Source organism: Cibotium barometz, chromosome 22 (assembly GCF_041138505.1).
Source record: "Cibotium barometz isolate CiBa-2024 chromosome 22, ASM4113850v1, whole genome shotgun sequence".
NCBI classification, from domain to species: domain Eukaryota; kingdom Viridiplantae; phylum Streptophyta; class Polypodiopsida; order Cyatheales; family Cibotiaceae; genus Cibotium; species Cibotium barometz.
This window is the reverse complement of record NC_141067.1, coordinates 29,604,832-29,676,920: the sequence shown is the minus strand read 5'-3', so window position 1 is coordinate 29,676,920 and position 72,089 is coordinate 29,604,832. Positions and strand designations below refer to the sequence as shown.

Genomic DNA, 72,089 nt, shown 5'->3' with positions numbered 1-72,089 from the left:
TGATCAGACTACATGTACATACACCCAGTATCGACAATACATGTGCAAACCCTATCTGCACTTCCAAAATGCATTGCAATAACCAAATTTCAAGCAAAAACAGTTCTCTACCAGAACTTCCAAAAAACTACCGAAAATATCCTGCAGTGAACGAAACGGGGCCCGTAACGCGCCTGAAACGTGAATCTGGCTGGAAAACTTTTGTCTAATAGGACAGTATACCTGCCCTGTAGCTCCACTCCCACGAAGATGGCTCCTCTATCGGAGATGTGTAGCTCCCATAGCTACTGAGGGGGTGTTGTACACCTAAACCAAGAAGGGGAAAGGGATGATGGTGCTTTTACCTGTGTGGTACTACTTCCTTTCTTGCTTATTCTTGCCTCTTGCTTACCTCCTTAACTCTCACACGAATCAGGCTCTAATACCATAAAGAGAATGTGGGGGAGCTTCAAACCCTGGCAAGCAAATACATACACACAAGATAGAGCAAGCAAACACATACACACAAGAGAGAGCAAGATACAAGAGAGAGAGATGGATAACTGAATTTTCTTCTATCTTCTTCTTCTCTACTTAACCAACATAACATAAAGATAAGAGTACACACTATATGCGTTAGTACTACTCAACTACTACAACATACAAAGGTCAGTCCATAATGTGAACTCGACTAAATGAGCTGGCGCTATAACTATGCCAGTCTCTAGTAATCCAAAATGGCTGTTACACAGCGTGTCATCCCTCTGGCCGCATATCACCCATAATCTCACCAACCATGCCAGTGGTGTAGATGCAAAAGCTATCACCCAGGCGGGTCATCAATGTCCACTGTCTGTAGCACTAGTTGAGCTCGATATCTCAACAGGTATAGATGCCCATCAACCCATAGATCCACATTAGTGTGACCCCCTTGTCTATGTACATTCCTCTCCTATTTTGTGGAGATGAACCTTGCCCAAAGTTGCATACTCTTCCAACACCTACACATGCAAATCCACCTTGCGTCAATGCAATGGCACATTAGTGTTAGTGATTTCATGCAATGCCATGCTTAGAAGGAGTTGATAGTGGAAATGAAGAGGGAGGCCCTAAGATCACAGTAGAGAGAGAGAGAGAGAGAGAGAGAGAGAGAGAGAGAGAGAGGGGAGTTGAGATTAGAGAGAGGAGTGAGTGCATGCCATAACCTTCCAAGGAGCTGAGATTAGAGAGAAGGAGGATGCAGTCACACAGGGGGGGAGAGAGAGAGAGAGAGAGAGTTGGTTCAATTTTGGGGAGAAAAAGAGATTGAAAAATGATTTTTTGACATATATATGGGTTTGGGATAACTTTTAAAGCAAAAAAGTTCAAAAATGAGAGAGATTTGTTTTTTCTATTTTTGGCCCCCCTTAGTTGCAAGATTGATGATGTGGAAAGTGACAAGAGATCTCTGATTTGGTTGATTTGGTGGGGAAGTGGAGGCATTCAATGATGAGATAGAGTGGGCTTTAGAGGCATTAAATGATGAGATAGAGGCATTAAATAATTTGGTGGGGAAGTGGAGGCATTAAATGAAGGAAAAAAAAGTGGAGGCATTCAATGATGAGATAGAGTGGGCTTTAGGGGGAAATCAAAGTTCAAAATTAACTGTTTTACATATATATGGGTTTGGGGTCATTTTCAACGTATAAAACTTGCAAAATGGAAAAAAAAAAATTATCCATTTTGCCCCCTCCCCCCCCTAGTTATGAGATTGCTAGAAAAAGAGAAGAGGAGAGAGAATGACAACATTAGACCCTATTTTTGTAGGGGAGCCCTCTTGATTGACCTTGTCTCCTTAAGAAAGCACAAAATTAGGAATCCTTATTACAAGGCCCAAACGATGTCCAAAGGTCTCCTAATGGCCTAAGAGGGAAGGTGGGCTAGGCACTCTTCACCTTCCTTCCCATACTATTTTCTTCATCAAAAGGAAATTTGGTCAAAAATGCTAAGGGAACTTGTAGATTGTTCAACTGTCTATCTTGATGGAGTGTGGCAAGGTCTAAGCTGGAAAGATAAAGTGTTCTCTCATGCCCCTCTCAAAGTAACAGGGTCCCCACTGTACAGGATGTTGTGTACTAAATGGAAAGAGGTGTTGGAACTCACGGTCTGTGATGGTTGTGGTAGAGCCTCAGGGAACCCTTAATGTGTTTAGGGATCTGATGGACTCATAAGTTCAACCCCCCTTTAGCTCTAGAAGACCCTAGAATAGCTAAAAGATTAAACAATAAGGGCTTGAGGAGATTTAATGAGTGAACTGCTGGGATGCAGTATTAGTGGATTGGAAGGAGCCTAAGCAACTAGAGATGGATCTTGCCTTATCTAATCGGGAAGCACAACTTGTCAAGCATGTGTTGGGAGAAGGTGCATAAGGGTTGGACATCCACAACAATGGATGAATCTTGTTGGATTAGGGATTGGTCCTGATTTAATGGATCTAAGCTAGACATAGGCACAACCAAAGTCCTGTACAATGCTTTGAGAATAGGTGAGGACAATGTCATCTATTGTAACAAAATGTGGAAAGTAAGTTGGAGCTCCAGCTATTGGAGAAGGAAGTGGAAGGCAATATGGGATATGGAAATACCTACTAAATCTGAGGCTTTTTTGTGGAGAGGGTGTATGGGAGCTTTGCCGATTGGAGTTAAACTAGTTCAGAGGAATTTAACAAGTGGATGTTTCCCTAGATGTAAGACTGCCTTGGAAGATAGGAAGAAGCATGAATTTTGGGACTGACTTGTTATTAGAGGAGCCTGGGTTAAGATTGGGAAATGGGTCCAGAGCTGATTAGGGGTACAAGGTCAATGGGGGCACTAGTTGATTGGCAGATGGGCAACAAATGGTGGATATGTTGATTTGAGCTTTAATATTATCAGATTCTGTTGCCTATGAGAGATCTGGAATTCTAGAAATTGCATTATTTTCTAAAAAGCTTGTGATACAGGAATTGATGTGAGTAGATTGATGCATAAATGTATATGTATGTGCTGGTCTATATGCTTGGTTAATAAGTTGAGTGGGGCTGAACTATTTCAGTTCATTCAGTCTCTACAATCTTCTATCATCTAATCCTTCTCCTCTAGGGGTCATTTGTAGACATACTGGGTTGTGCCTAATGATGTAGTGTGCTGGATTGCAGGGTTTTAGAAAACAGGTGGATGCCAAACCAGTCAGATTTGGACCTAAAACAAAGAGATGGTACAAGAAGGTCAAGTAAGCAAGTTACATCTTTCTAGCCTTTATTGAGAATCCAGTAGGGACTAGACCAAGAGTCAAAATTTGGTTTCAAAAAGGGGATGTTAAGGGTGATGTACTGGAGAAGCACTCTCCTAGGGGCTGCTCAACTGAAGCTTTGGTTGAAGCTTGCATTTTACTTGGGTACAAGTTTTCTTGGGATGAATCATCTTTTGTCTCTGAAGATGATAGATGGGATTTAGTGTGTAGCTTGCTTAATAGAGGTTGTTAAATCTATTGATGATGGCTGATTGTGGTGGGGTTGGAAGGATGCAATGTAAAGTTTATCTCTTTTTATAATATATATATATATTATTGGTCCAAAAAAAAAGTGTAAGGTTAAGATGGAAGATTCCATTGTACGTATCATCATATAGTTTGAAAGACCTCAAGCAAACCCAAAAAAGAAGTTTGCACGTCATTATCATGCATGTAGCTTGCATACACTATAAGCTGCTCCATAACAAAAATATCTGTCGATTCATCAACCACCATCAGTCCAAAGAAAGGAGAAGCCTTCACTTTTTGGATGACAGATTGGCATATCAATTCACTGATGAATGAGGCAAACAAGACTGTAGCCTCCATGAATATAACCATTATTTTACTAACACAAAATCATAAAAATACCATTTTCTTATTCTCTAGCTTAACAAGCCTATTTATTTATGTATAAGAATTTTTAACACTACAAGAGCTTGAGGGCATACCGACGCTAAAATACCGACGCAAATGTCGAACGTTGGTATGTCCGTCGTAATGTTGGAGGAGACAAGCATGGCGGGGTTTTTTTAAATTTTCGTGTCCCGTCGCGTATACCGACGCCTATACCGACGCACATTCCGATGTTTATACCGGCGCACATTCCGTAGTATATACCGACGTATATTCCAACGTATATTCCGTAGCATATACCGGCGCTCGTAAGTTTTTCACAGCCGAGAGCCTATTTTCTGGTTTTTTCGCAGAGGAAGCGCAAGAACAAGCCAAGAAGGTCTCTTTCTCTCCCTCTTCTCTTTCTCTCTCTCTCCTCTTTTTTCCTCTCTCCTCTTTTCTCCTTCTTTCTTCTTTTCTCCTCTTCTCCTTCTCCTAATATGTTCTTGCAATTGCTTTTACTTTTTAATTTAAGAATTAGGACGTTTAGGGTTTTGTGTTTTTTTGGCTCTCTATGCATGTTGAGAGCTCTCTATGTATGCATAGATCTCCTAATGCATGCATAGAGATTTTAGGGTTTTGTATTAGTTCTTTTTCTTGTGTTTAATTTACTAATTAGTTTGTTTAATATTTTGTTTTGTAGCTCTTTCACCTCACCAATCTTTCACCAATCCTCTCCTTCAGCTTTGCAAAAAAGAGGTAGATCCTCTTTCGATTTTTCTTGTTTATGCTATTTTCTATGAATTATTGCATCCCTGTTTTATGGTTTAGGGTTAGTTTTGGGTTCTTGTAAGCTTACACATAGGATTAATTTAATATCTATGCATAAAACCTATAATAAGCTTGCAATCTCTATGCATAGCCTTCTTGCAAGCGTTATGCATAAGCTCTATTCATAGAGCTTGTGAGCTTGTGAAATCTCTATGCATAAGCTCTATGCATAGGCTTTATGCATAGAGTTTGCAAGCTTATAAAATCTCTATGCATAGGTTTCTTACAAGCTTATAAAATCTCTATGCATAGGTTTCTTGAAAGCTTGCATGGACATTGTACATAGAGCTTGCGTAGCCTTCTTGTTGAAAGCTTTTTGAATGTTTTTACTCTCTTATACATATAACATATAAGTCTTATGCTCTGTTTTTCTATGCATAAGGTATTCTCTTTATTCATAGAGTTTATATATGTTATCAAGGTAAGATCTATTATCCATGTAAAACAAGATCATGTTTATTACACCATTGGGTGATGGGATTAAGGGTTAGCATAGTGCATAAGGCATATAGCATAGAGCTTATGCATAAGTCTTGCATAGAGCGTATGCATAAGACTTATGCATAGAGCGTATGCATAAGACTTATGCATATGGCTTATGCATAGAGCTTATGCATATGGCTTATGCATAGAGCGTACGCATAAGACTTATGCATATGGCTTATGCATAATACTTATGCATATGGCTTATGCATAGAGCTTATGCATATGGCTTATGCATAGAGCGTGTGCATAAGGCTTATGCATAGAGCGTAATTGCATAGAGCGTGTGCATAAGGCTTATGTGAAAGGGATTGTTGGAATGCAATTGCAAATGCCTTGATTGTGGTTAACAAATGCTTATGCAAATGCCATGGTGAGGGCATTGTGAATTGTTGGTTTGTGTTGGAGCTTTTGGATGATGGATTGAGGCATGAGTCCATGCTTTATTGATGAGTTCTAAATTGTAAAAGGGCATGAGTCATGCTCAATACTTGTAAGCCAACAAACTTGTTCTATCATTTGATATTATCCACATCATTTTGTACCTACACTCACCATTGCTACCACTTCAAGTTTCTATAGAATCTAGCAATGTGTGAGGGTACCTTGGCATTGGTTGGAGAGGCCAAGGGGAGAATGGATTGAACTCTTTGTGCCGTGATTGCTTGGTAAAGCGGTACAAAGGGGGATTAGGTACACCGGTGTGAAGAAATGGCCTCAACCTTCACCTTGGAGGAAAACTCGGTGAAGGGGTGAGAAGAGCTTGGCCGGGAGATCGGCAAGCTTCAACGCGCGTCCTCAACAATCCTCACCATCGACTTTGTGGATGCATTTGGGCAATGGGGCCCCTTTTCCGTCATATTGTGTGGATATTGCAAATGCTTTGATGGACAAAGAGTGCATATGATCTTTCATGACATTGTGGGATACAAAGAGTATTGCATTGTGATTTGAGAAGTTGCATTTTCATTTGAGATTTGGTTCCAATTACAAAGGAGACTCTGGTGGAATTTACAAAACCCTAATTTAGTCCTAGGGTTTTTGGGATTAGGTCCGAGTGATTACACGACTCTATTCTACTCCTTGAGAGTTTTCAAATGAGCCATAGAACCCCTTAATCGGATATCACAATCTCGGTCAAAGTAGTCATGTTGACTTTTTGGTCAAAGTCAAATAGAATATACTTCCACTTTGACTGAATCAAAATGCTTTTAGTGGTAGGTTCTATCTTCCGTTAGCTTTCTATAGATACTTTTGTGTGCCCAGAGCATTGTGAGCAGGTTGTCTTTAAAGCGGATCCAAAAGATCCACGCTGGCTGTTCGTGGTTCAAGTCGCCCCCCGCAGTAAGCAAATTTTTGAAGAATTTGAGCTACAACAAGGTGATGTGGATGCACAGGGTAATGGAGAGCAGCAAGAACAAGCCGATATCAACAATGAAGAGGAGCAAGCAAATGAAGAGGAGCAACTAGAGCAAGATCCAAATGAAGAGGTGCAAACCAAGGAAGCTGAAAAACAAGTTGAGGAAGAAGACATAGATGATGAAGACATCCTTCATCAAGGGACTTTTAATGATGAGGATGCTGAAATGTACATAGACATAGATCTCTTTGGGGCTACTGATCTTAATGAGGATGATAGAATAGATAATGATTTTTAAAATAATGTATCTTAATGATTATGCAAATAGTTATGACATATTTGTAATGGTTTTATGACATTGAAGGTCCATTCATTGTTTACTATTGTTAATGTTTACCATCATAATCATTACTGTAGGAGCAAGTTGATATAGTTTTACCAATGTTGTTTATCATTGTTAATGTTTATCTTATGGTTCTTTCATTCATTGTTTACCGTGTAATTTTCATTTCGTACAAGTTTGTCATATGGTTTTTTGTCCAACAGGCCATGGGTGACTCACCGCCCTACGACTACAGTCCAGATTTCTCATTTAATCCTACACCGCAGGGCATGAGTCCCCAGCAGTTATATGGTTTTCTTTCGTCCATGACTCCAGAGCAGAGAGCCATGGCTCAGAGTTATTGGGGTTCTGGAGCAGGGACATCTGCCTCACCATCTGGCTTCCCGACGCCAGTTCCCACACCCGTGGGTACGACAGCAGCTCCCACACCTCATACCACACAGCCTTCCACTCCTCTTACAGCTCGATCTACCACCTCTTCACATAGACGGCGCTCACGTAGTAGGTCTTCAGGGGGAGGTTGTTGTGGTGGTAGTGCCATAGATGCTGTGACACCACCACCACGTGAGCGTCGTCCTTCGCTCTCATCTGTTGATAGCACACCCATAGGGTCACCTTCCACTCCCTGGGGTGCACATGACCATGACAACAGCAAGATTTACACAATTAGGGATGGGGCACCAATAATGGATAGTGCAGGGAAGGCAATGAAGACACGCATTCGACAATTGTGCACTATACAGTTTCATGACTCTGTCATGACTAAATGGGATCAGCAAGACAAGGGGAAGAAAAATTATATAAACACAAAGATAAAGCAAGAGTTCCAGCCATCTGACCCTATGAATGTCGTCTCTAATGAGTGGATACAGTATACAGCTCGCATTTTGATGGGGCATCGTAGGTCAGAGGCGAGGGACGCATTTAGAGAGGGGAAGGAGAAACCTGTTTGGCTAGATGACAGGGAGTGGGCAGCCATTGCTCAGGAGCTCACCGAGACACCAGACAGGTTTCAACAACAAAGAGAGGCGGCAAGGGCAAGACTCCAAACAGTAGGGGCTTCTCATCTCGGGAGTGGTGGTTACGAAACCATGCGCCATGAATTCGTAAGTGTTTGTAGCAATTTTATTTATTTAAATGTATGTATGTGGGCTAAATGTTGATTTCTAAAAGTTATAATTGTTAATCGTGTGTGCAGGAGTTGGCCATGAATCGCCCACCAAGTAGGCGAGAGGAGAAGTACGCTCACAAACATGGCCTTGTGGCCTTGTTTGAGATGCTTGAAGAAGAAGGAGAGACCGTCAATTGGGAGGCATTACCATGATGTAAGATGACCTTCAAACTAATGAAATATGATCAAAACATTCTTGAGTATTAATGTTTAATTTAATTTCTTGTTTGTCGATCAGGAAAATATGCAAACGAGCACGGTTGTTTTTGTGCTCTATTGTAGACAGAATGGTGCTGTCTGTTTGCTGTTGTTGATCCTGCTCATTACAGGCAGCTAGGCAACAGCCAGGCAGCACTATTCTACCCAAAAAAAAATTTCTGCTACAGCGTCGGTATATGCCCCGGTACCGACGTCGGTATATACAGTGGTATTTCTGTCGGTATTAAAGTCGATATACACCCCGGTATATAACACGGTATATGCACCGGTATAGACGCCGGTTTATGCATCGGTATATGCACCGGTATAGGCGTCGGTATTGTTACCCGACACTTATACCGACGCTGTGGTTCCGGCGCTTATACCGATGACGAGGCTTTTTTAGACCCCGTTAAATAGCGCCGGTACAAGCCCCGGCATTAGGCTAACATGTAGTAGTGTAAATGATAAAAGAGGAATTCCCATGACATTTGGAATTCAATCATTTAAATACAAAAAGAGGAATTTTAAGCATGTTCAAAAAATGGATATTTTTATTTAATTAAAAGAAGAATTTTTATGGTATTTTACGTAGAGAAAGGTTTAAATTAAATTTTGGTGACAAAAGAGGAAGTTTCACCATAAATCCATCGAAAAAATTAGGGTTGATAATTAAATTGATAGAAAGAATATTCTTAGATATTTTATGTGGATAAATCACCAAACTGATATTTATCCAAAATTAGATTAATGGAAGAAGAGTATTTCTCTCTCTCTCTCTCTCTCTATGTCAGGTATGCCTGCATGTAGAGAGGTGTAAATGTAGGGCTGCTCATGGTCATGGACAACATTTGTTCCATGGCTTTAAGAGCCTCCCTTGCAAGGGAAAAAAACACTCAGATAGCTAGCAACTCTCTCTCATGCATGCACACAGCTTCGAAGCACTTCTCGACAAGCACCAGAAAAGGAACCCTAACAAAAACCGAGCATACGTGAGTGCATGGAATCAATATAAGTGCATGGCAGCAAAAGGACTGATAACACCTAACAAAAAACGTTAATATCATTTAGCATCGTATAACCAGCCATATTCTCTCCGATTAAAACACTAAAAATTGCTTATAGAAACCCCATATTTATCATAAAAGAATTCAACATGCCTAATACTAAACCTATAACAAATGTTGGAAAGAGCCTAGGCAGGCTAGCAGACATCCTCTCTCTCTCTTAGGCATGCCTACATGTATAGAGGTGTAAATGTAGGGCTACTCCTGGCCGTGGACAACATTTGTTCCATGGCTTTAAGAGCCTCCCTTGCAAGGGAAAAAGAAAAGGGCATAACACAGAAAAAAACATTTAGATAGACAGCATCTTTCTCACTCTCTCGGCCATGCATGCACCCTTGAAGTGCTTAAGGAAATCTCTAATACAAACCAAGCAGGCTTCTCCACAGGATGAATAAGCATGTAACAATAGCAAACGATTGAACGTAACAATAGTAAACAATTAAATGAATAGGCATGTAACAATAGCAAACGGTTGAATGTAACAATAGCAAACGATTGAACGTAACAATAGCAAACGATTAAATGAATAGGTATGTAATAATAGCAAACGGTTGAATGTAACAATAGCAAACGATTGAGAGGAACAATAGCTAAGCACACGATTGCATCACTATAGGGCCAAGTTGTGGCTCCCTCATGAGAGGAAGGGGCCAATTCAACCTTGGCCCTTCCACAGGATGCCACTGTGCTAAACAATAAAGCCCATAAACCCTAATAACCAAAACGTTCACAAAGGAGTAAATGTAGGGCTACTCCTGGCCGTGGACAACATTTGTTCCATGGCTTTAAGAGCCTCCCTTGAAAGGAAAAAGAAAAGGGCATAACACAGAAAAAAACATTTAGATAGACAGCATCTTTCTCACTCTCTCGGCCATGCATGCACCCTTGAAGTGCTTAAGGAAATCTCTAATACAAACCGAGCAGGCTTCTCCACAGGATGAATAAGCATGTAACAATAGCAAACGATTGAACGTAACAATAGTAAACAATTAAATGAATAGGCATGTAACAATAGCAAACGGTTGAATGTAACAATAGCAAACGATTGAACGTAAACGATTAAATGAATAGGCATGTAATAATAGCAAACGGTTGAATGTAACAATAGCAAACGATTGAGAGGAACAATAGCTAAGCACACGATTGCATCACTATAGGGCCAAGTTGTGGCTCCCTCATGAGAGGAAGGGGCCGATTCAACCTTGGCCCTTCCACAGGATGCCACTGTGCTAAACAATAAAGCCCATAAACCCTAATAACCAAAACGTTCACAAAGGAGTAAATGTAGGGCTACTCCTGGCCGTGGACAACATTTGTTCCATGGCTTTAAGAGCCTCCCTTGAAAGGAAAAAGAAAAGGGCATAACACAGAAAAAAACATTTAGATAGACAGCATCTTTCTCACTCTCTCGGCCATGCATGCACCCTTGAAGTGCTTAAGGAAATCTCTAATACAAACCGAGCAGGCTTCTCCACAGGATGAATAAGCATGTAACAATAGCAAACGATTGAACGTAACAATAGTAAACAATTAAATGAATAGGCATGTAACAATAGCAAACGGTTGAATGTAACAATAGCAAACGATTGAACGTAAACGATTAAATGAATAGGCATGTAATAATAGCAAACGGTTGAATGTAACAATAGCAAACGATTGAGAGGAACAATAGCTAAGCACACGATTGCATCACTATAGGGCCAAGTTGTGGCTCCCTCATGAGAGGAAGGGGCCGATTCAACCTTGGCCCTTCCACAGGATGCCACTGTGCTAAACAATAAAGCCCATAAACCCTAATAACCAAAACGTTCACAAAGGAGTAAATGTAGGGCTACTCCTGGCCGTGGACAACATTTGTTCCATGGCTTTAAGAGCCTCCCTTGCAAGAGAAAAAGAAAAGGACATAACACAAAAAAAAACATTTAGATAGACAGCATCTTTCTCACTCTCTCGGCCATGCATGCACCCTTGAAGTGCTTAAGTAAATCTCTAATACAAACCGAGCAGGCTTCTCCACAGGATGCCATATCTTTAAACAACAAAAAAGAGGCATACTATGAATAAGCATGTAACAATAGCAAACGATTGAACGTAACAATAGGAAACAATTAAATGAATAGGCATGTAACAATAGCAAACGGTTGAATGTAACAATAGCAAACGATTGAACGTAACAATAGCAAACAATTGAACGTAACAATAGCAAACGATTAAATGAATAGGCATGTAACAATAGCAAACGGTTGAATGTAACAATAGCAAACGATTGAGAGGAACAATAGCTAAGCACACAATTGCATCACTATAGGGCCAAGTTACGGCTCCCTCATGAGAGGAAGGGGCCGATTCAACCTTGGCCCTTCCACAGGATGCCACTGTGCTAAACAATAAAGCCCATAAACCCTAATAACCAAAACGTTCACAAAGGAGGCCGCTACACTATAAGCCTCAAGGGAATAAATGTACAAGTCTGGAGACTGGAGTGAGACTCGCACGGCCGCATACTTGGAGGGATAATCCAAGTGTGGTTTTTAATAGTAAAATCACCAAATATTCAATTTAATATCACCTACGTACTTTACCCATTTGTCCATATCTTATTGGACAACTTCTACCACATTTAAGGACCTCATTTTCACCTTAGAAAACCTTCCAATTAAAATGTGATACCATTTAAAACCTTCTAATTTTGTTTTATTAATAACTAAAACCTTTAAGTTATCTAGTATTAAGTAGATTCACTTCAGGTCACAACTTATGTAATTTTTTAAAAATTATAAATTTTACAATTATAAGTGAACCCCAAATGTTTGCAGTTTCATTCTCACTGTTTGTGAGTTTTCCGTGAACAGTGGACCATTGCTTATTGAATTATCAAGTAGCCATTGGCGGGACCTTCAAAAGAATGCACTTTATTTCGAATTATCAAGTAACCATTGGCCAATGGGACCTTCAAAAACATGGACCATTGCTTATTGAATTATCAAGTAACCATTGGCCGGGGACCTTCAAAATTCGAAAGAATGCACTTTATTTTTTATTATCAAGTAACCATTGGATGGGACCTTCAAAAGCTGTTAAGAACCTGAACGTTAGGACGGTGGTAGATTTGACGAGCCATTGGCTGGGACCTTCAAAAGCTGTTAAGAACCTGAACGTTAGGATGGTGGTGACTGGTGAGCCAGTTTTAGTGGGCGGTAAACTGAGCGCTCTCTGCCTTTTTAAAGCGATACTTACTTCATCGATGCGTGGAGAATATGGGCAATGTGGGATTCTCAGAGGGGAGCTGTGATTTGTCGATTAGATGCTTGCTTTGTGCGCTAGCAGCTGTGGTGGCAGTGGCGGTTGGCTGGTGGTTTTCGGGGGGCAAAAGGTTGACGGCGCCGCCGGGGCCGAGGGGTTGGCCCATCCTGGGCAGCTGGCTTCTGTTTCCGGGCGGAGTGATAGTGCCCAAAACGCTGAGGAAGGTCAGCGAGAGGTATGGGGACGTTTGCATGGTGAGGCTGGGCTGGTGCAACATGGTAATAGTGTCGTCCCCGGAGATCGCTATGGAGGTCCTTCAGACTCGTGGGCGCGAGTTTGGATCTCGCTCTCCCAACTTCGTTGTAGGCATGACAAGCGGTTACGGCCAGGACATGGTGTTCTCCGACTACGGCGACCATTGGCGCAAGATGAGGCGCGTGGCCACCCTCCCTTTCTTCAGCACCCAGGCCTTTCGCCGCAGTGTTGGAGCGTGGGAGGATGAGATCGACGTCGCGGTGGCCGACATCGCCGCCGGGGCTACCTCCGGCGGCGCTGTTTCTATCGTCCGCCGCCGACTGCAGCTCGCCATTTACAACATGCTCTACTGGATGGCGTTCGACCGGAGGTTCGAGGGCTTGGAGGATCCGGCATACGTGACCATAGAGAAGGCCAACACCGAAAACGGCATTCTCGCACAGAGCTTCAAGTTCAACGTCGCAGAGTTCTTCCCCGTGCTGCGACCCTTCTTCCGATCATATATCAGCAAGGTCAAGGAAGCTAATCAGCGGAGGCATCGCATCTTCAAGGAGGTCTTCATCGATCAGCACACTGCGCCATGGCTACTTACAGCTTGCTGTGTTTGTGAAATGGCGCCTGTAGCAACATTAACTTCTAAATTTTTGTCTGATCAGGTCACGCGCCGCTACCACCGGCCACAGTACTAAAGCCGGTGTGGATTTCCTCCTTGATGCTGAAATGAAAGGCGAGATCAGCATGAAAAACGTGCTGTACCTTCTCCAGAACATCAATGTTGGAGGTGAGCTCACTCTAGTCATCTCTGCTCTTCCTGTACAAGACCCATTATTAAGCTGGACGATACCCCTTTCAATTATTTAGTATGTTGGAATGCACTCTCTTTGGTTACCGTCTCCTGAGGATCTTTAACACTAGAACTAAGTTTTGTGACTGCATTTCAGCATTAGGCACAACAACAGCGGTAACCAAATGGGCTGTGGTAGAGCTGGTAAACCACCCGGAGGTACAGAAGAAGATATTTGAAGAGGTGGTAAGCACCCTTGGAGAAGGAGCACGCATAAAGGAAGATGATATAGGAAAGCTACCTTATGTGCAAGCAGTTGTGAAGGAGGTTCTGCGTAAGCACATGTCCATTCCTATGTTAGTTCCTCACTCAAATCATGATTATGGCAAATTGGGCGATTATGATATTCCTCCAGGTAGTAGAGTTGTTGTAAATGCATGGGGAATAGCCAATGACACAAGGTTTCGGGATAATCCAGAGGAGTTTAATCCGGATCGTTTCATTAATGAGAAAATTGAGCCATTCGGAAGTGATTACAGGTTCCTTCCCTTTGGTTCCGGGAGAAGAAGCTGTCCTGGAAGTCGCATGGCCTTCACTGTCTTGGCTCTCATCATAGCCAAGCTTGTGCAAGCTCTCGAGTTCACTACAAGGGATCGGGCTCATACCCGTGCTCCTAGCCGCTAAAAATGACTTGTGAAAAAAAGTAGCAGGCCCGTGTATCAGCGCGTGTATCATCGCGGCCAGAGACATGCGTGTAAAAGCGCGTGTATAGGACTGCTCAGACGCGCTCATACACGGGTGTATACACGCGTTCTGTTCAGTTCAGATGCATTTAGACGCGTTGATACATGCATCTATACATGCGTTTTGTTAATTTAAATGCGCTTATACACGCGTATTTCTCAGTTTTGACGCGTTTATACACGCGTGTTTTACAGATTATCCGCGTATATACACGCGATTTTTAGCAGTTCTGACGCGTTTATACACGCGAACAGAGAGCAAAAAAAAATCCATAGAGTGCTATTTGGTGCCTGAATACTGTTCAGCATTCCAGCACCCAATAACACTCTCTGGATTTTATTTTTTTTTGTGCATTAGACCATCCACGAAGAACATATGCACGAGGGAGATTAAGACAAGAACGACATGAATGCATACATTGTCAATACACGATTCAAGACAGACATGAATGTAATACTATCGATTCACGATTCAATATTACTATCAAAATTTCACACATATATACAAGGGAGTCCATATCTCGAAGTAGCCCATGGCTTCAGTTTACAAAAAAATATATACAACCACATCCTCAATATGGAATGTGATACTATAAGTCTGAGTACTACTCAGACCCAGATGATGACTCGGTGCTCCCTCCATGCTCAGATGAGCTCACATCGGTTGGAATGTCCGATGAGTAGTGCTCACGTCCACCCTCTGCAGTGGCGGCGGGTGGATCATCAGCAGCTTGTGCCTGTTCAAGTAATATATAGTATATAAGTATATATATATGTAATTCAATAAACCAAAATCATTCGTTTAGAATTTTCAAGTACCTGTCGACCGTATGGTCTCATGGCCATCTCAAACTGCGCGTCCGTAATACGTCCCTCGGCTCTGAAGATGGCCCACGTGTCACGTCTGCTATGCCGGCGAGCATACGCAGTATCGTGGATTGTGGGCTTCCTCCTCGTAACCCGTCGCTGTATCATAATCAACACAATTTGTAAGATTAAAACAATCATAGAATCAATGAATTAAGTAAACAATCAAATAAAGTGGCAAGATACTTACGAACTCTGCCTCCCATGACTCGACACCGCCAGATCCGAAATGCGAAGATCCAATGGTCTCCATCTGGATCCGTCGTGCCTCCACATGCTGCCTGCTCTTCACGCCACCCTCTGCTCGTTTCTTTGCCTCCTTCCACTCGCGTTTGTGCGCAGTGGCAGGTTTCTCGACAGGATAGCCACCCGCAGCTACATTTAGCTGGTCATCGTACGCGAGTTTTTTAAGGTGAGATCTTTTATTACTTAAGATCTCCCTTATTCGCGTCCTTTCCCATACATCCGAGAATGTAGCATATGGGGGATTGGGGTACCGACTATGTACAGCCTCTATCACCTCCCCAACTAATCGGCTATTTTGATCTTTAAATTTAATAAAACAATTTCTATACGAGTTTGATACTACCCCACGCATGTACTCCATTACCTCCCTCTCCCTCGCATCCATCACTATCCCGCCCCTATCCGTCACATCATAGCAGATCACTCTCTCCACCTCTCTCATCTCCTCCTCTTCCGAACTGTCTCCTCTAACTCTTCTCCCTCTATCTCCTCTCTCACCGTGTGCCCTACTACCTCCCCCACCTCCCCCACCTTCCCCACCAAAGCACCCGCCGCATCCTCCACTCCCACTCTTCCTACTGCTGCGGGTGGAGTCACGACTAGGGGATTGTCTACGTGACGGTGGCTGTGAGCCCTGACGTGACGGTGGCTCTGAGGGAGCACGTGATGGTGGGCTGTGAGGGTGTGCGTGAGTGTGTCTGGGACGAGGTATGTCTCCTCGGTGGACGTGGAAGAGGAGAAGCTGCATGCCGTCTCGTCGGACTCGTAGACATAGACGGCACTGGAGTGCCCTGGATACTCGCGGTAGGGGTATAGACACCAGGCATGGAAGGAGGGGGATGGGCATACATATACTCTGTAAGCTCAACTGGACCAGGATGGTGCCCAAAATGATTTAGCATCTCCATCAGCCAATTGCTGTACGCAAATGGATCGGATGAAGAACCTGGAATATCCATAAAGAACCTGCAAAAATAATCTTCATGTACATCATGGGCTGTCTCTTGACTCACACAAATATCATCATTCAAGTCACCTATCAGCCTGCAAACCAAGAAACAAGAAACGCAGTCTCGTGTATACACTCGTCCAGAAACGCGTGTATACACCCGTCAAAAAATGCGTGTATACACCCGTCCAAAAACGCGTGTATATCCGCGTGAATAGACTCTGCAGACAGGATACACGCGCTTTTACACGCGCTTCTACATGCGACCTGCGCAAAAATTTTTTTGAAAGGGACCGACCTCCGACAAAGTGGTCCTTATAAAAGGACCACTGTTGCCCCTGTCAGAATCGTTCACCCAAAATCGTGTACACAAAAGCAAAAGGACGGAGACAAACCCAAAAAGCAAAGAGAAAATAGCATAAACAAATCTGAGGAAGGAGACAAGGCAAAGGACAAACTGACTCACCTCTGAAAAAGTGAGTCTTCTTTCTTGCTCGGTTTCCTCCCGTGTGTGCTCCTTCTCTGCTCCCTCCTTGCACTTAGGTTTCGTTTCTGTTGGAAGAGGCGAAAACGAAAGCAGTGTTGATATGTTAGTTCAAAATCTTTATTTGGGAAAGGCGGGCTATTTTTAGTTTAAACAGACCGTCGCGTTTATAAACGCGTGTATGTTCGCGTGTATGATAATTTAGCTACGTTTATACACGCGTTTTGCAGGAATTACCCGCGTTAATACACGCGATTTTTAAGAAATAGCCGCGTTAATACACGTAATTTTTAGGAAATAGCCGCGTTAATACACACGATTTTTATACTTTCATTAAAAACATATTATGATTTTGTGTTTTCTGGTTTGTACATAAGATGTCATCAACCTCTTCAAGCAGTTCTTGGGAAGATGAGACAATGCGTCATCGTAATCGCGATGTGTGGTTGGGACAACGGATCAAATGTATGTGTAATAGATGTCAAGGATGCATTGTACGAGCACGTCGAATTACCTTGAATCACATCTCCATGTATGGAGAATGGAATCAAACAGGTTTAGAGGTGAGTAGATGTAAATTGATGGTATTCAAATGACTCATGGTATCCAAATTAAATTAATAGAGTTGTAATATATAAACTCTAATTGAAGCAGGATGCAGTACCACACCCTAACATGGTGCCCTACGCGCAACGAGAGCACGCAAAGCATCGACGAGATGATGCTGGAGCTTCGGGATCTATTGTGAGAGATGAGTGGGAAAGGGATGACAATAGCCCTGCACCCCACGAAGTTGTGGAAGAGGAAGTGCTTGATGATATGGTGCGGAATCTTTTTAAGGATGATCCCAAAGGTATGGACGACGATGATATGGAACAAGAGCATCTTTACAAGGCTTCATCGACACCGGAGTTTGAAGGGTGCACATTCTCTAATTTACGTGCTTCACTTGAACTACTCAATATACAAACAGTTTATGGATGGAGCAATGCAAGTATTGACGCATTATTAAAGTAAGCATTCTAACTTACACTTGAACTACTCAATATACAAATAGTTTATGGATGGAGCAATGCAAGTCTTGACGCATTATTAAAGTAAGCATTCTAACTTACAAATTTAAATTAGTAGTTTAAGGTTTAGGATTTAAGACTAATTATAATTGATGATATTGAATGCAGGCTATTATCAAACATGCTTCCAAAGGGAAATAGACTACCCACCTCAAGAGACATAGCGAGGCGCTATGTGACATCTCTTGGAGGATTGGATTATGATCGCATACATGCATGCGTCAATGAGGACTGAGGACTTGCGGGTCGCAGGATGTATGTGTCAAGCTTGGCCACGAGAGGTGGGTGGGCACGTTCGTCTTCCGCCTGCACCATGGATTATATCAAAGAAAGAGGAAAAGCAGGTAAAGCAGGCCATCACCACTTTGCATACTCCCACTGGATGCATGAGATCATTGAAGGGAGCCTTTACAACCACTAAGAAAAGAGGCGTTGAGAAACTATATGGGTTGAAGTCCCACGATTGGCACAAGATGCTTCAAGTAAGTGTTTTCCAAGTCTTGTACGTTGAAATTAAATTTTGTAATGCCATAAACCATACATACATGTGCTCTTATGTGTGCAGTTCATACTACCTACTAGCATCGACCATTGTGCAAATAAGAGTTTAAAAAAATGTATTTATAAGATGGGCAAGCTTGTGAGGTATGTAAAACCCATGTCAGATCACTCTTCATTATACCTTGCAAAATGAACGTGCATGAGGTATAATGTACTATTTATTTATTTTTCAGATATGTTAGTTCCAAAGCAATTGATCCAGCCACGTTGGATGATGCGCGTGTTATGGCAGTGGAGGTGGTTTGGTAGAGGAGACTTTTCCGCGAACCATTCTCACAAGTCAACTACATCTCATTGTGCATTTAGTGGACGAAATCGCTTTATGTGGTACTGTGCATGCACGTTGGATGTTCTTCCTAGAGCGCTTCATGAAGACCGTAAAAGACTAAGTTGTGAGGCAAAGTGCAAGGCCTGAAGGAAGCATGGCCGAGGGTTGGTTGATACAAGAGTCTCTTGTATATATTTCAGAATTTCTTGGTCAGGTGGACAGCTCTTTGCCATGACTATGGAGCAATGAAGAGGACTTGAGGATGACCTCTATTGTGCCTCAAGGAAAAGGACAGAGTAAAGTAATTGACAGAACATTGATTGATGATCTCAATTTCACTTGTATCCTTAATAGTGATGTGATGAGCAGATGGGTTACAAGATATGAGGATGCAAAGACAAAAAGGCAAGCAGAAAGAGCTCTCTTTCGGAGGCAACATGGCTCTCGGAAGGCGTACCCTAAGCATCTAGCAACACTTCTGAATGATATCCATGTTGATTGGTTGCATGAGGAAATGGAGAGAGCAGAGAGCGACGAGAGGCTGCATATCACGGCGGAAGAATGGGAGTATGCACGAGGATGCATGTTAAATGTACATAGAACTAATGTTTTGCATTAGTTGTAAGTGATTTGCTTTTAATATTTATTCACATTGCTTACACAAATATTGCTTCTATTTTGGTCCAGTGCACTATGTTCAATGCTATATGGTGTGAAGGCAAGCATTTTCGAACACAAAGAATTGATGAAAAGAGAAATACACAAGATTGCAGTGTCATTAGTAGCTTTGAGGGAGCTAATGGAAAAATGGATGATTATTGTGGCATAATCCAAGACATATTTAGGCTTGACTTTCGTCGCTTCTTTGTGTATGTTTTGGATGTCAAATGGCAAATGAACGTGGTGGAAAAAGGGCCTGATGCAACGATAAAATGCCATGCAAGTGGCTATGTAACTATTGACTCTACAAAGTTTTGGCAAACAAAGAAAGATAGGCTCGTATTGCCACAACAATGTGAGCAGGTATGCATTTTTTTACTAATGTGTTTCATGTACATATATATCTAAGCTCGCGTACCCCTTGACTTTTGATATGCTAATTAATTACTGTACTATGTGTATTTGAGTAGGTTATCTATCTACCAATGGTGCATGACATTAAATGGTGGTACGTCATCCCCGTTCCAAAGTGATGTATAATACATTCACTAATATGGAGCATATGGAGGATGTAACAAGCCGCAATGAAGATGATGTCGAACATGCCAATGAAGATGTTGTGATTGATGATCAAGAAATAAGAGATGATCATGATAATGAGGATGAGCGTGCCATTTCTCATGATCATGAGAATGACCCTACCATTGAGGATGATGGTGATGTTGATGAGGATGATCAGGACATCGATACCATTATCAATGGAGTACAGAATATCGATAGTGGAATAAATTTAATCGTAGCCTTACAAATTGATCAAATGGATATTGATGTTGGCAAGGATGGATCTTATTGAAGATGAGATCGAACCCTAACCAATCCGTCACTGTACATTCTAAATTGATGACATTTCTATCATCTCATATGCCTGATTTATTTTTGAATATATTTCATTGTTGTAAATGCATGTAGTGGGATTGTGTAATGATGTATACTGTAATGTACTATGAGATGGTTTAAAGAAAATAGTTCTTAATTTTGTAAAGGAATTCAGTTTGTCTTCAATTTTTCTTCAGTTTTTCTTTACCATGCGTGTATTAATCCATGTATAGCAGCGTGTATAGATGCGTGTATTACTGCGTGTATATAAACGCATTTATACACGTGTTGATAAATGCAAATATACACGCGAATTTAAATGCCAAAATACACGCGCCCGATTCTATTCAAATACATGCGCGACCATACACGCGCTCGTAATTTATCGCGTGTATGAAACGCGTGTATGGCAGCATTGTCTTGTAGTGGTTGCTTCCAATGCCTGGTGTAGATAAAGTGAAGGCTGTTGAATACATGGGGCAGCTTGCACGCATCATGATTAACCCTATGAGTGTTGTTGTAAAGCCTCGTCAAACTTAACGTAAAGTCTCCACCGTTAATAAAAACTTATAACCAAAAGTTTTAGACTTTTTGACACCTTGGCTAGAAACATTAGGAAGGTGTTAGAATAAAAATATTAGCTCCAAAAATCTTAAAAGAAATAAGAACATAAGAATAGTTCTATTAAGAGAGATAAGTATTCCCAAAAATAGAATTTCAAGTTTAGGTGATAAGAGGTCATATTTAGAGTACTTTTACACATTTAGAGTCCATGTACTTAGATACTACCCCAGCTTGCGAGATGAGGACATCTCGAATCTTTTAAGTGGGGGAGATTATAAGGTCCCTCCCAAGCCATGTATGTATGTGTCTCTTTTAATATAGATTTCAATAAGGAAAGAGAGTGTAATTAGAGAAGAGTGAGACAAAAAGGCTAGAAACATTAGGAAAGTGTTAGAATAAAAATATTAGCTTCAAAAATCCTAAAAGAAATAAGAACATAAGAATAGTTCTATTAAGAGATAAGTATCCCCAAAAATAGAATTTCGAATTTAGGTGATAAGAGGTCATATTTAGAGTACTTTTACACATTTAGAGTCCATGAATACTAAAAATGTGAAAAAACAGTGCATTTCTAAAGATGGCGCGTTTGTGGCTATATATAGACGTTTTTGTCTATTCTGCCCACGCTGGCTTGTAGACCAGATGCCTTCCCATTCTTTGACTAGTTATATGACTATATTCTGAGTTTTTATTAGAGAGTTATGGCCGAAACAATTTGCTGTTTCTGTCAGGGTCTCTACACAGAGAAAACTGTGAGAAGATAGCAAGTAGCCTCAAGGTAATCCTAGAGTTTGAGATGTATATATCCCTTCATTCTTATCTAATATCTTAGAAAAGAAGCTAAGATTGCTATGGCCTTTTGGAGGAAGAGACCAAAACTCCATAGCTTTTCTTGAAAGAATAGTATCCCCCCCGTAGTCCTATAAGAGAAGAAGGCTATTTTGCCATAGACCTTAGAAAAAGAGAAGAGTCACAGTATGAGTAAGAGGAGATAAAGCTTGGAGATTATTGGATAATTTCAATCAAAAGACAAGGTATTAGAAGACTCTATTCTCATATGTCAAGTTCTAAAGCGCTTGATAACGAGCAAAGGCAACGATAAACGACAAATTTCTATAAGGTATAAACATATTTTGTTTTTCAATTATATATCATTCTTTAGGGTTGAGGTATGGCCCCGGCTTCTCTATTGATTGTTAATAGTGATCTATTTGATTAATTTACTATTTAAAGTTTGTATTCTTTTAAACAACAGCATATGTCTTAATAAAGAATGTCTTATCGCAATCTCAAGTTGAAATGCTAAAATCTATGTGAGAAAAGGATTGTTTTCTTAAGAAGGTAAGATGGATTCTAGTCCTACCGTTTAGTTGAGTAAATGGATTGTTATCTTGGTTAAATTAAGGTACAAGTACAACTTCTCCCTACCTTGACGCTGCTCCGTTCTTGTGCTTGTGTAGCCGGACGGCGGAGACGTTAGTAAGGCCCGGAGTTGGCCCATGGTATCCCTCATACCATTGGGAGAATGAGGTTCATCAATTGAGGCGAGTGATTGTGATGCTGCCTAGTTCTGAGGGCCCATGCTAGTGCGGTGAATTAGCCCACCCTAGTGGGCAGACATCCCTCTGAGGAGCAGGAGGATCGAGCGATGGAGCCTGAGAGGGCGACAGGCCGGCTTGAGTCCTCGCCAGCGGCCGACGATGAGGAGTATGGTCCCGTAGCGTTTTGCCCAGCATGTAGGGGCTGGAAGGTCGAATTCTAGATCATCGGCGGTATAAAGAAAAAGAATAAGAGAGCCGGTTTGGCTTGTATGAAATTGATTCATGTTTAAATTTTGTTTTTATAAATCTTGTCTTTGGCATTATTGTATTGTGAAAAAAGAGTGTTTTAACAAATCTTGTGAAAAGGGCCTTAATTAAGAAACATCTTTATTTATGTCAAACAATGTGGTAGGATTAATTAGAAAACAAATTGACGCGTGAGTAGGGTGGAAAGTGGGAGGATGGAATGCCCCGACGGCACCATCCTACGGACGGGTGGACCCGATTAGTCAGGTAGCTTTCCAACAGATTAAGTGAAAGCCCTATGCAAGATAATTAGGTTCTTGGGCAACTCTATTCTAGAAGACTAGGCCAGCGGGGCTGTGCCTTGCATCAGATAATTAGGTTCTTGGGCAACTCTATTCTAGAAGACTAGGCCAGCGGCTGTGCCTTGCATCAGATGAGGAAAAAAGCGTTGTCTCTAGAAATGAAGTCTAGTAGTTGCCCAATTTATGATCAATTGTCCTATGGGTGATTTGATGTTTAGGAAATCACGCTCTCCCTGTACCTATGAATCGTATCCTTGAATCTATACAGGGTCAAGGTGTCGATGAATAGGAAATCTTTCCCAAGATAAGACTTAGTGGACTATCTTAAGTGTTTCTCCCATTTTAGAAGGGAGGAACCTTACAATTGTTTCTCCCACATGAAATAAGGGACTCGGAATAATGTTTAGATAAAAGAAGATTTCTACCTAGTGGGGACACCACTTTGAAAGAGACAGGAGGATTTACTTAGATACTATCCCAGCTCGCGAGATGAGGATATCTCGAATCTTTTAAGTGGGGGAGATTGTAAGGTCCCTCCCGAGTCCCAAGCCATGTATGTATGTGTCTCTTTTAATATAGATTTCAATAAGGAAAGAGAGTGTAATTAGAGAAGAGAGAGACAACAAGGCTAGAAACATTAGGAAAGTGTTAGAATAAAAATATTAGCTCTAAAAATCCTAAAAGAAATAAGAACATAAGAATAGTTCTATTAAGAGATAAGTATTCCCAAAAATAGAATTTCGAGTTTAGGTGATAAGAGGTCATATTTAGAGTACTTTTACACATTTAGAGTCCATGCATACTAAAAATGTGGAAAAACAATGCGTTTCTAAAGATGGCACGTTTGTGGCTATATACAGACGTTTTTACCTATTCTGCCCGCGATGGCTTATAGACCAGATACCTTTCCGTTCTTTTGACTGGTTATATGACCATATTCTGAATTTTTATCAGAGACTTATGGTCGAAACAATTTGTTGTTTCTGTCAAGGTCTCTACATAGAGAAAACTGTGAGAAGACAGCAAGTAGCCTCAAGGTAATCCTAGAGTTTGAGATGTATATATCCCTTCATTCTTATCTAATATCTTAGAAAAGAAGCTTAGATTGCTATGGTCTTTCGAAGGAAGAGACCAAAACTCCATAGCTTTTCTTTTAGAGAAGGAATAGTATGCCGAAGCCCTATAAGAGAAGGCTATTTTGTCATAGACCTTAGAAAGAGAGATAGGTCACAGTACAAGTAAGAGGAGATAAAGCTTGGGGATGATTGGATGATCTCAATCGTAAGAGAAGGTATTAGAAGACTCTATTCTCATATGTCAAGTTCTAAAGCTCTTGTTAACGAGCAAAGGCAACGATAAACGATAAATTTCTATAAGGTATATACATATTTTGTTTTTCAATTATATATCATTCTTAGGGGTTGAGGTATGGCCTCGGCTTCTCTATTAATTGTTAATAGTGATCTATTTGATTGACTTACTATTTAAAGTTTGTATTCTTTTAAACAATAGCATATGTCTTAATAAAGAATGTCTTATTCGCAATCTCAAGTTGAAATGCTAAAATCTTTGTGAAAAGAATTGTTTTCTTAAGAAGGTGACATGGATCCTAGTCCTATGGTTTAGTGAGTAAATGGATTGTTATCTTGGTTAAATTAAGGTACAGGTATAACTTCTCCCTGCCTTGACACTGCCCCGTTCTTGTGCTTGTATAGTCAGACGACGGAGACGTTAGTAAGGCTTAGCGTTGGTCCATGGTATCCCTCATACCATTGGGAGAATGAGGTTCGCCGATTGAGGCGAGTGATTGTGATGCTGCCTAGTTCTGAGGGCCTAGGCTAGTGCAGTGAATTAGCCCACCCTAGTGCGCAGACACCCCTCTGAGGGGCGGGAGGATCGAGCGATGCAGCCTGAGAGTGCGACAGGCCGGCTTGAGTCCTCGCCAGTGGCCGACGATGAGGTGTATGGTCCCGTAGGGTTTTGCCCAGCGTGTAGAGGCTGGAAGGCCGAATTCTAGATCATCGGCGGTATAAAGGAAAAGAATAAGAGAGCTAGTTTGGCTTGTATGAAATTGATCCATGTTTAGACTTTGTTTTTATAAATCTTATCTTTGGCATTATTGTATTATGAAAAAAGGCTGTTTTAACAAACCTTGTGAAAAGGGCCTTAATTAAGGAACATGTTTATTTATGTCAAACAGTGTGGTAGGATTAATTAGAAAACAAATTGATGCATGAGTAGGGTGGAAAGTGGGAGGATGGAATGCCCCGACGGCACCATCCTACGGATGGGTGGACCCGATTAGTCGGATAGCTTTCCAACATATTAAGTGAAAGCCCTACGTTAGATAAATAGATTCTCGGACAATTCTATTCTAGAAGACTAGGCCAGCGGCCAGCTGTACCTTGTATGGATGAGGAAAAAAGCATTGTCTCTAGGAATGAAGACTAATAGTTGCCCAATTTATGATAAATTATCCTATGGGTGATTTGATTTTTTTAGAAGACCACGCTCCCCCTGTGGGATAGAACTAGGTCTTACCTATGAATCGTATCCTTGAATCTCTACATGGTCAAGGTGTCGATGAGTAAAAAATTTTCTCCAAGATAAGACTTAGTGGACTATCTTAAGTGTTTCCCCTATTTTTGGAAGGGGGGGAACCTTACAACCATCTTCCAAGCTTCTCTTCGGGATCCAAGCTATCTACCATCTTCCATTGTGTCTACTATGGCACTCACAGAAATAACAAACACCTCAAATTCATCATGAGTGAGGAATGCAGACTTGCATATTTGCATCTTGAATGAATATGCACCTATCAGAAAAGAACGTCTAAACGCATAGGAGAAGCAAGAAAGAAGACAGAAGAGTCATTGTTGTAATGTGGATCTTTGGGTTGATGGGTATTTATATCCTAATGATCCTTCTTCAAATTTCTCTCCACCTTTCATAGACCTATCCTCATTCATTCATTTTGTTGGAGAGGGTGAGAATGGGCTCCTTGGATATTACAAACGCTTAAGCTCATGGAAGGTTCAATTTCTAAACTCACAAATTCATAGCTTGCAAGTCAGTTTGAGTAGTGTGCAACAAGCTCTCGAAATTACACAAAATAATATTTTATAGCTACAGAGAGAGGGCAAAGAGAAAGAGGACCACATCCTCAAGGTATAGAGGATACAATCTCGCATATGAAGAGCACACCCACCATGGGAGAGCCAGAGAGCGAAAGAGGACAATGAACAACATTCAGACACTTGCAATTGGTGGTGGTGCTCTCAAGCGAAGAATTCATGCAGCAAGATTTGTTTGATTTTTGGTTATTAGAGTGTATCTATTGTTTGATTTTTTTCATTAACTATTAATTCATTATATAATATTGCTACTATTAGTAATCTTTGTTAGTTCATTACAGGACCTTTCTTAAAGATGCGTGTGGTGATAATGGTCCTCAAGATATTAGAGATATGTTATGTACTTATGTGAGAAAACATGACATTCTTTCCATAGTTCGAGATCCACGCTACAAGAAGGTACGACAGATACTTGCAAATGAGATAATGAAAGATATAACTAATATCTTAGGCATTGAGGAAGTTCAGAATGCATGCGATGAAGTGGGTATAAGCACGAAAGGATACCAGCCTCTCCATCAATTACTGCAAGATACACTTCGCAAAACAAGGCATCACACAAAATATTTTTCCTGCCCCAAGAAGATTAAGATTAGCAAAGAGAACATGCAATGAAGATGTGCAACGTAAGATTGGAGAGTACCACTGCGTCAATGATGTGCTGAACATTAGAGCCTGGGAAAAAAAGCAAGGCAATAATGGTAATATTGTGGTTCCTTACAATGAGTTCAACAATATATTTGTTGATCTACAATGTCTTCAGAAAAAATGTCTTCAGAAAGTTATGATCTTATTCTATTGATTACCTAATAATTGTAACTTTTCTCTTGCAAAGTAGTTGAAAAAGTCTATGAAAAATCAAAGCTTATTTAATTTTGTTTGTCATGCAAGGTGACAAAGTTAGCTTTGTATTGAAAATGGATGAGTGTTAGATTGTGAAAGGAAAGAGGATAGAGCGAATGAGTATCACACTCATGAATGAGGCTATGGCATATGTAAAAAGTTCAGAGTTATTGTCTTTTCTCAGTGAAGACACATTTGAGGGGAATACTGAGATCAACCAAACTCCTGATAGGGAGAGGATTTGCAAGCTAGACCTTCCCTCATATAGTGTCCAATCTGAGAAAGAGATATGGTGGCTTGGGGCATTTGAAGTACCAAAAGAGACACATAAAGTTCTCGCTTGGATGTTTGATAGGATATCCTGGATTACCACTGTCATCAAAGCACAGATTCAGGGAGAAAAACTTGAGGTAGAGGGCAAGGGCACTTATACAGTAGATTGGCATTTGAGGGGTGATCTGAAGACAATAAAGTGCTTGCTTGGGTATCCAGAAGGTGCCAACACCCCAAATCCTTGTCCGTGGTGCATGAGAATGGTGAGGGAAAACAAACAAAAGTCAGGAAAGAAGAGGATGCTTGAGAATCAAGATATTGAGTATGACCCCATGGATGATGCCGGCAACTGGGTTGGAGGTGTCTTATCTACCAACATGCTAGCTGCCCAAACAGGCATTTGAGAGACCCTGAATGGAATCCTATAATTCCATTTGACCTGAAGAATGTCCACTTATGTACACTGCATGCATTCATGTGTGTGTTTGACCATTTTCTCAAGTGTCATATAGATTATGCATTTACCATGAAAGGCAAAGAACGACAAGACGAAGCTCTTCATAAAGTAGAGCAACTACTCAACTCAATTGGGTGCCATGGTGGCAATGGCAGATTACTATCGACAAAAAGGCCTCTGGCATGAATCATGAGGTTGCACAACAAGTGTCCATGAGTGGAAATAAATCAAGACGTTTTTTGGAGAAGCCAAAAATGCCAAGGAATCAACCAAGCCTTGGAACTTGTGGAAGGATTTATGCAAATGTACAACATTTGACTACACCAATTCAAGCCTTGTAATTCTACGTGAGAAGGTTTGGTTAGACTTGAATAAGATGGTAAAACTTTTGACCAAAAGCAAGACAACCAAAAGCAGGACAACCACAAAGGAGCAACAAAAATTTAAAGACGAGCTTTCTAATTTGATGAAGTCCATGGTTGATACATGGGGTGAAACCAACATTGCGCACTACATGGTAAACACATTTGCTCCTTCCTACTAGATATTAAGAAACAAGTATGAATAACTACTGACTCTCTTAATTTTTTTTGCAGCACATTCTTTATGCTCATGGTGCATACTTCATGAATGAGTATGAATCTCTGGGACATGTGGAGCACACAAGGAATGGAGAAATCTCACTATCAAGCTAGAGGAGTATATTTTAAAAACACCTAGCATGGAGGAGGGAAGACTCGTACAAATTACCTCAAGGATATGTTTAACTGGTTTTACAGATACACTTTTGGGCGAAAATTATCCATGGAAAGGGCACGTATGAGTAATCTAGCAAGGGCAGCACAAAATAATGCCAAACAGAGAAGATCACTAAAGTGGAAAGCTGGCACAGGACCAGCATGTCATGCAACATGGAGATCTTCATGAAGACGCATAGGAAAAATTTAGAAGTAGAAACAACACTTGAAATTGAAAGTATTTGGAATAAAGTTGTAAACATTTTTGACTTAGGAAGTAAACATTTAGAAGAAAGTTATAAAGCTTTTTGACTTGAAAATAAAAAATATTTGCACCATTCCATTACATTGAAGATTTATAGTGAAAATATTTACAACGAAAAGAGCTAATTGCTCTTGAGTCTCTTCTCTTCTTGCTCCCTCTCTTCGTCCCTCTAACACAAAAACCTCTTACGACTATAGCCCTTGAGTGACTTTACATCCTCCACTCCTGCACCTAGGACATAGCTTGAATAACATAGAAAATAACCTTCTCCAGAAGGCCAAAAACTAGGGCCGTATCCAAAGATACGGATGGCAGCACACTTCTCTATAAGCATGACTTTATGTATATTATAAGATATAAATGCATACCCTATATACCTAGATAGGGCTTTCAGTGTAAGGAGTGGAATCTCTGCATCCCTGGAGTACTTGCTATGATATATAATAAATATATTTTTGTTGATAGAAGAGACGTAGTGTGCAAGAGCGGCATCTTGTCCAACTCTTACACGACCAGCACCACCTATTCCAAGAAATCCATCGGCGTCGTCAAGCTCTATCTACATTGACAAAGAACCAGGAGGGAACAGACTAAAGTAAGAAATAATTCAAACAGACTAAAGCAATAAGAATTAAACCAGACAAACTAAAGAAATAATTAATTCAAGTAACAGAAGTAATAATTTACCTTCTGGTTCTCATCCTCCTTCAACTTCGCTGCGTCCCAAAGGTTAATGGAGCTCTCTTCATTTTCTTGGTCAAGTTCGGAAACAGGTTCCTTACCAAACTCAAAAATGACCATATCCTACTAAAGGGCTTGAAATTCTTCCTCTGAAGGAAGAGAAGCTTCATTCTCCTTGGCATTTTTAAAGCACAAGGACATTGCTTCTAGGGCCTCTAAGAAGTTTTCTGTCACTTCTGTGTCCAATGCAAGAAATTCATCCTTATGCTCATTTTCTACATCGAGAATACCGGACGCAGCTTCACAACCGTCTGCTATTATAGCAAGACAGTAATCCTCCCTAAAATTGTAGAGTTTTTGAATGTGCAAGAGGAGGAGGTAATACTTCCCATTAGTTAGAAAGGACGGTAGTTAAAGCACAAGGACATTGCTTCTAGGGCCTCTAAGAAGTTTTCTGTCACTTCTGTGTCCAATGCAAGAAATTCATCCTTATGCTCATTTTCTACATCGAGAACACTGGACGCAGCTTCACAACCGTCTGCTATTATAGCAAGACAATAATCCTCCCTAAAATTGTAGAGTTTTTGAATGTGCGAGAGGAGGAGGTAATACTTCCCATTAATTAGGAAGGACGGTAGCCCAGGCATGACAAAACTGGACATCAATCGCTCCCCATGGACGGATGACGTTCCTTCATCAATGGTCGAGGCCTTAAACTGTGCCACATCAAAATTTGTGCTTGGAATTTCCTCCTCCTTCTCGGACACAAGGTCCAGGACCTCTTCTTCTGCAGATTGAGCACTTGAAATAAAGGACTGTTTTGATTTATCAGTCCTACCTTTGAGCTCCTCTTTTGTGTAATCCTCCTTATCAGCATGAAGAGAGAGATAGGCAACAAACCCAAAATTATATTCTAGCAACTTGCATTTCCTGCCATGCACTGGGCACATGTCAACACAAATCTTGATATGTTGATCATCTGAGTAAGTGTCCCACCTCTTCGACATGCTTGAATTCTAAGACAAGGTGACTGTGAGGCTTGACATGTGGACATACGTAATGGACCCATAAGAGACGGTCCCTCCGTCGATCAACCTGCAATAGTTTGTCCACTCTCCCTCCAGGGATGTCCTTGCCGTGTCCTTGATAATCTCCTCCAGACTGAAAGGAACTTTGAACATAGGCTCTACATGGCAAAGGGATTTCTCCTGCCCAGCCCTCCTCAGCAGATCAAAGAGATGCTATGTGGCGCTAGGCTCGTCATTAATCTCCTCCAGCAATAAATCATCCACATCATCTGCAGCATTGTACAAGTGAGAACCCTTAACCTCCATCGCTTCTCTGATCCGAGGAAGATGAGAAGTAGTCGGAAGAAATGAACACGAATTGGAGCCTTTCTTAAGTAACTGGAGAAGCGACAACTGTTAGTAATAGTAGTGGGGTAATTCCAGTAAATAATCCAAATGAATAATAAGATATTCTACCAATTTCCCATATTTTGCACCCTCCCCACCAAAAAGGCTCGAAACACCAGTTCCATTGATAATTCCATCGATTACCCATTGATCAAAAAATATGACTAGCTTACTCAAAAAGACATTGTAGTAATAATTGATTTAGTGACCAACCTTGAATGAAATGTCCGGATGGAATCCGTTCACCGTGCAATAAGGGGAAAGCAACGATGCCGGAATGCACCTATCGCACCGTGGATGGTATGGCCATGGAAAAAGCTGACTCGCACCACCGTGGACTCACCGTTGGACGGTATGGAAAGCGAGAAAATTTTGAGTACAGAGAAAAGCAGAAAAAAACTCGCACCATCTTTATATAGGTCAAATAATAGGGCTGACGTCACATGATCGAGGATCAAATGCCACGTGTCGAAGGGCTTACATCATCATCGATTCACGAATTGCCACGTGTAGGGCTGATGCAGTCAACACATGATTGTGTTTTGCTTTATAAAAAGGAGGAATATTTTCTTTTCCACTTTTCTTCCATAGTTTTTTTCACGATTTTTTCCAATTGTGTTTCTCCACACTTTGCTCATGCAGCTCGCTCAATCGATCCATCCCAGCCATTGTTTCAAGCACTTGTAAGTTTTTCTCTCTCTTCCCCTTTTCTTTCGTTGATTTCGTTCACTGTGCGATATGGCTATTCTCCATGTGAAATCAAATCGACATATCACTCCATAGACGGCTAGGAGAATTTTATTGATAAGAGATTTCGTTCATGGTGCGATATATCTATTCTCCATGTTTTCGGATTGAAATATCGCTCCATGTGGACGGGTCTGAAATTTTATTGATAAGTTCTTATTTCGTTCACCGTGCGATGTATTTATTCTCCATATTTTCAAATTGGAATATCGCTCCATGGACGGGTCTAAAATTTTTATTTATACTTAAGTTCTTATTCCGTCAGGACGTCTTAAGTGAACCTATGCTTCCTGATGTCAAACCCAGCACACCAGGAGGAACATTTCAAAGGCCAGGGTCACTTTGGAGAGGCAAAGAAAAATGTTTGCGGAGATAAGGAAGGCGTAGGCGGTTGTCAATCTCCTCATCCCCAAAGCTCCTTTCTTGAGGATTGTCAAATCCAAAAGCGACAGAATAAATTGGAAAGGTTACTTTAAATGGTAGAGTAGCGTTGTCGCATGTCTTCAAGAGTCATGCGAGGACTTCCTTATAGACTTATTAAATGATAGTAACATTTGTGCTGCCCATGCCAAGAGGGTCACACTAATGGACAAGGACATGACATTAGTAAGCAAAGTTAGGTATAGATATGATAAGTTCATGCGACCTCTACCATTCAGGGATAGGATGGCAGTAGAAATCATCTCCATTCCTCTTTCTTTGAAGCAGAACAGGGCTTCTGACAAGGCGGTTATTGAACAGGTGACAAAAGCAGGTCCACAAGGGCTTAAGAGCCTTGTAAAGGGGGCAGATCTGAACGGAAAGGAGACATTAGAAGAGAATGTCAATAGGGATGATTTGGCAGAAAACCTTCTAAATTCACTACAAGAGCTTGAGGGCATACCGACGCTCAAATACCGACGCAAATGTCGAGCGTCGGTATGCCCGTCGTAATATTGGAGGATACAAGTTTGGCGGGGTAATTTTAAATTTTGGTTTACCGACGCTCATACCGACGCTCATACCGACGCTTATATCGACGCCCGTAAGTTTTTCACAGCCGAGAGCCTATTTTCTGGTTTTTTCGCAGCGTTGCTCTGTTCGAAGGTTTTGTGTCCAAACTCCCTCTCTCCTTCACTTACCATCCTCCCTACACACCATACTCCCTCTCTCCTTCTCTCCTAACTCCCCCCTCCTCCCCCCCTATTTCTCCTACCCCTTATCTTCTCTTTCTTTCTATGGTTATGTTGATTTTCCCCCTTTTTTTTGCTATGGTAATGTTGATTTGTGTTTTCTTGTTTTCTGTTTGTGTGTTTTTGCAGGAGGGCAAGTATTCTCTACACGCGTATCTTGTTTGAGGTAAGTGCCCTAAACTCTAGCTCTTTTTTGCTTCTCTCAATTTTCAATATGCCCCATTGTGGGAGTTGGGGTAGTATAGGCATGCCTTTATGCATGGGCATAGCCATGCCTAAGCTTGGCTATGCTTTTCCTTATGCATGGGCATAGTCAAGCGTAGGCCAAAGGCAAGTAAGGCCACACAAGGGTTTTGTGTTTAATCTCTATGCTAGCTCCCCCTCCCCTTCCCTTTCTCCTACCCCCTTATCTTCTCTTTCTTGTTGATTTTGCCCTTTTTTTTTACTATGCTAATGTTGATTTTGTGTTTTTTTGTTTTCAATTTTTGCATATTTTTGCAAGAGGGCAAGGGTATCTTGTTTGAGGTAAGTGCCTAAACTCTACCTCTCTTTTATGCTTCTCTCAATTTGAAAAATGCCCCATTGTGGGAGTTGGGTAGTATAGGTATAGTCATACCTTTATGCATGGGCATAGGCTAGGCATGGCTATGCCCATGCATAGCCAAGCCTTGGTCAAAAGCAAAAAAGGTCATGTATGGCCTTTTTTTCTTGGATATGCATGAGCATAGCCATGCGTATGCTTTTCCTTACGTATGGGCATAGGCCAAAGGCAAGAAAGGCCTAGCCATGCATAGCTAAAGCCTAGGCATAGCCATGCATAGCCAAGCCTAGGCCAAAGGAAAGCAAGGTCACACAAGAGGCTACGCAGCCGTGGTTGCATAGCCTCTTGTGTGGCCTTATTTGCTTTGGCCTAGGCTTGGCTATGCATAGCCAAGAAGTTTAGGCCAAAGGCAAGCAAGGCTTAGCCATGCATAGCCAAAGCCTAGGCATAGCCATGCATAGCTAAGCCTAGGCCAAAGGAAAGCAAGGCCACACAAGAGGCTATGCAACCAACGATTGCATAGCCTCTTGTGTGGCCTTATTTGCTTTGACATAGCCATGCCCATGCATAGCCTAGGTCAACGGCAAGCAAGGCTTAGCCATGCATAGCCAAGCCTAGTCCAAAGGCAAGCAAGGCTTGGCCATGCATAGCCAAGCCTAGTCCAAAGGCAAGCAAGGCATAGCCATGCATAGCCAAGCCTAGGCATAGCCATGCATAGCCAAGCCTAGGCCAAAGGAAAGCAAGGTCACACAAGAGGCTACGCAGCCGTGGTTGCATAGCCTCTTGTGTGGCCTTATTTGCTTTGGCCTAGGCTTGGCTATGCATAGCCAAGAAGTTTAGGCCAAAGGCAAGCAAGGCTTAGCCACAAGCCTAGGCCAAAGACAAGAAAGGCTTAGCCATGCATAGCCAAAGCCTAGGCATAGCCATGCATAGCTAAGCCTAGGCCAAAGGAAAGCAAGGCCACACAAGAGGCTATGCAACCACGGCTGCGTAGCCTCTTGTGTGGCCTTATTTGCTTTGACATAGCCATGCCCATGCATAGCCTAGGTCAAAGGCAAGCAAGACCCATGCATAGCCAAGCATAGCCAAGCCTAGTCCAAAGGCAAGCAAGGCTTGGCCATGCATAGACAAGCCTAGTCCAAAGGCAAGCAAGGCTTAGCCATGCATAGCATATACACTCCCTTAGACACCCCCATATACACACCCCAACCTTCAGGCATGCCCACACCACAAACCTTACGCCCATACCAATTTTACCATTTCATTTTACAAATTTTGTGCTTTACTGGTGCTGTCTGTTTGCTGTTTGATCCTGTTCATTGCAGGCAGTCAGGCAACAGCCAGGCAGCAGCATTTTGCCCAAAAAAAAAAATTTGGTACAGCGTCGGTATGAGCGTCGGTATGAGCTTCGGTATGAGCGTCGGTATAAGCGTCGGTATAAGCGTCGGTATGAGCGTCGGTAAATATCCCCGACAGTTATACCGACGTTACGGTACCGACGGTTATACCGACGTTTATACCGACGACGAGGCTTTTTTACACCCCGTTATATTTCGTCGGTATAAACGCCGGTATTAGGCTAACATGTAGTAGTGATTTAGAGGAAGAGAATAACGACAGACTTAAGGTGGTGCCTGGTCAGATTATATGCAATGTCTCGTACAGTGTCAAGCAGGAATATTACCTCCATATTACTCCAACGGATGTTTATATGCTCGTTGAAAAGAATAGAGAAATCAATGACAATATTGTGCTTACTTATTTAAGGTGTGTACTCTAATGCTTTCTTATTTTGATTTCTTTTTCCCTTTCCTAATGTTTTTAATTCAATCTGCATGGTACTATTGAAAGAGCTTTTGCCAGACCAGGCAAAGCAAGTATATATTTGTGATTCTTTGGTATCAACTATCTTGATTGACCCGTCGAGGTCTCACGAGGACCTTGCTCCTTTTCTCCAGGGAGTTAGTCCGGGTACCTGCTTTGTTGTGCTGCCATATATAGAGAAGTATGTATTTTCTTTGGATTTAAACCTGTTGATGGAATTTAAGTTATTAGTTGCATGTGTTAGGTTTCTTATATTTTTTGTTTACTTTCTCAATTTCAGAGGGCACTGGTCTGCTTGTTTAATAAATGTGGTGAAATGCCACACAATTTTTATGAATAGCCTTCTCGGAATGCACGAACAGTCTAAATTGTAAGTCATTATACTTTATATCATTTCCTTCTTGCTTCCTAAAGTCATTCTTTATATCGTTGACTGTAGGGCATGTAAGAGGGCGATTTCATTGATTGAAACTCTATGTCCTGAATCGAAAAAGGATATAGAGTGGAAATTTCTCAACCAACCCATTCCTATGCAAAAGGATTCGCACTCTTGTAGCTGGCACGTAGTCACAAATTTTTGGAAGTTCCTCCTTTCCAAGTACACTAATTTTGACAGCTGTGTAAGTTTCTTGTGTCACTGTAATATAATTTCTCTATGTTCATTTCATGAGAGATCCCGCATTATTCTAATTGAATTTTATGTTGTTGTGTAGTCTGTTCTCTCAGATGAGTTCTGGCTATGGAGTGTGCGGGAAAAGGCGATAAACATTATCCTCAATAATGCAATTACGCCTGATGACCCTGACTTTCCACTTCTACTAGTTTTGCTGGCACTAGTGCATCAAAGAAGAGAAAAAAGATGCCATTTCATTCCCCTATTAAGCATTTCAACTTTAAACAAGGAGTCCCTGAGAAGGGAAGCAAGGGCAAGGCAAAGAGGAAACTTCCATTTGTTGCAAGCAAGGGCAAGGACAAGGCATGCAAGGTGCCAACAAAGGAGACAAAGGAGGAGGCCAAGCTACCGAAGGCTAAGTCAAAGGAGGAGGCCAAGGCTGAGTTAAAGGAGGAGGCCAAGGCTGAGGCTATAGAGCCCAAACCGCTTAGAGGCATTTTGTATGTCCAGAGACAACATTGTAAAGATTTTGTATTTTTATTGAGCTCGGCTCATATTTGTATAAACATTCTATATTTTTATTGAGCCCTACTCATTATTGTATTTTGTGAGTATTGTGCTTTGCCATAATAAAATAGATTGTTGAGAATTTTTATTCTCAACAATCTATTTTTATTGAGCCCTACTCATTATTGTATTTTGTGAGTATTGTGCTTTGCCATAATAAAATAGATTGTTGAGAATTTTTATTCTCATAACTTATCTTTGGTTAAAATTGAATTTTAAGGAAGTTTGCTTCAAAATCGTTATGATGAGTACTTTGTAGAGTAGACACGTCCATGTAGAAATTTTTCATCGTATTAGTCATTGCTAAGATACAACAGTTTAGTACAAGTCTTACAATGACTTCTATTGGGCCTAGGTCCATTGATTTAAGACCTTTCTAATTCTACAGGATAGATTTTTCCTCCGTCTTCTTCTCTAGGTTGTTCATCTGAAGAATTCTTTGATGCACCTCTTTGGCTTCATCTATCAGTTTGTCTACATCTTCAAGGTCTTTTTTGAAGCTTTCAGATATCTGGATAGGTTGTTCATCTGTATCCCCAACAGAGGAATAGGAGTGAGTCATCATCAGAAGAAACAGCTAAAATAGCTGGCCTAGCAACCTTGCTAGGAACAGTCCTCTCATTAGAAGAATTTGCATCCATGGGCAACTTTTGTATAGAGCTTATAAGTTGTAAGATATTATGTTCTCAATTCCCTTATGGAGTGGTCTTTATATACTGTTTTGGATAGACTCCAAAACCATCGACATAAAAAACCATGTGCTGTTAAATTTGTGTGCCACTAAACCATTTTGGAATAGGAACCCTAGTACCTACACTGAGCTAACCATTATTGTACACATACAATACAGCTTTAGAGTAAATTTGTTGAGTTATAACTTTAATATAAAAATCTAAATTCATAGCTATCACAAGACAAAAATTCATTACTCACAGTACACTTTTTTGAGGACAAGGACTTCACAAAATTAATATACTTGAAGTAGCTTCAAAATTCACAAAATTCAAAATCCCCATTAATTGAGCGATATACCATCATGCCAATCGGGATCTACCAAGGTCTTTGGCTCTAGTCGTTTTTGAATCTTCCTATTGTTCACCTTGAATTGTGCTCTGCTAATATCCTCACCTCCCATGATATTGAGGTGCTCTCTAATATTTAGGAGGCTCTAATGTCTACTTGTACCTACAACTTCCACTGCACCACTGGGCAACCGAACGCATATATCGAGAGGCAAAATAACTTGTTCATCTGCCTGCATTGGGACCCAACTATTCTTTTTCATCCACCACTCATAATAGAAGCGTATGTGTAGTGTGGCACGAGCTGATACCGAAATGAGACACTAGATTTTACTATATTGCACTTGAATGTGTCATCCTTATGTATCCCTTCTACAATCCTCCACTGGTTTCCAAGCAAGGATACCATGTCATCACCTAATACCTTCTTGTACACAAACATGGTAGGTGTTTGTGAGAAACAAAATTGATTGAACATCTTGGCAAAAAGATGTATTGGTGGGCATACCCAACTAAGACTCGTAGATCGAGAGGGCTTTGCAAACTTCAAAGACCCTTGTATATCACAAAGCATCTTTGATTTCATGACCATTACAGTCCAAGCATCTGGAATTGGCCATTCTATAGAAGATAGGGGTGGAGATGTGATTATTTGTAGCTTACCAAACCCACCGTCCTGCTTTGGCATCAAATAGGAGTGCCGATAAAAGAAGACCTTTTCCTTAAGAAGTTCTGCACTTGTTTTACAAGAAAACATTGCCTGACCAATGTCTGCATGCAATGCTTGAAATGTTTCGGTAAGGCTTTCCAATGGTTGCTCCTCTACCATGTTTGAAGGAAAAATATGTACAAAAACAACAAATAAGTTGACTTAGATTGAAACATCTCTGTCAGAAAATCTCACATGCCCCTTTCTACCTGCGATACTTACAATTATATGGAAATCGAGTTTGTTGGCGAAGATGGATATCTCGTGCTGTGTAAACATGTTGTACCATGGCCACTAGTTTTCCATTGCTTGCCTTCTTGAAGCCTTGTAAATGACCTTTCCAATGGTGCTCTAGTACATTTCGCCGTCGAACTCAGTGAGGCCTGATTGCAGCAGGCTGTAGATAAACCCAAGCGCTCTTACGAAATGCCTCTCCCGCCCAAGCACCATCATCGTCCTTCTTGTTGTGCAAGGATATCTCCTCAATATCTCATCTTTTGGTCTTCTTGGTGCGGCCATATCTTCTTGGAAGCTAGAGTAGAAAGGTTATTTTTAGAGTAAAAAGGAAAGAGATGTGCAGACTAGGGTTTTACGAGAGCCTTGAAAATGAAAGAGATGGAGCTCCGAGAAGGGAGGGAGATTAAGATGGAGGAGAAAGTTTAGGGTTTCGGGCTTTGATGGTTTCATTAGGGTTGGGCAAATGAGATAGAGATGGAAGGAAAGGGAGGAAGAGTTTAATTTGAACGTTCAAGAGGGAAAGCGGACTTGAAAATGAATTTTTTGATTACAATGAAATTTGAGATGGGTTTTTGGGGGGAAATGTGAGTTTTGGGGGGGTCTAGAAAATTTCAAAATTTTAAGGATTTTTTGAGCCACAAAAATGGTGGGACCATACCTACCCTAAACCCCCTACTTTTTTAAAGAGACAAGTGTAATTACTAGTACTGAAAGCCTAGTCTCCCTCCCTATATTCAAAGGAGACCAAATGTGCACAATCCTCTATTTCTATTGGTCCGTTTTGCTAATTACTTTCAAGCCTAGTCTCCCTCCCTATATTCAAAGGAGACCAAATGTGCACAATCCTCTATTTTTATTGGTCCGTTTTGCTAATTACTTTCATTTTAGTAATAGGCCCAAAATATGTCCAAATGCTCCCTAATGGGGAGCGGATGGGCACATGGCGATGGAGGGAGAGGATAAGCAATGAAGAAAAGTAGAGGAGAGTGAAGAGCAGAGGTAGCACAAAGTAAGTGATGCAGTATCGTGAAATAGCCAAGTAGGAGTCTCTTAAATAATACTAGTTCCACCGTGCTGGTTGTGTACTCTACTTAATCTCATGGAAACTGGTGGTCCGAATAATCATGCAAGCTCGATAGGATGGCAAATGTCCAAAATACTCATGTAGCCGACTGTAAATTTATTGCACCTTTGATGCAAATCCTGGTGGAATCCCGGTGGTGGTCTGAATAATCTGAGTGACTGGTCATTTACTGCACTGAACTTTAATCGCATGTAAGCCTGGTGGTGGTCTTCCTTCAATCAATTAAAATCCTAGCCGCCACTTAATTTCACATGCCAGCACGGTGACTGAATCGACTTTACCAAATGATCATGATTGGTAATTAATAGCACTCTAATCTTAATGAAATCTATCAAAATCTAGGCCACATGCCTTGTAATTAAGTCTCGAATGCCACCGCGGTGGCACTTAAGCCTAGTGGTCTTCCTTCAATAACTCAAAATCCGAGCCGCCACTTAATTTCACATGCCAGTGCGGTGATTGAATTGACTCTATGGTGCCCTCCAAATGATAGCTGCCACTTAATTTCACATGCCAGTGCGGTGACTGAATCGGCTCTATGGTGCCCTCCAAATGATCATGATTGGTATTAGGTAATTAATGGCACGCTAATCTTAATGAAATCCAAATACTCATGTAGCCGACTGGACCTTTGATCCAAAATCCTGTTGGAATCCCGGTGGTGGTCTCAATAATCTGAGAAACTGGTCATTTACTGCACTGAAATTAATCGCATGCAAGCCCGGTGGTGGTCTTCCTTCAATCAATCAAAATCTGAGCTGCCACTTAATTTCACATGCCAAATTCGAGCCGTCACTCAATCGCATACAAGCCGGTGTGGTTGGTAATTAGAAACTCGGTGGCAGATGTCCAAATAATCATGAGCCACCTTCAATCAAGGTGAATTATATTCAATGGGCCTGTCCTCAATATGCCACTGCGGTGGCTGGCTAAGGCCTAATTACCTTCCCCACTCTACTTACGCATTCACTACACTGAACTTAATCGGTGGTGGTCTTCCTTCAATCAATCAAAATCCGAGCCGCCACTTAATTTCACATCCCAAATCCGAGCCGCCACTCAATTCAAATGCAAGCGCGGTGGCTGGTAAATAGAAGCTCGATGGGGCAGATGTCCAAATAATCATGAGCCACCTTCAATCAAGGTGAATTATATTCAATGGGCATGTCCTCAATATGCCACCATGGTGGCTAGCTAAGGCCTCATTACCTTCCCCACTCTAATTAAGCCTCCACTCTTCCATTTCCTTGCTCCCTTACACTCTTCTTGCAACTATCCCCTCTCACACTCCCTTGCACTCTTCTCAACTATCCCCTCTCACACTCCCTTCTTGCACTCTTCTTGCTATCCTCTTCTTGCAACTTCTATCCTCTCTCACAAAATGGATCCCCCCGGATGCACTGAGCTCCAAAACGTGTCAGTCCCCTTAGCACAAGCTGAGAGCTCCTCACACAACCTTCAGAACCCCTCTGCACAGGCCGAGAGCTCCTCACAGAGCCTTTAGAACTCCTCTTCACAATTTGAGAGCTTCTCACATGATCTCCCCCCCCAGTCTTGATATTGTGAGCTATGGGAGCTCCTCCTCAAAGATCTCTGTCAACTTCACCAAGTTGATAGATTCAGTGGGGACACGAAGGATGGATTCATCATCTGTAAAGGTAACAGGATCAACATCGTTGTGAAGGATTGGTTGAAAAGTTGCTAAAAATTCATGGAGGCGACTTGCAAGCACAATTCTTGGAGAAGAACTGGAAGAAAAAGGATGTTTTAGATTTATTCCCCAACAAGGATGTTTTAGATTTATTCCCCAACAAGGATGTTTTAGATTTATTCCCCAATGCTCAGATAAGTGTAGATGGTGGAATCAAGGTTTCGAGCTTGCCTGATGATTATAAGAAAGAGTTGAAAAAGATAAGGCAGTTCTTTCCTGATACAAGGGGAACAGTGAAATTTTGGCATGTTTAAGCAATAGTAGAGATAGTGAATAAACGTCCGATCTCTTTCTTGAAGGTGCTCTCCAAGAGCGTGCTACTTAACTTGTACAATTTCTTGAATGGAAAATCCCAAATGTCACCTCAAGCAATGAGTGTTGGAATGTACCTCATGGGGAATCACCTTAAAAAATACGTTGAGCAAGTCGAGAAGAAGATCAAAACTCTGAACATGAAAGCCACCGATGTAGCATACGCAGCCCAACATGAGAGAACCCTCAGGAAGGGTGCAGAAGCGAAGGTAGAGGAGGCAGAAGCGAAGGCCTTGTAGGCACAAGAGCAAGCTGAGGCCGCTAAAATATTGGCAGAGATAGAAAAACAGAAAAGAGAAGAAGCAGAGAAGCACATCGAGGAGCTAAATCAGCACATTTGAGATATTTGAATGGATGGGGACGATGCAAAGGAAGAGCTAGAAAGGATGAAGCAGACACTTGCAAATCAGACAGCCAAAAAAGGAGCTCCTCTACAAACGGCTCTGTAGCATGCAGAACGCATTGAACATTGAGAAAGATGATATGATAGAGAAACTGAGAAAGGAGAATGCAAAAACGAGGCTACTGATGCAAGAACTGCAAAATAATTTCAATGCCAGGAAGGATGCAGAAGAGGCAACGAGCAGCCATAGTGAACGATACAATGAGACTGCCCAATATTGGTGAGACAAGTTTGATTCCCTGCAATTGACCTACAATTCAGTTGCCAATGAGCTTGCCTTTTCTCTTTAGAGTTTTAAGAAGCAGTCTTAGACCTTGATTGAAACCCAACATAGAAATGATGTCTTGGAAATGGGCCTACATAGACACTGCTAAAGAATTTGACGAGATTCGACAGCAGCTGGTAGAATCGGATGCAGCTTGTGCCAAAAGTCAGCAGCAGCAAGTGGAGATTCTAAAGGAGAACATCTGCACCCTCAAGATGAGAGAGGCAGGAATCAAGATGCAGATTGCTCGTCGGACTGGTTAGACTGTGATACTCACAGCCACAACAATAATTAAATCGGATGAATATCCTCTTGCAATGCGAATGAATGCTCCTACGTGCTCCGTGTGCAAAGGGCACATCATAGATGAATGCATGATCAGATGGCCCCAGTGCCACCACCCTCTGCATGTTTTTTGCTTTGGGGTGTTTGTGCATGCAAAATCGAGATGCAGAGTTTGTTTTATGATGCCAATGCTGTTGTCTTGGGAAAAAATGATGTGCCTGCCTTCTGCGAATATCCACAGAGCGAGAAAGTAGAAGCTACAATGGCATTCTGAATTGCTCATACACGTGAAAAGAGAAAGAAATTTGACTAGGCTAAAGGAAACGAGCCTGAAGAGAAGAAGTCCAAGCTCACAGAGCTCGAAGAAACCGAAGAAAAGAACCAACCCTACTAGAAGGAGCAAGAAAGGCTGAAGAAGCTCGAAGAAATTAAAGAGAAGAACCCACCCTGCTCGGAGGAGCGAGAAAGGAAGAAGCCCAAGCGTGGAAGGCAGTCTGGTGAAGGGAGCTCAAAGCAGGAAGGAGATGTATAATCTTTGAAATGTGTTGATGTGTATAATCTATGAAATAAATTCATTATTGCCAATGTTTATCCTTCAATTATTACCCAGGATCACAACTTTCAACTTTTCCCTTATTAAGGCCCAGGATCACAACTTTCAACTTTCCCTTATTAAGCTAATTTAGGACCGCAACCAGTGCAGTGGTAGTACAAGGAAGTGGTTGGTTTCTCTTTTTAAGGATCTAACCAGCATGGTGGTAGTACAAGGAAGTGGTTGGTTTCTATAAGTGGTCACTAGCGCGGTGGTTCAACCAGCACGGTGGTAGTATTGGATAAGTTATCACCAGCGTGGTGGTTGGTATCGGTAGACAAATCACACGATATTTAATTTAGGACGGTGGTAGTCACTAGCACGATGATATTTAATTTAATTAAGCTAATTTAGGATTGCAACTAGTGTGGTGGTAGTACTAGGAGGTGGTTGGTCTCTCTTTTTAGGGATCTTAACTAGCACGGTGGTAGTACAGGATATGAAAAGATGTAGGGGGGAAGAGAGCTTGAGCTCTTGCAAGCACACACACACACTCACAAAACCCTAATAGAGAACACACAAGGTGAGAGGATGAAAATCTTCTTCTTTTTCACTCAACACTCAACACACCATATACAAGATAAGAGTACACACAATATGAAAGGTACTCAACCAAATACATACACGGGTTCTCTATAGTGTGAACCCGACTAAATGAGCTGGCGCTATAACTATGCCAGTCTCTAGAATGGCTGTCACACAGCCTGTCATCCCACTGGCCGCATATCACCCAAGATCTCAGCAACCATGCCAGTGGTGTAAGTGTGGGGCCTATCCCCCAGGCAGGTCATCAGTGTCCACCGCCTCACTAAACGAGCTCGATATCTCAACACTCCCCCTCGAGCTCAACTCCATCTCATGTACACCAAGCGAAGCCCTGAATCTGCGGAGCTTCTCTGTACCCAATGCTTTGGTGAAGATGTCAGCTACCTGATCCTCTGTGCTGACATAAACAAGGTCAAGATCTCCTGCCAAGACCTTCTCTCTGACGAAGTGGTAGTGGACCTCTATCTGCTTCGTACGAGCATGAAAGACTGGGTTCCTGGCCAACTGTATACTGCTAATGTTGTCACAGAAAATGACAACTTGTCTATCCACTGATAGACCCAAATCTGCAAGTAGCTTTCTCAACCAAGCTACCTCACATGCTGCCATAGCAGCTCCTCTGTACTCGGCCTCTGTACTGGATAGAGCAACCGTAGGCTGCTTCTTGCTGCTCCAAGTCACAGCAGCACTCCCCAAAGAAAACATGAATCCACTGGTAGATCTTCTATCTGAGATACTACTAGCCCAATCAGCATCTGTGTACCCATGTACACATATCTTTGTCCCAGTCTCATATTGCCTTTGCCAATTTCCACGGCCTCTTTAACTCGTCCTCTTCCTGAACTCATGTAAAAGGCCTGTTGCTCTGAACTATTTTTGCTTTGTGAAGACTGTTGGTCTTCACCCAAGCTCTTCTCTTCGATAATCAGCATAGACACCAAATCTGTAAAGTTGGGAATGTTTTCCCAAGTCTGAATGGACGTCTTGAACGCCTTGTATTGTGGCCCGAGACACGTAGACAGACTTCCACCTTGTCATCATCATCTATTGACACACCAATAGATGCAAGGGATTCCACAATACCCTTTATCTTCAGTGCATAGTCATTCACAGACATGCTCTTTTTCTCCACAGTATGAAGTTCATTCTTCAACTGTATCTTACGTGCCTTGGTATTTGTTTCATAGAGCTTTACCAAGGTGTCCCACGCCTCCTTGGGGGACTTGGCATCCTGAATGTGCCCAATCATGGTGTCCTATATACTAATGGAGAGCCAATACATAACCTTCCTGGCTCCTTGGTTCCAGTCTTTAAACTCTTTCACATCTGCAGCAGTCGGATTTATATCCAGTATCTCTGGTGCCTCTTCATGCTCACCTTCTATGTAGTCCCAATAGCCTTTTCCCATCAGGAAATTCGTTAACCTGAACCTCCAAGAATGGAAGTTATTCTTATCAAGCTTCTCAGCCACAATCTGGGTTATCCCATCATTTGACATCTTGCCAAACACACAATTTTACCAGAAACAGCACTCTGGTTTTTCTGCACAAACTGTTGTATTTTTTGCAGCGGTACTATAGTACTCTCTAATGTCACAACCAGTGACTTCAATGTGCATACATACACCCAATGGCAACTGTAGACCTCTTTGCAGCACCCACAGTGTCTGCACAGGCAATCTGTCTTCCTGCAGTTCTTAAATCAGAGTTCTGCAGAGAATCGATGACTTATCCGCAGTGCTCAAAATCGCCTGCTTTCTGAAAAACAGAGGTCCAGACACGCCCGAAACACGTTTTCGGCCCAGAAAAGTAGTTCGATAGGACAGTATAGTTTCCCTATAGCTTTACTCCCGCGAAGAAAGCTCCTCAATCAGAGATCGTTTGCCAGTGCCTCCCGTAGAGCTCCCGACAAGGGTGTAGTCACCAACACAAATAGGGAAGAGTAGTTGCAGCTCTTACCCTCGTACCGCTTCCTGTGGTTCTCTTGCTTGCAGCTCAGCCCTTAGCACGAACCAGGCTCTGATACCATGAAAAGATGCAGGGGGGAAGAGAGCTTATGCTCTTGCAAGCACACACACACACTCACAAAACCCTAATAGAGAACACACAAGGTGAGAGGCTGAAAATCTTCTTCTTTTTCACTCAACACTCAACACACCATATACAAGATAAGAGTACACACAATATGAAAGGTACTCAACCAAATACATACACGGGTTCTCTATAGTGTGAACCCGACTAAATGAGCTGGCACTATAACTATGCCAGTCTCTAGAATGGCTGTCACACAGCCTGTCATCCCACTGGCCGCATATCACCCAAGATCTCACCAACCATGCCAGTGGTGTAAGTGTGGGGCCTATCCCCTAGGCAGGTCATCAGCATCCAGTGCCTCACTAGACGAGCTCGATATCTCAACAGGATAAGTGGTCACCAGCGCAGTGGTTTAACCAGCACGGTGGTAGTATTGGATAAGTTATCAATAGCACAGTGGTTGGTATCGGTAGACAAATCACACGATATTTAATTTAGGACAGTGGTAGTCACTAGCGTAGTGATATTTAATTTAATTAAGCTAATTTAGGACCGCAACCAGGGCGGTGGTAGTACTAGGAAGTGGTTGGTCTCTCTTTTTAGGGATCTTAACTAGCACGGTGGTAGTATTATCACCAGTGCGGTGGTTGGTATCGGCAAACAAATCACGGTGGTTTAACGAGCGCAGTGGTTGGTATCGGGCGGCAAACAAATCACACGATATGATGGTTGTACCAGCACGGTGGTTAGTTGTGCATGATAACCAGCACTGTGGTAGTATTGGATAAGTAATCACCAGCGCGGTTGTTGGTATCGTACTAATCACACAATGTTTCATTTGTACGAGATGAATGCCATAAAAACATTTTTTGTGTTTCATCTTCGACGTTGTGCATCCAAGCCGTTTCTTCTTTGTTTCAGGGGATAACAACATAGCTAATGTTGCCCTCTTTGCAGTTAGTTGATCTAAGCTGTGCACCCATTTCTTTTTCTATAGGTCATCTCTCAGGTTAGAAAGCAGTGTCTCGGGGTTTTTGATGTTTCGGGGTTTTTGGGGATTCGAGGCAAAACATTTCGGCCTTCGGCTAAGAAAGCTAAGGTTTCGGTTTTTATTCTATATAATTTTGCATTGCTAAAGTTCCAAACAATAGGAACTTTTAACATTTCGAGAAACTTTTTTTTTTAGAAACCAAAAAAATTAGGAGTTTCTGAAACGTTTCGAAACGTTTCGGGGTTTCACTCCAGAAACACGTTTTCATGTGACTATGCTCTTGTGCGTGCATCTCCTGAGGTGTTGGCACGGTTGTCACTCTATGAAATTTAGGGTGCAAGATAAAGCTTCTAATGACACGAGAATTGTACTCATCTGAATGGCCTGATGTTGCTGCCGTGAATTCTCCCACCAATCGATTGGCCACAGCTTGTGTTCTTCGCTTCGATGGCAATGTTCGAATGCGTCCATCTACAACCGCCTCCTATTGTTGCTCTGCAAGGAGTCTTATGTCTTCTCATTGTTTCTCCCTCCACATACGTTGCAAAAGTGTCTTGCGTTTTTGCTTTGAGCTTGTTTCCTCATCCGTGCCATTTCTTTCCTCATCCTGCAATCTACTCCTTGTGCCTTGACCAAGCTTTTCAGCGTTCCTATCTTGCCGCCTTTGTCTGGGCCATGAAGAGCTGCATATTGCCATTGCCATGGAGATAATTAGACAGAGATCATCTAGCTTAAGAGGCAAGCAAAGAAAAGAAGATAGAGACCACCGAGATGGTGAGGCCAGCAAAGCAAAGCGATCAAATAGAGACCACCGAGCTCATCAGGTGAGCAAAGCAAAGAAGACAACTTACCAAGGTAAAGAAGACAATGCCACACCAAATCGTGCAGCTTGTAGGGTGGGGATGATGCATCTTGCCATTTCCATGGAGACGATCAGACAAAGACCAGCTAGCTCTGGTGTGAGGTGAGTAAAGAAACGAAGATGTCTTACAGAGCAAAGAAAAGAAGATAAAGAAAGCAAACACAATATCTTGCAACATATGAGGCGGTAGGTTCTGACACAGTGTGGCAGGTTATATACTTTATTCAAAACATTTGCAGAGCGAGAGGCCTGAAAATTTTAAGGTCCACGGGGTATTGAAATTTTCACCCGCCATGGTTTCCCCCCTCCGGTGATACACGTCAGCAAAATCTTGCCCCCCCAAGCAAGTGGAATGTGGCCTAAAATGCTTCAAAACACCAATAGGCCAAAGGGCACGCTATCGGATTTGATGGTGTGCAGTGTGAAATGCAATGACCCTTGACATGGATATGAGTCATATAGCAAGGAACTATAGGGAAAAAGAAGCAATGAAAATTTGTAAATAGTGTTGGATTTGTTAAAAGATCTTTGCACATGCAAAAATTGAACATTTTCAATTTCTTCCATTCCAAGGTGAATCAAGATACCGATATCACCAACTATCAGTGTTTTAAGACCACCATGCACAAGTCCCATAGTGTGGATTCCATTTTTTTAATCTGTTTAGGTTTTCAACAAACCAAAAAAAGTTATGGAGCGTGCCCTCGAATGGGTATGCAAAATTTTAGCACAACATTGGAGGTCCCTTAAACCACACCAAATGTTCTCAATTAGATGTGTCCTATGGTTGAGGAGAAGCTCACGTAGTGTACTTTAGAATGACTATTTGGTTGCATGTATGTGCAGAACAAATTTTTGATGTTTTTGCATAAAGTGTTATAACATATGCTATTTAGAACACATGCCTCACATGCCACATCGAACTTGTAACATTTAATGATCAAATTATAAATTTTACTTCGCTATTTTTTTGGTCTCATATTGAAGATTGGAATGTGTACTATTGCTTGGATACCAAGTTTGTCAAATTCCATTGAGCAATGCATAAGTTATGGGTCGAGCAAGTTACCTATATACAAAAAATGCCCTGAACCTCACCAAAAATGGATACACCCAAGCATGCATTGACCCACCCAGTATGTCTGCAAGTAACACCTAGAGGAGAAGGGTCAGATGATAGCAGATTGTAGAGCTTAAATCAACTGAAAGAGTTGAGGCCCACTCAACTTGTTAATCAAGAATATAGACCAGCACATACATATACACTTATGCATCAACCCACTCACATAAATTTCTATATCACAAGCTCTCTAAATAATAATGTAGTTTCTAGAGTTCCAGATCTCCCATAGGCAATACAATCTGATAATACTAAAAATCAAATCAACATGTTCACCATTTTGATGTCCATATCCCAATCAACCAATCCCCCCCACTGACTTTGCACCCCCTCTCGACCCATTTCCCAATCTTAACGGAGGCTCCCCTAATGGCAGGGCAATCCCAAAATGCCTGCAGTCTTACATCTAGGGTAACATCCACTTGTAAAGTTTGTCTGAACCACCTTAGAACCAGTGGTAGAGCTCCCATACACACTCTCCACAGAAACACCTGAGATTTAGTAGGTATTTCAATCTCCCATATTTCCTTCCACTTTCTTCTCCAACAGCTAGAGCTCCAACTCACTTTCGAGATTCTATTACAGTAGATGACATTATCCTCTCACTTATTCTCAAAGCATTGTACAAGACTCTGGTTGTGCCTCTGTCTAGCTTAGCTCCATTAAACCAGGACCAGTCTCTAATCCAGCAAGACTCATCCACTGCTATGGATGTCCAGCCTTTCTGCACCTCCTCCAACACATATCTAACAAGTTGTGCTTCCCTGTTAGATAAGGCAAGATCCATCTCTAGTTGCTCAGGCTCCTTCCAACTTACTAATGCTACTGAGTCACTAAATCTCCTCAAATCCTTGTTGTTCAATCTTTTGGCTATTCTACTAATGCTACTGAGTCACTAAATCTCCTCAAACCCTTGTTGTTCAATCTTTTGGCTATTCTAGGATCTTGTAAAGCTAAAGGGGGCTCAAACTTATGAGTCCACCAAATCCCTAGACACATCAAAGAGTTTCCTAAAGCTCTACCACAACCATCCCAAACCATAAGTTCCAACACCTCTTTCCATTTAATACAAAGCATCCTGCATAGTGAGGACCCTGGAGCATGAGAAAACACTTTATCTTTCTAGCTTAAACCTTGCCAAATTGCATTAAGATAAACAGTTGAGCAGTCCACTAGTTCCTTCAACATCTTTGACCAGATTTCCTTCTGTTGTGCAGAAATTTGGGTAAAAGCATAGCTAACCTGGCAATAGTGTGAGAAGGATAATGAAGAATGCCAAGACCACTTCACCCTTAGGCAGGCTCATTATGTCCTAAGCTAGCCAAGTTAATGCCTTTTTACTGGAGCCAGCATTCATCCACACAAAATCTTTACAGGTTTGGTTATCTTCTGCCAGGGCCCTTTTCCAAAATCCAACATAGAACACCATATTGGATAATTTGGGAAAAATCCCATTCCCATTTGAAAAATGGGAGCATGGTGAACTTGTCCAAAAGTTTGTCAAAACCCCCTCATGTGACATATCATCGGAAAGATCTTGAAGAGTAGAATCTAAATCTATGATCTCCGACAAATTTAGAGTTAGTATGTTTAAGATATGTCCAAAACTATATGGAGTAATTGATTCCCAATATGTGAGATTTTTCCCAAATTACCTAATATTGACTTATAGGGCATAAGAACATTATATAGGCATTCAGTCACTACAAGACAATGCTGCCATACACGCATTCCATATTCAGTCACTACAAGACAATGCTGCCATACACGCATTCCATATACGCGATAAATTACGAGCACGTGTATGGTCGCGCATGTATTTGAATAGTATCGGCGCGGGTGCGTGTATATTGGCATTTAAATTCGCGTGTATATTGGCATTTACGAGCGCGTGTATATACATGTAATTATACATGCATTAATACACGCATCAATACACGTAATTATACATGCATTAATACACGCATCAATACACGCTTTATTAAGAAAAACTAAATATATACACGTAATTATACATGCATTAATACACGCATCAATACACGCTTTATTAAGAAAAACTAAATTCCTTTACAAAATTAAAAACTATTTTCTTTAAACCATCTCATAGTACATTACAGTATATATCATTACACAATGTGCTACATGCATTTACAACAATGAAATGAGATAATTAAAAGACAACATATACAATAGAAATGTCATCAATTTAGAATGATACAGTGATGGATTGGTTAGGGTTCGATCTCATCTTCAATAAGATCCATCCTTGCCAAACGATCAACATCAATATCCATTTGATCAATTTGTAAGGCTACGATTAAATTTATTCCACTATCGATATTCTGTCCATTGATAATGGTATCGGGGTGGTTGCAAGATCAGGTTGCCTAGTTTTGTCCACTCAAGCACCCTGTAAACAGTAAAAAAACAGGTATTTGTTTACCTTTAGTGGCTAATCTCTCCTAGTAAATGAAGGAATTTTGTTTCAAGTTCTTTTGTTGAAACATCATATTCAAAGTTGAGAATATAGTTGCATAATTTGATTAAGCATTAGATAGTCAAAAGTCCTCATTTTTTAAGGTACAAAGTCAATGTATACACCCTGTCCCAAATTTAAACTGATTCCATAAAATGCTAATATCTTTTACATATAAACTCATATGAGATTCCCACTTTGTACCTTAGATCTTCACATAATATGGAGCTTAACTTGATTTTTTGAGAAAATTTTAAGATATTTTTCTATTTTCTTTAAATATTTTAAGGTCTTTAAAGTGTGATAATATACGGCACTTTTTGTACCCACAATAGCTACCACTTAAAATCCTCAATGGAGAGACGGAATAACTCTCTCACTTGTAGCAAGAGTAGTATGATCCACACTTAGCTCAATCCAATGGGATTTGCATCCCTTTCGGAGCTAGGGATTCAACCCGTACCGGTGCACAAAAGCTTATCCATTTGATGGAGAGAATGCTAAGAAAACTACTACTATTGACATAGATTCAACACACACTCAAGCTCAATCTTGCTATTGCTCAACTCCACATTCCATTCATCCATACATCCAAACAAGAAGAAAGCCTAGCTATTTCTTACACAAAGATCAAGCATTCTTCATTCTCAAATAAACATTTCCCTAGCATGCACACAACCCTTTAAGCTATCAATAAGAAATATGCATACTAGAGAATTGACAAGAGAAGAGAGACTAATATCAACTCATTGCATTGAATTAACAAATGAATAGAACTTACAACAATGTAGATGGGGAGTGAGAAGAGCTTGCACCTCTATGGAAGAAGAGGGAGAGCTAGTCTCAAGAGAGCTCAAACATGAGTTTGCCCAATGTGTCCATGCTCTCAAATGAGCCACCTTTTATACAAAAATTCTAGAACTCTCAAAAGTTCCCATGTGGGATTATTGTGAAGCCCTCTCCCACATTCATCTACAAAGTGGAACTCTTTATAAGAGCCCTAAGTATCTTTTTTGTTGCTTCCTTGTATTGATCTTCATTTGCATGCAACACTCCCCCCTTCCTATTTTGCGCACGTCCTCGAGCGCGGTAGTAGCAAGAGCTGCAACAAAAAACAATTGATACATTGAAGTCTTTTATTGAAAAAGAAAAAAGAAAAAAAGAAAAGAAAAATCAGCAATGATGACTTCACAAGTGAGCATACAAGTGCAGGGCTGATTAAAGTTTTAATGAGTACTAAAATGGGTGAGTAAAGACTGGTCAAAGTGAGACTTAAGTAGTAGATAATGCTATGCAAAGGCAAGTGTGCTTTGTACACCGCCGGTTATGACCATAGTCTCAATGTCCTACCAGTATGTAAGTTACTCCTAAATGGCATACCTACTCCTAAATATGAGCAAAGGTGATTGGAACTCTCGTTTTTTTTTTTTTTTTTTTGATATGTGTGTAGAAGTTGATGAAGATTAAGGTTCTATCCCAAAGAGACCCAAGCAATGGCCAAGAGACCTCCGCCAAGAGAATCTAAAGATCGCTAAGTATCTCAAGGGCGACAGACCCTTTTTCTTTCTTTTATGACCTAAGGAGTACCCCATGAAGATGAGGGCATCGGTCTTGAGGGCCCATAGTGTACCCCCGAGTCCTACCAACATCTATCAAGGCGATAGAATCCTCAAAGGTCTTTTTTCTGAAGCTTCTAGACATCAGTGTTCACCCCATGGAAACCAAGGCATCGGCCCCAAGGTGCTAAGACAACCTCAGGTCCTACCAAGCATTTCACATGGCAGTAGACACTTCATGTCTCAATTCACTTTGTATATATATATTTTTTTAGGGTATATTTTCATAAATTTTTATGACTCCTAGCACCTAGCTCATATCTAAGAGGTAACTACCACTAGGGATAACTAATATACCTTGAAAACATAAGTACTTGGCATACTCCATTGGTATATATCCTACACTGTCTTTAGATAGAATTATCTTTTACTAAGTCTTCTAAGACTCTAGAATTTACTCACCATATTTTAACAACTAATCAAAAACTAAAACCAGCCAACATTGTGTGAACATGCAAACCATATATTTGAAAGATAAGAGCACATAAAGAAATAAAGATTAAGAGTTGAATACACCTGTTGTAGTGCCCTGTTGATGTTGTTCATTTGCATTGATGAATTGCTGATTTTGGTGCAGATTGCTCCTCCTTGATCTTTGTAGGCGTAGCATGTCTCCCCCCTTCCTAATTTGTTTGCACGATAGGTGGACTATTGGGGCGTGTTTGATGCTTTTGTTTTTTACGGAGATCTCTGCAAAATTTTTATTAACAAACACGAAAAGAAAAGAAAAAATAAAATTTGCCATTGGTGCCAAACACCGAATATAGCCGAGGGGAAAAACCCAGTGGGAGAAAAGTGCCCTGGCTTGTCGATCTTATTGTGGAGTCGTTGAACTTACCCTTGCGCTGGTGGTGGATCCGTGTCGTCGTCTGCTGGAAAGATGGTATCAATTTCCTCAGGATGCAGAGACAACCCCTCACAAAAACCTGCCGAGGTGGTAGAGGAAGGAGTGCTTCCTCACTAAAGTATGGCATTGGTTCTATGGGAAGGTTAATCAGACAGTTTCGATTTTGGAACTGCGCAATGTAGGTACTCATATTGATCCAATATTGGCATGTGGAGGCTTGAGGAAGGAGGGCTTGCAAGATCGGTGGTTGCAAGTCATTCAGGCTTGTATCCCTCCATTGTTGTGCTTGAACCTCCTCAGGTAATCTACGCTGATGTGGTCCTCTCTCTGGTATTCTCACATTAAGAAGATTATGGCGTTGGGGTGTAACTCCCACAATTTGCTTCATTAAGCCCGTGCCATATCGTCTAAAGTAAGAGCGGCATATCCAACAAATATGTGAAGCTTCTTCTAATACAAGCCGTGCACACTCTTGACAATGTGGAAATGGGTGATGCTGTTGATAGAATAATGTGACAAAGTGATGCCCACAGCAACTTTCACCTAAGGGAGCATAGAAGTACCTAGAATGTGTTTGAAATGGAGGAGCACTATAACCCCCGCGATGATCTGGTCGAGTACTATCGGGGTCAATGCATGGTGGACATGTATCACGCCAAATATCCATCAGGAGTTATCTGGACGTAGAGCAATGAAATTTAGAACACTCATATCCATCATGACAATTCCAAAAAACAAGATTATTTCAAAGAAAACACATCTTCTAAAGGCATAAGGAACTACATTATTCAAACATTGATTTACCAAAGAGCTTTAATTGTAGTGTTAATGCCTTATCTTTAGTTTTTGGTATATCCTTTTTAAGAGGTGGACACTTTAGCAATTGTCTTGGAATTTGAGCAAGATAAGAGGTTTTAGGCATTGAAATGCTAGAATCTATGCTCAAATGAGACACATTTGGACTCGTCGTAGGTACACAAGTTGTTGGTTGAATTGTGAAACAAGGAGAAATAGGGACAGCAGGTGTTTCAATACATGTTTTAGGAAGATCAACACAAGTTGTTTTGTGGGTGCTATCACAGCCACCTTTCCTTTCTTGAAGAGTTTGTGTTGATTTCTTTTGCACCCACTGATATGGACAATCAATTGTGGTTTTTGGAATCTTTCTGAAACACTCTTTTACCCCTGTCAAAGCATGGCATTTTGGAAGCCAAATTGCTGTTGCACCCTCATAATAGCCTTGTGCTTTGAGCACATGTTTTGGGACCCATCGAGTAACAATTCGAGGTTTAGGCTTGGAAATGATGTGCTTCTTAGGAGGCTTAGCAACTGGAGTAGATGGTACAAGTTTGTACGCAGCTTTGGGTAGCCACATTGATAATTCCTTTTTGCCTGGCCTTCTTTGAGCAGCAACTAGATTAGTTGGAACATACCAGCCATGGCCCTCACTTGAGTACTCATCAATTATCCACATCATTTGTTTTGGAGCTTCAAGAGCAGATTTTGATTGTGGGTTGGGTAAGGTAGAAACATTACCCCTTTGACACGATAAAGCTCGTGGTGTAGCAGATCCCAAGATGCAATCAGAATCAATTTGCAACTTGTATTGTCTATTCTTCCAATCTAATGAGCAATTGGTAGCACTTAACCACGATCTACCGAGAACAACCTCTACTACAGCCTTGGACTTACGTGCCACATAAAAGGACACTGACATCTGGTGATCCTGAATGGTCATCATAATGACACATTTTCCCTCTATAGGGTTATCTTCTCCAGAGAAGCTTCGTAGGTCCACAGGAATTTGCACAAGTGGTGGTTGACCCAAGACTATCCAGGTGTCAAACGAGAGAACATTATAATCTGCACCAGAGTCAATTAAGGCAGAGACAAAGTAGGTAGTCTCATGAAGATGAAGTCCCACTTGAATATTGAATGGTTCGACATACGGCTCATCAGTAGCCAACAGTATGGCTAACATAGAAGCTTTGCGACGCTCCTTGGCTTTTGCAACTCTAGCTTTAGCCTCCTCTTGAGCCTGACGTTTAAGTAGGTCAAGTGCTTTTTTCCGTGTTTGTACAGCATGCATCTGTTGAAGCATGGCTTCAGTTAATGGTTCATTGTATTTCTTGAGACGACTTCCATTAATGAAGTTAGGCATTTGCTCACCTTCTAGTGTCTCTAAACGCACTGCACCACTTGGGGTAAGCTCATTAATCACAAACGGTCCTAGGCCACATTTCTTGAGCTTTCTCTTATGCTTCTTAAGTGTGTATAAGAGCACCAGGTCTCCTTTTTTGAATCGGCCAGTTGTTACGTTTCTATCATACCATTGCTTTTGTCTCCTCTTCTCAGCATACATCCCCATTACTGCCAATAAGCGGGTCTCATCAAGCTTTTCCAATTCGTCAACGCGTTGTGAAAGCTCATGACCAGTCCAATCCAATTGTTTAGCTACTCGTAGAGTAGGTACAAGAAATTCAATGGGAAGAATTGCGTCTAGCCCAAAAGCAAGTTCAAATGGGGTTGTGCCCAGAGATGTTTTATAGGCTGTCCTATATGCCCAGAGAACTGAGTGCAACTTCTGCTCCCAATCAGTCCTATGTCCCTCAACAATCTTTGTGAGTGCTGTGCAGAGAATCTTGTTAGTACTCTCTGCTTGTCCATTGGTCTGGGGATGATAGGGTGCAGAACGCTTGTGAATTACCATAAATTCTTGTAGCAAAAATTCTATGACTTCATTTACAAAGTGTACACCTTGATCACTAACGATCTCAATAGGTAAGCCATAGCGTGTAAACACGTACTCATACAAGAACTTGGCTGTGGTTCTGGCATCATTTTTGACTGTTGCCTTTGCCTCTACCCATTTGGTCAAATAGTCAGTTGCGACTATAATATATTCTGCATGTGTGTTACGAGCTGGAGGTTTAATGGGACCGACAAAATCAATACCCCATTTTGCAAAAGCACGTGTGCTCAACATAGGCCGCAATGGCATATTGTCCTTTGTGATGGGAGGTTTGGTCCTTTGACAATCGTCACAACGTTTCACATATTCTTTGGCATCCATTTGTAAGGTTGGCCACCAAAGCCCAGACCACCTAATCAACTTAGCTGTGGTAGTACCAGAAAAGTGTCCACCACCAATGCCTGCATGTGCATGAGTTAAGATTTTCAGATAGTCAGCTTCACATACACACATGCGTAAGTTGCCATCTTTGCCCCTCTTGTAGAGTTGGCCCTCTATTAGCATATAGTTTGCTGCTTCGATTTTAATAGCCTGCTTTCGATGTTTAGGAATTGTTTGATCCGTATGACCATGCTGAAGATAGTCCACAATATACTTACTCCAACTTGGTGTAGTTGAAATTTGGAATAATGTGACATTATGAATTGGCTTCTGTATTTTACATGAAGCACAGTTACGAACAAATGTTTCAGCATCTGCATGCATGGTAGGCCACCATTGCCCATCTTGAGATATACGTCGCACACAAGTGGTAGCTGATGCATGGATTCCATCGATACCCTCATGTGCCCATTCCAAGATCTCCCCATATTGGTCGGGGTTAGGTATAAGCCTCAACACTCCATCATTACCCTGATGATATAATCTCCCTGAGATTAGCTTGAATGGTCACCATAGGTCCACATTAGGACCCGCTAGTTGTATTTGCCCACTTGTCAAAATTTCTAAAATGGATTCAGACCATCTAGGAGCTGTCTCTACAAGGAAAAGTGTTGAATCTAACATATCATCATCTACACCCACAGGAGCTTCGCCAGAGGTGATTCGAGACAAATGATCTGCCCTTAGATGAGTTGTTCCTTTTCGAACTGTAACTTCAAAATCAAACTCAAGAAGGATGATAAACCACCTTACTATCCTTCCACTTGCACATGGCTTATTCACCAAATATAGCAATGCTTGATGGTCCACAAAAAATATGAATTTGTTTGCCAAAAGATAATGGCGAAATTTTTTCACTGCATATATCATGGACAATCCTTCTTTTTCTGTTGTGGTGTAATTCCTCTCAGCATTGTTCAACTATCGACTAGCATATGAGATTGGGAAATCCTTATTGTGTTCTCCCGATTGAGCCAAAATACATCCAATTGCAAAGTTGGAAGCATCAATATGGACATGAAAGATTTGGTTCCAATCTGGTGCCCGTAAAATGGGTGCAGTCACTAATGCTTGCTTCAACTTTTCAAAGGATTCCTCACACTCATCCGTCCAATTAAACTTTACAAGAAGAGCATATAACGGTCTGGCTAGGACAGCATACATGTAGATGAATCTACGGTAATAGCCACAATGTCCCATGAATGTTTGTACCCCTTTAGGGTTGATAGGCTGAGGTAACGAGACAATGACATCAATTTTATCCATATCTGTTGAAATCCCGTTGCGAGAAACAATATGGCCCAAAATTTTCCCTTGTCTTACCATGAATTTGCACTTGTCAGGATTCAAGCATATACGATAAAGTTGACACTTTTGAAACACAAGTCTCAGGTGTTCTATATGATCATCACGCTCTTGTGAGTGAACACATAAATCATCCATGAAAATCTCAAGAAATTGCCTAAGGTACTCCTTGAATACATGACTCATTAACCGCTGAAAGGTTGCTGGCGCATTTGTTAGACCAAATGGCATAACACGATAGGCAAAGATGCCATCTTCAGTAGCAAAGGCTGTCTTGTGTTGATCCTTTGGATCAATTGACACTTGGTTGTACCCGGAGAATCCATCCAAGAAACTATATGCCTTTTTCCCTGCAACTCGTTCCAGAACATGATCCGTGATTGGAAGTGGGTAATGATCACGCACAGTAGCTGCATTTACCTTCTTGAGGTTTACACATACTCGAAGTTTTCCATTTTTCTTGGGCACCACTACAATAGGGGAGACCCATTTAGTGTGTTCAATCTCATAGATAAATTCTGCCTCTAAGAGCTTGTCTATTTCTTCCTTTATCTTCCGTGCAAAGTTTTCATTGTAAGTATAAGGACGTTGCTTGGAGGGTTTTGCATCCTCTCGCAATGGTATTGTATGCTGACATATGCTTGGATCAACTCCTTTGAGGTCTTTATAACTCCAAGCAAAAACATCACGAAACTCCTTTATTGTTTGTATTAATAACTTCTCCTCATCTAAGGACAAGTCTGTGGCAATCCACACATAGCGAGGCTCTTCTCCTGGCTTAGCAATATCAATCATTTTTGCATCCTCTGGACCATCGTATGAAATCCCTGGCACGCTTGGTTTTTGACGCATGGGCTGTTGAAGAACAATCTTCCGATCTTGAAGAGTGTACTGTGTGAAATTGGGAGGAACATTTAGACCTTGCTCTTGTCCACTTGAGTCTTCACTCATTGAAGACCATGCAGTTTTGAGCTCTCCTTTGCTATCTTGCATCGGATTTTTTTGTTCAACCGTTGTCTTTGCACTTCCCACACTCTTTTTTGAATCGGTTTTAGACTTGAGTTTTGGTTTTTGTTTCTTCGTTTTTTTACGATTTTTGCTAACAGTTGTTAGCTTTTCCCCTGCTTGGAATCCATCTGATCGTTTGATTTGGTCTTTGATACTGTCTTGTGCTTGGACATAGTATAGATATCCGTTCTTTCCTGAGAAGTGAGGTGGTGGTCGAGAGTTTTCACTCTTAGACTCCTCCTTTTCTTTTTGCAATCTCTCACGTTGTTCACGCTCATCTTGTCTACAGGTTCTTTTATGGCTCTTACAGCATTTACGTTTAGGTCGGCTTCTAGGGATCTCTACCTGAACCTCCCTTCCTCTCAAGAGTAGGCGTGCCTTTCCTAACTCTTCCTCAGGGATTGTCACCTCATTATTAAAATCAGAGTCCCAGCCATCTTCCTTATCAGCATCATTAGCAGATTCGAGTGTCAAGTCCTTTACTGAGACTTCCTCGACATGCATAGGTGTTGTGGATGTATCTCTATAGTACAAATCATCTAAAAGGGCACGTGTTTGTACCATTCGTAGAGGAATAATATCATATCCATCTGAGTCACAAAATTGAATTGGCTTCGGTAAAGCACATGTCGATAATGTTGCAAGGACATGACTCCATTCTAATGGATCAATTAAATGCTCAGGGAAGGGTTGTGGAATGTATGCCTCGTCTGATACACTTCGATTACCCTTAAGTCTCTCAGTGTTGAAATCCCTACATGAGGCTCCACACATCCATAGATCTTCTCGCCCATCTGACAATATAACTCTTGAGCCCTCAGATGAAGCAGAATCAAACTCATCTATTGGAGACCTTGTTACATCACGATATGAGTGATTCCTTAGGTTGACCCTTGTGATGACAGAATCATGTCGGAGGTACAAATAATTGTATCCCCAATCTTGAATCATTTGAAATTGTCGCATGAATGGTCTACCCAATATTACTTCATAGTTTGGATGCTTTCCAAAATCCACTACTGCAAAGGTATGCTCATATTCAATCCCACATGTGGTGACCAATATGTTCTCCAGCAGCCCAAGGGGATGTTCTAAGCTTCCATCTGCTAGCTGCAAGCGCATCCTGGTACTCCTAATAGCTGGTTTGCCCCATTTTTCCCAAATGGACCTTGTCACAATGCCCACTCCTGCTCCACTATCAAGTATTGCAGTTGAAGATACTTTTCGCACTTCTAATGGGAGGGTAGCATTTCCCTGATCGTCTTCACAAAATTTTCCTACTTTGTTGATAGGAACTGGCATTACATGCTTTGTCTCAGGGTATATAGTACACTCATGGTGACCCTTTTGTAGCAATACCTGCTCTGACAAACATGTTGCAATATCATTCCACAACTCAGGTTTAAGCTTTATCAACTCAAGCAAAGGTAAGGTACAAGCCACTGGTGCTGACAAAATAGCTTGCACCATACTCATATCTTTCTCCTTTGTCAACCTTTTATGCATGGAGGGTATCCTCAAGGTTTGAGAACAGTTCTCATATTCTCCCAGATATGATGGTAAGGTTTTCATTGTATGCTTACTTCTAGGAGAAACAATTGTTTGACCTTCCTCCTGAATGCTTGGGTGTCTAAATTTGTTTTCCGTGCCTCTGGTAAAATCCACCTCAGAGAATGGAGGCGAACTAACAGAAGACATGTTCCCATTAATTTTCTCATTTACTGCGGCCCACATGTCATTTGCCATGTCCTCATTAGCATCAATAACTTCATCATTGCATGGGAAGACAAGGCTAGGTGATGGCAGAATGTCATCTTTCAATGGAGTGTCAATTGGTGCAGACCTTTCACTCTGAGCTTGTGAAATGAGCTCACTTTTCATTTCTCTACTTGATGACACTTCCGGTATAGTTTCTAATGTTGGCTTAAGAGAGGTTGGGCCCCGAGGAATAGGTGGTGGTGGTCCCTCAAGTATTGACTGAGCTTCCCTAATGAGTTGCTGATGTACAGCTAGATTGATCTTCTCCTCACGAGGGTTTGGGTATTCTTGAAGCTTTTTGGGTAGCTCAGATAAAGCTGCAATGCGACTTCTATGAGCATCAATGATGGCCTCTAGAGTCTCATTCACTTTATCCACAAAAACAGAACCCCCAGAACTAACCTCAGTCGTACTAGCCTCATCTTGTTTAACACTAGGCCCAGGTTGAGGTTGATGTTCCTCACGCACTTCCTGGGATGTAAAAGTTTTATCCCGTATGTTTTGTTTAGAGGTCTCCTGAGAACTAGTGGATGTACTTTTAGTTTGTTTGTTTCGGTTCTTCTTCCTCCGAGTGGTTTTTTTTCTACTAGACTGTAGGGTCTTGTCCACTAGATTTGTCTTTGCATCCCTAGTTCGAGGTGTCTCATCAGTCTGCATTTCGTGTCTGTGATCTAGTCATGACTCTAAGTGGCACGACATCATCATTCTCAGATGAAGGTGGCGATGGAACTGTACCTACAAGGTTGAGTGAAACCTTTGGTTGAGAGGTGCCTTCCTCATGTGGTTTCAGCAGACAATCTTTTGGGAAGTGTTCTACACAACACCCTAGACAATATCTTTCAATTGGTGGAAACTGTTGTACTGTTGTATTTGATCGAGATGCTTGCCTAGAGCGATGTGGACAATCACGAGCCCAATGGGGTTCTCCACACTCATAACAGGGGCCCATTGGTTTGGCCTCTACTTTCCTTGGCTGCCATTGACCTGAGGGGCCTGGAGTCCTAGGTTGGTAGCCGCCTAGCAACATTAAAGAGTTTTGTTCCCCTGGTTGAACGTCCAGTGCTGGGCTTGGGTATGCGGGACTTTCAAAGATATTTTCTTTGCCAGATGAATATGATACATATTCTTCCTCCACATAGCCTGGGTTTACCAAGTCTCTACAAATATTTGAATTGTCATAGTCGACAACCCTCACAGGAGCAGTCCCTGGAGTAGGAGGTTGAGCACCAAGAACAGGTCGTGCTTGTTCTTGTGTCATCGGTGGCTTACGTTCAAAACTAGTATACTGTTGATACATTTGTGGAGCCACTCCACCCCTCGGCTGCTCACGTTCCTGTCTCATTCTCGCAATGCGAGTACAATCCTGTGTGGTGTGAGTAAAGTTCCAAGCACAGGCTTGGCACCATTTTTTTGTGGGTTGGTTTGTGACTAGAGGAGAAAAGGTATTACAGTCCTCTGTTTTATGGTCACCGCCACATGCTCCACAAAGATGAGGACCTGTAGGAAGTATACTCCTCATTCTCTGCTGCTGTTGTTGTGGCTGCATGGGTGGACGATAGGTCTGTCCCAATCTCCTTAGTACTAGGTTAGCTATCTGGTCTGGATTTACTAGCGCGCTAGACCCTGAACTTTGGTAATCACCCCATTGATTTCTAGGTTTCACCTCTGGGCCAGAACCATCTTGGAACTTGAAGTTATCGGTGAAATCCATAGCATCATGGCAACACTCATTGAAACTTGTATGCTTCTTTGCATAGAGATGTGTATGCAGTGTCGAATTTTTGAGGCCTTTTAAGAAGAGAGAAATTAATCGACTTTGGGCGGGCTTCTCATCTTCTGGGCAACGATTAATGTACTGCTTCATTCTATTTACACAGTCTCTAACACTCTCATTCTCGCCTTGCTTGAAAGAGTAGATGTGTGCTACCATGTCATGTTGTATTCCCATCAAGGAAAAAGCTGCAATGAATCTCTCTTCCAAAACTCGTAAAGAAGTTTTGTCTGAAGCCTCTAATGCCTGAAACCAAGCAAGGGCTTTTCCTTCAAGAGTGAGTCCAAATCCTTCAATTTGAGTATGCTTAGCAGCCACTTGCTCAGCTCGAACTGCTTGCCTAAATGCTGCTACATGATCGTATGGATCTCCCGACCCTTCATACTTCTTAACCAATTTCTGAAGAGTTGATGGCCTTACTTGTCGTGAATACTCATCGTAGGGCCTACGGCCTCTCACTCTCAGTGGGAATTGTTCCTCTCTTTGGAAAGATGGTCCATATGTTTCCAAAATTGGTGTGGGTACCCTATTACCAGCCTCACCAAACCCCTCCAAAGATCTTGTCACCCGCATTTCAGGATGTGCATTTATAGGAGGCCGAGTTGGCTCCCCTATCCTCCGATTGTTATAATGAGAAAGATGTTGTTGTGGTGTGACCGGTGGTCGCACATTTGGTGTAGGACGATATCTTGGTGCTAGAGTTGGGCTACTAGCAGTGGTCCACTTGGATGTTGAAGGTCCCTCTTTAGTAAACTCTCGTAGGGGAGGAGCAACAGTTTCTCCAAGAAAGGCTGTCTCTCCTGGTTTGGCTGTATTTGTTGAGAACACTTCCATGAATAATGGTTGTCCTTTCCACGTGAGTTCCCTAATCTCTTTCCAATCTAAGGTTCGGTATTCATTGGCCCATTTATCAACTATTCTGTTCATGTGTCCTGCAAGCTTCTCAACTACCACCACATGAGCTAGAGGAAGATCTAGCTGTGGCAATTTAGTCGTGGCATAATATCCCTCTAACGAGTCCTTATAGACCTCTTGAAGTGGGTCATCCTGTAAGACCTTTGTCACAGGAATTTGTCGTACAAACTCCCATTGGCTTTCAGTCCCCTGATCCAGTTTACTCTTGCCTTTCCTATCCCTTTCCAAATTTAGATCTACAAGAAGTAAATCATCTATGGATGGCTTTGAGGACTGGGCATTGGATGGTCCAGGCATGTCCGGCTCAATGAGCCAGTCATCTCTAGACTCCCTTGGTCTGGAAAGTTCTGATAAATCTAAGAACTCGGTTTTAGAGAGCTCCCCTAATTTGTCTACCTTTTCTGGATGGTAGGTGACTTCGTAGCGAACACCATCTCCACCCATATACATGTTACCCTGGTCATTGACGAGAGGTGCTCTATCAAGTTCTGAGAAAATGTCGGCGATCTTAACAAGATACCGTTGTTGTGGGTCCCTAAAGATCTCAGCTCCCTGAGCATTTGTGTAGACATATTGGAGTCTCACATTGAGTGTTAACCCCATGGTGTCGGCTTCAAATGGATTAAAGGATCTTGAGGGTGTTCTATTTGGGGCTACGGGATGACTATTTGTCGGCCCTAGATTGTCCATGGACAATGAACTAGTTGTTCTAGAGGAAAGGGTATCGGATTGGGATTCCGAAAGGGTTTCAGCAATATCTGCCAAATTGCCTACCGATTGGGTCCCACTTTCTTGCGTAGGTACTCGAGAAGGTGCCCTAGGCCCTATGGCAGAATCTACAAGACGTCCCGACCGCAAGTGCATAAGGTCAAAATTTTGTTTTGGTTTTTTTTTATGTGTTTTTGTTTTGTTTTGGTTTTGGTTTTTGTGTTTTGTTTTTTTGATAAAAATATATATATATATATGTATATATATATATTTTTTACCCTACCTAACCACTAAAGGCAACTAAAAAGAATATGTGTAGTGTAATATCTACCCTATTTTTTATTATTTGTTTTTTAAATGTTTTTTTTTAATGATTTTATGATTTTTATTTTTTTTATTTTTTTTAATAATATACACAAAATTATGAATCACACTAAAAAATATTAATTATGCACAAAGTTACAAAACTTAAAAAAAATGCAGGTTACACTAATTATGCAAAAAATTAAAAATGAAGAATTACAAAATATGCACAAAGGTAGACTCCTAAAAACACTTAATTTATAATTTTTTTTTAAAAAAAAATTTCTTTAGTTTTCTTTTGTTTTTTCTCCTTTTGTTTTGTTTTTGTTTTTGTCTTTTTTGTTTTTGTTTTTGTTTTTGTTTTTGTTTTTGTTTTTTTTTGAACTAATAAATTTCGTGCCTAATAAAAAATATGAATTTACTAATTATGCATCATTTACAAAAATTCTAAAAAAAATAAAAAATAAAAAATGCAAGCTACCTTAATTATGCAAAAATTTAAATGATGAACAATGGTTTCAAAATACAAAAATAAAAATTGTTTTTTCTTCTTCTTTTTTTTTTCTTTTTTTAATAGAATTTTTTGGTTTTGTCTTTTTTTTTAATAACAAAAAGTTAAAACAATGCAAATCACTCTAATTATGCTAAAAATTACAGAAATGAAAAATAAAAAATATGCAAACAATATGGACCCCTAAAAAAATAATAATATTTTTTTTTATTTTTTTTATTTTTATTTTTTATTTTTATTGTTTTTTTTTAATTTCTTTTTCTCAATTTAATTGTTTTTCTTTTTTCCCTTTTTTTTTAAGAGACTAATATCTTTTTTTTTTTAAACAAAAAAATTTAATTGTTTTTTTAATCTTTTTTCTCTTTTTTTTTTAATTAAAAAAATATTATTTTTTTGTTTTTTATTTAAAAATACAAAAAAACATTGAAAAAAATAAAAAAAAATAAAAAAAATGAAAAATCCACTAACCTTATCTTTCGCTCGCCGTTTGCCGGATTTGCCGCTGGCGCACGTGGTCGTCTTCAACGCGCCAGCTGCTCCACCGCCTTCTACCTTCCGCTTTCTCTTCAACGGCCAGGCGCCTCCACAGTTTGGAGCCGGCCTCGGCCTTCTTGCACCTTCTACTGGTTGCAGCTTGGCCTTCTTCACGCAGCCTCCACGTCGACTCCAGGCTACTGCCCTTCGCCGCCTTCCACGCTTCTTATGCTGCTGCGGACGCTACCGTTGAGAAGCCCAAGCCCCTCGGCCCTCCTCTTTCTTCTTCGTCGGCCTGCCTTCCACTGCTGCAGCCTTAGTCGCCTCCAGCTGCCATCCACCAGTTGCGCCTTCTGTCTGCTACAGCAACTGCCTTCGCTTCTTCCGCTCTCCCTCAGCTGCCCGCCGCCTTCTACAGCTGCAGCTACCCTTTCACACCGGCTGTAGCAAAGCCTTTTCCTTCGTCGGCGGCCAGCACTTCCTTCCACGCCACCTCTTTGGACGGACCCCTTCTTTTCCACGCGGCCGCCCTGCAGCCTTCGTTTGTTTGTTTGTTTTTTTTTTTTTTTTAATTTACTTTTGGCCTTCAGCGGCCACTTCAGGGAATCAGCCGCCTTGAGCCTGCTGCTGACGCCTTCTGGTGCTCTTTCACTTGGCCGCCTCGACGCCCTGCTGCTGCTCTTTGGCGCCTCCACAACTGCAGCTACACGGTTCCTTTCCTTTTCTCCTGCTTCAGCTGCGTCTTGCCGGCCAGCTGCCTCTATGCTTCCGCACGGTCAGCCTCCTCCTCGCAACCTTCTAGTCGTCTTTTGTGCCTTGCCTCCAACTACTGCAGCTGACAGCCCCACAATACTCTCAATCGGCTTTTTTTTTTTTTATCCTTCGCCGCCTTCTTTACACAGCGTTCACGCCGGCTGCAAAGCCTTGGCTCTCAGCATATATAAATCAATATATATATATATATATATATATATATATATATTTCTTTGCTGCGAACGCCTCTCTACCAAGCAACAAATCAAAACACTACAAGCAACAAATCAAAAAACGCTTCTAAAGTTCTACCTCCCACTCACCAACCCCGTCACCAATGCAAAAACAGAGAGTGCTTAAATCCGATTAATGGCGGGATTTCTCTACCGCAAAGAGGTTTTAATTTTTTTCTTACTCATCAAAAAAAATGAAAACACACAAGGCGCCCTTGAGATCATCCACTCAATGCCCTAAACCTCAAAATAAAAAGAAATAGTGGTAGTAATGCAAGCTTCTCAACCGGTTTTGAGTCTTCTCCCCGGCAGCGGCGCCAATGGAGAGACGGAATAACTCTCTCACTTGTAGCAAGAGTAGTATGATCCACACTTAGCTCAATCCAATGGGATTTGCATCCCTTTCGGAGCTAGGGATTCAACCCGTACCGGTGCACAAAAGCTTATCCATTTGATGGAGAGAATGCTAAGAAAACTACTACTATTGACATAGATTCAACACACACTCAAGCTCAATCTTGCTATTGCTCAACTCCACATTCCATTCATCCATACATCCAAACAAGAAGAAAGCCTAGCTATTGCTTACACAAAGATCAAGCATTCTTCATTCTCAAATAAACATTTCCCTAGCATGCACACAACCCTTTAAGCTATCAATAAGAAATATGCATACTAGAGAATTGACAAGAGAAGAGAGACTAATATCAACTCATTGCATTGAATTAACAAATGAATAGAACTTACAACAATGTAGATGGGGAGTGAGAAGAGCTTGCACCTCTATGGAAGAAGAGGGAGAGCTAGTCTCAAGAGAGCTCAAACATGAGTTTGCCCAATGTGTCCATGCTCTCAAATGAGCCACCTTTTATACAAAAATTCTAGAACTCTCAAAAGTTCCCATGTGGGATTATTGTGAAGCCCTCTCCCACATTCATCTACAAAGTGGAACTCTTTATAAGAGCCCTAAGTATCTTTTTTGTTGCTTCCTTGTATTGATCTTCATTTGCATGCAACACTCAATCTTGTAGATCAAAAGAGTGGGTAGATACTGAGACATTAGTAGAATGTGGTGGTTAGTAAAAATTACAAATCCAATGGTTGGATTTTTAATGATCTCTTTTTCAAAATTCCTCCAGACTATTAGAAGGCCTGCAAATATTAATAATCTAATTAGTAAAATTACATTTTGGATGTGAATCATCTAAAACCTATAGGGACTAATGTACTTGTAATGGTGCATCTATGGAAAAAAAATTGGATCACTCTAGGTATGGAAAGATCATTTGTTTATCATTTCATCATATTTTTGATTGATTTTGATTAATTAGACTAATTTATATTAATTTAAGTTATATTGGGTTAATTTAAGGACAAACGTATTTTCTATTATTTGCTTGATCTCATTTTAAGTACCTTGCCCCCCAAAATTTTCTCTCCAAGCATTGTCCCAGTCCAGCATAAACTGGACAAAACTGGACACCCTGATCTTGCAACAACCCATCGATGTCCTGATCATCCTCATCAATATCACCATCATCCTCAATGGTAGGGTCATTCTCATGATCATGAGAAATGACACGCTCATCCTCATTATCATGATCATCTCTTATTTCTTGATCATCGATCACAACATCTTCATTGGCATGTTCGACATCATCTTCATTGCGGCTTGTTACATCCTCCATATGCTCCATATCAGTGAATGTATTATACATCACTTTGGAATTTGGTGCAATAGGGATGACGTACCACCATTTGATGTCATGCACCATTGGCAGATAGATAACCTACTCAAATACACATACTGCAGTAATTAATTAGCATATCAAAAGTCAAGGGGTACGCGAGCTTAGATATATATGTACATGAAACACATTAGTAAAAAAATGCATACCTGCTCACATTGTTGTGGCAATATGAACCTATCTTTCTTTGTTTGCCAAAACTTTGTAGAGTCAATAGTTACATAGCCACTTGCATGGCGTTTTATCGTTGCATTAGGCCCTTTTTCCACCACGTTCATTTGCCATTTGACATCCAAAACATACACAAAGAAGAGACGAAAGTCAAGCCTAAATATGTCTTGGATTGTACCACAATAATCATCCATTTTTCCATTAGCTCTCTCAAAGCTACTAATGACACCGCAATCTTGTGTATTCCTCTTTTCATCAATTCTTTGTGTTCGAAAATGCTTGCCTTCACACCATATAGCATTGAACATAGTGCATTGGACCAAAATAGAAGCAATATTTGTGTAAGCAATGTGAATAAATATTAAAAGCAAATCACTTACAACTAATGCAAATCATTAGTTCTATGTACCTTTAACATGCATCCTCGTGCATACTCCCATTCTTCCGCCGTGATATGTAGCCCCTCGTCACTCTCTGCTCTCTCCATTTCCTCATGCAACCAATCAACATGGATATCATTCGGAAGTGTTTCTAGATGTACATCTTGCGAGAGCCATGTTGCCTCCGAAAGAGAGCTCTTTCTGCTTGCCGTTTTGTCTTTGCATCCTCATATCTTGTAACCCATCTGCTCTCATCACATCACTATTAAGGATGCAAGTGAAATTGAGATCATCAATCAATGTTCTGTCAATTACTTTACTCTATCCTTTTCCTTGAGGCACAATAGAGGTCATCCTCAAGTCCTCTTCATTGCTCCATAGTCGTGGCAAAGAGCTGTCCACCTGACCAAGAAATTTTGAAATATATACAAGAGACTCTTGTATTAACCAACCCTCGACCATGCTTCCTTCAGGCCTTGCACTTTGCCTCACAAAGTCTTTTAAGGTCTTCATGAAGCACTCTAGGAAGAACATCCAATGTGCATGCACAGTGCCACATAAAGCAATTTCGTCCACTAGATGCACAATGAGATGTAGTTGACTTGTGAGAATGGTTCGCGGAAAAGTCTCCTCTACCAAACAAACCACCTCCACTGCCATAACACACACATCATCCAACGTGGCTGGATCAATTGCTTTGGAACTAACATATCTGAAAAATAAATGAATAGTACGTTATACCTCATGCACGTTCATTTTGCAAGGTATAATGAAGGGTGATCTGACATGGTTTTACATACCTCACAAGCTCGCCCATCTTATAAATACATTTTTTCAAACTCTTATTTGCACAATGGTTGATGCTAGTAGGTAGTATGAACTGCGTACATAAGAGCACATGTATGTATGGTTTATGGCATTACAAAATTTAATTTCAACGTACAAGACTTGGAGCATCTTGTGCCAATCGTGGGACTTCAACCCATATAGTTGCTCAACGCCTCTTTTCTTAGTGGTTGTAAAGGCTCCCTTCAATGATCTCATGCATCGAGTGGGAGTACGCAAAGTGGTGATGGCCTGCTTTACCTGCTTCTCCTCTTTCTTTGATATAATCCATGGTGCAGGCGGAAGACGAACATGCCCACCCTCCTCTCGTGGCCAAGCTTGATGCATACGTCCTACGATCCGCAAGTCCTCCCCTATGCTAACATTGTCTCGTTTACCAATAACATGTTCCCAACAATTACCAGATCCCACATTCTTGAAAATGTGCATGGGATCAAGAAGATGGTTAATCTTAAGATGGGTCCAATATGGTAGCCGAAAAAAAATGGAGTACCTACACAAGGGATTGCTCTATGTGACCTTTAATCCAATTAGAGACTACACAAAACAAGATTGAAAAACATTACTATACCTGTTCATCTGGAGGAAGAACATTTGTAGACTTTCAATCTTTTGCACGAAGTGTTTGTGGAGGAATGTTACTCTTAGGATGATCTGACGGGAGAAATCAATGATGATTATCGAATATGGTCTTACACAAACCGTCAGCATACTCATGTACTAACGAAGGGCCACAAACAGGACATGCATGTTTACCCGATGTTTTCAAACCTGTTAAAATATAAATAAAAGCTAGAATAATAAAGTCAATATTTATAATTAATATAGCCAATAGTATTAGAGTAGGGAGGTAATTAGAATTCTTACCAGAACAATCGTTGTATCCTGGAAAGTCATGCATTGTCCACATCAACACTGCTTTTAAGTCGAAGTGTGGAGAGGAGGGAGGCCTACTAATGTCCACCACCGCAACACCTCTCCATAGTTCCTCCAACTCATCAATCAACGATTCGAGATAAACATCCATATGCTTGACTTTATGTTTCCCTGGAATTAGAAGGGATAACATAAGATGTCCCTTCTTGATCGCCATTGATGGTGGAAGGTTGTAATTCACCAACACAACTGGCCACACGCTGTATGCGGTGCTTTTGAAACCAAATGGATTCACTCCATCCATACCTAGGCCAAGTCTCAAGTTTCTAGGCTCTGTTTTAAAGCTGGGCCACTCATCTTCAATATGCTTCCAAGCAGGAGTGTCTGCGGGAATTCTCCACATGCCATCATCCAATCAATGTGAGGAATGCCATGACATGAGCTCTACTATGGATTTGCACTTGAACATGTGTTTGATGCGAGGAATTATAGAAAAGTGTCGCAAGACTTTACGAGGTACATCAAAACTCTTCACATCTGTTCTATACCTTGCTTCACCACAAGTGGGACAATGTCAAGCCTCCTTATGCGTCCCACGAAAGAGAATGCAATCATTGACGCATGCATGTATGCGATCATAATCCAATCCTGTCACATAGCGCCTCACTATGTCTCTTGAGGTGGGTAGTCTATTTCCCTTTGGAAGCATGTTTAATAATAGCCTGCATCCAATATCATCAATTAGTCCTAAACCTTATACCCTAAAACACTAATTCAAATTTGCAAGTTAGAATGCTTACTTCAATAATGCGTCAAGACTTGCGTTGCTCCATCCATAAACTGTTTGTATATTGAGTAGTTCAAGTGAAGCACGTAAAATAGAGAATGTACACCCTTCAAAAATCGGTGTTGATGAAGCCTTGTAAAGATACTCTTGTTCCATATCATCATCGTCCATACCTTTGGGATCATCCTTAAAAAGATACCGCACCATATCATCAAACACTTCCTCTTCCACAACTTCGTGGGGTGCAAGGCTATTGTCATCCCTTTCCCACTCATCTCTGATAATAGATCCCAAAGCTTCAGCATCATCTCGTCGACGCTTTGCATGCTCTCGCCGTGCGTAGGGCACCATGTTAGGGTGTGGTACTGCATCCTGCTTCAATTAGAGTATATATATTACAACTCCATTAATTCAATTTGGATACCATCAGTCATTTGAATACTATCAATTTACATCTACTCACCTCTAAACCTGTTTGATTCCATTCTCCATACATGGAGATGTGATTCAAGGTAATTCGACGTGCTCGTACAATGTATCCTTGACATCAATTACACATACACTTGATCCTTTATCCTAACCACACATCGTGATTACGATGACGCATTGTCTCATCCTCACCAGAACTGCTTGAGGAGGTTGATGACATCCTATGTACAAACCAAAAAACACAAAATCATAATCAATTTTTAATGAAAGTATAAAAATCGCGTGTATTAACGCGGCTAGATCCTAAAAATCGTGTGTATCAACGTGGCTACATCCTAAAAATCGCATGTATGAACGCGGCTATATCTTAAAAATCGTGTGTATAAACGCGGCTAATTTATTATACACACGTTTTTACACATGATGACCTGTTCACCCTAAAAATAACCCGCCTTTCACAAATAAACATTTTCAAAAAATAGATCTGCTCACCTTCGTTGTCGCCTCTTCCAACAGAGCAATAAACCTAAGTGCAAGGAGCAGACAAGGAGCACACACGGGTGAAGGAAACCGACCAAAAAGAAGACTCACTTTTTCAAAGGTGAGTCAGTTTGTCCTTTGCCCTGTCTCTTTCCTCAGATT

General features: G+C 41.2%; 1 protein-coding gene across 1 annotated transcript; it reads left to right on the top strand.

The window, feature by feature from the left end:
- The first annotated feature begins 12,553 nt into the window (after window positions 1-12,553).
- On the top strand, window positions 12,554-41,244 carry LOC147626517 (taxane 2'-alpha-hydroxylase-like). Its single transcript, XM_086816826.1, has 5 exons — window positions 12,554-13,329; window positions 13,451-13,575; window positions 13,736-14,216; window positions 32,170-32,387; window positions 40,964-41,244. Exons 1-5 carry the CDS (start codon window positions 12,554-12,556, stop codon window positions 41,242-41,244), a joined length of 1,881 nt encoding a protein of 626 aa, XP_086672952.1.
- The last annotated feature ends 30,845 nt before the right edge of the window (window positions 41,245-72,089 follow it).

Bases quoted from the DNA above. Each gene is read 5' to 3' on its own strand.
- LOC147626517 (XM_086816826.1), top strand. From the start codon at position 12,554: ATGGGCAATGTGGGATTCTCAGAGGGGAGCTGTGATTTGTCGATTAGA. The intron at 13,330-13,450 runs GCATCGCATCTT...TTGTCTGATCAG, and splicing joins AAGGAAGCTAATCAGCGGAG to GTCACGCGCCGCTACCACCG. The intron at 14,217-32,169 runs GTTCACTACAAG...TCTACCATTCAG, and splicing joins AAGCTTGTGCAAGCTCTCGA to GGATAGGATGGCAGTAGAAA.